Consider the following 69,796-nt stretch of genomic DNA (forward strand, 5'->3'; position numbering starts at 1 on the left):
TCTGGGTTTTAGAAAGCAAGAGAACACGCTGCTTTGGTGGCCACGACTTGCAGGCTACTCAGAGCTCCCAATGTCCCTCTTTGGGGAGGGGGGCAGCATTCCAGAAGGGCTGTAGCTGCCAAGTAAAGGGCCTGAGAGCCGTTCCCACCCAGCCATCATACGCAGCGTCCAGGGTCTGGTTCCCAAAAGGGTCTGAAGCAGGTGGAGTCCTTGAGGGAACCCCCTCGCCCAACCGCAGCTGCCAAAGGCAAACCCAGAGGACTTGGGGCCTTAGACAGACCAGACAACCACAGAAATGCTCTGCCCGACATTCCCCACACGAAAAACCCACATTTGCATTTAGCAGTTTATTGGTAGCTGGCGGACATCGGACCCAGGAAAGAGCCAGAAGGCCATAGTTTTCTGGAGTGACCGATTACAGACGCAACAAAAAAGCTGGGACTTACTTCATGCTTTGAAGATGGTTCCTAGACGCCTGGGTGGCTCAGCTGGTTAAGCAGCTGCCTTCGGCTCAGGTCATGATCCCAGCGTCCTGGGATCGAGTCCCACATCGGGCTCCTTGCTCGGCAGGAAGCCTGCTCCTCCCTCTGACTCTGCCTGCCATTCTGTCTGCCTGTGCTCGCTCTCTCTCCCTCTCTCTGATGAAGATGGTTCCTAACTCCTGAATCAGAAGGGGGGATGGAGGGGTGCCTGGGTGGCTCAGTCCTTACGCCTCTGCCTTTGGCTCAGGTTCTGATTGAGCCCCACGTCGGCGCTCCCTGCTCTACAGGGTGCCTGCTTCCCCCCCCCACTCCCTCTGCTTGTGTCCCCTCTCCCTCTCTCTGTGCCAAATAAATAAATAAATAAATCTAAAAAGAAGAAGAAAAGGGAGAAGGAGAAGGAGGAGGAGAAGTAAGAGAACACGGTGGAGGGGATCAGCTCCTAAGACGCCAGGATAATGTCACTTATCACAGATACCCAGTGGGGCCACACAGTATTGTAAAAAAAGGTGTCACTTGGGATGTCTTGATGGCTCAGTCAGTTGGGCGGTGTGCCTTCGGCTCAGGTCACGATCCCAGGGTCCTGGGACTGAGTCTGGAGTCGGGCTCCCGGCTCAGCGGGGAGCCTGCTTCTCCCTCTCCCGCTCCCCCTGCTTGTGTTCCCCCATCGCTGTCTCACTCTTTCAAATAAACAACTAAAATCTTTTAAAAAATAAAGTAGCATTGGGGTGCCTGGGTGGCTCAGTGGGTTAAGGCCTCTGCCTTCGGCTTGGGTCATGATCTTGGGGTCCTGGGATCAAGCCCCGCATCGGGCTCTCTGCTCAGCAGGAAGCCTGCTTCCTCCTCTCTCTCTGCCTGCCTCTCTGCCTACTTGTGATCTCTGTCAAATAAATAAATAAGATATTTTAAAAAAATAATAAAAAAAATAAAGTAGCATCAAAATTTTAAGCAGAAAAAAAATCTGTTTTTCTGGATAAGAAGAAGATTGTTCTACAAGCCTGGAAGGAGCATGTGAGTTTCCAGGGGGAGGGACGACTGGTGGTAGGTCTGCTCAAGGCTCGGGTGCTTAAAAAAAAAAAAAAAGATTGATTTATTTGAGAGAAAGAGAGTGAGAGAGACAGAGCATGAGTGGAGGAAGGGCAGAAGAAGTAGCAAACTCCCCACTAAGCAGGGAGCCTGAGCTTGGGCTCCATCCCAGGACCCCTAGATCATGATCTGAGCCGAAGGCAGATGCCCAGCCAACTGAGCTGCCCAGATGCCCCCTAAGTGCTTTTAATTCATCTTTTTTTTTTAAAAGATTTTATTTATTTATTTGATAGACAGAGATGACAAGTAGGCAGAGAGGCAGGCAGAGAGACAGGAGGAAGCAGGCTCTCCACGGAGCAGAGAGCCTGATGCGGGGCTCGATCCCAGGACCCTGGGATCATGACCTGAGCCAAAGGCAGAGACTTTAACCCACCGAGCCTCCCAGGCGCCCCTAATTCATCTTTTTTGAACGTACACCATCCGGTGCTCAACACGGGGCTCGATCCCATGACCCTGAGATCAGGACCTGAGCCACAAGCAAGAGACTGACGCTCCACCAGCAGAGCCACCCCGGGGCCCTTGCACACACGTTTCCAACTGAGAAAACAGGACCAAACTGTACATAAGATTTTAAAGTAATTTTCACCGAAGTATAGCATTCAAACAAAAATCACAGGTAGTAAGTAGGTATCACGAAGAGACGTGCCTGTGTGGCCACAGCCCCAGCCAAGAGCTCTTCCAGGACTGCCCCCCTAGATGCCCCTCACCCCCTGCCTTGTCTCCTTTCCCACGGAGCTCTCGCTCACGCCCAGCGAGGACCACAAACTCTAGGCGTGTTTTCACATTTGCACCCACTGATGACCTGCCCCGAGAAGGTAAAGATAAGGACCAGGTCCCGCAAGCACCCCGCCTCCCCAGAATAACGGGCTTTCTGACTTCCGTCACCGCAGAGTGACTTTTGTCTGAGTCGGGACTTCGTGTCAGTGGAATCAGACAGTGTGCAGAGAACTTTTCCACTCACCACAATACCAGGAGCCCTTTCCATGCGCAGCCCTCCCACAATCTGTTTACTTGGTTCCCCCCTTTCTGTCTCTGGTTGCCTGCAATTTCTGGTTGATTTTGAGAACAAAGGAGCGGAGACACATCAGGCTTCTCTGAGTCATAGAGGCAGGCCGGCCGGGGGTCAAAATCCACTCGCAGGGCCCGGTCCTCGTGCCTGGTTATCACACCCCCGCCTCCCCCCACCCCCAGCAAGTGGCCCTTCCAGCCACTTCCACTTCCGGCACTGATGGAAAGGAGACTGTCCCCTGCTGAAACAATTGTTTTCTCACAGTCCCACGACCCACGATAGGGCCCCTGCTGGTCCCTGCCGCCAGGCAACCGAGGAGGCATTTCCTCCCGGAGCTCCGTCCTGATCTAATTACCGCAGCGGGTAAATCACCGTGCAGAGCGCCGTGTCCCCAGACAGGAACTTTTCTCTCATGGGTGCTTTGGGAAACAAAGAATGTTCCTGAATGCAAACCAAGTAAACAAGCCCACACCTCTATTCTGGGTAACAGGACAAAAGTTAAAACCAAAGCAGTTTGCCTGCAGTGGGTTCCCGCTACTGTGTTTGCAGGGAGTTAGGAAGCACGGGGTGGGTGGGGAAGGTGGGGTGGGGGTCGGGGGTGGGAAGGGTTGAGGGGGAGCCCAGCATATTGCAGGGAAAATGTTTGCAAGAAGACAAATCACTATGAAGGATGACTCCGCTTTCCAAAAATGTGCATATTAGGAAATCGGCATTTCATGCCTTGGGGGAACACAGTGGAGACGGGTCAGCTGGGCAGGGGTGAAACGGGGAGCCAGAAGCAGGTAGCGGGTGAGGTACTTGTGGATCATCTCGGTCCTCGTAGAGCATGGGCAGCGGTACACGCTTCCAGGGCCGGACAAAGAATATAATCACCACAGAAAGTGAATGGAAGGTAGAGCTTTGGACAGGGAGTTTGAGTTCACTCTCCTTCAAAGGGAAGCAGGTAGAAACTCTGATTGAACACCCTTTGCAACTGTGTCCCAGAATTTTTTTTCTTGGGATGACCACAGTTCTAACAGAACCGAGATGACAAGTCATTTGGGACAGAAGAGGCCACTTGCGCACACCACGATCTATAAAACCTGCGTCCCCAGCCCTCTGGCCCTGTGTCATGTCTGGGGCCGAGAGTGGGGGTAGGGGGGAGTGAGAGCCGCCTGGCCTCAGGACACCCTCCCTGCCTGTCCCCGAGACACACAGGTGACCCAGCTGTGGACCTCGGGCTGTGCTGACACTTGGACTGGGCAGCTGGGGACTCGGGCTGAGGGAGCTGGGACAGCTGGACTGTGCGGGCCACGTCACCCCCAGACCCCAGTGCATGTCGACCTGACCTGTGTGCCGCTGTTGCCAGAGGTCAGGAAGAACCCCTCTCGCTGGCTCTCGGTGCTGCTGGGCCACTGGGGCTGTGGGATAAGGGGTAAGGGGTCCTGAGGTGGCAAGTACTTTCTGCCTGTTCTCTCCCCTGGGGGGTCTACAGGGTGTTGGGCTGAATGAAGGCATGGATGCTCCCCCGTGGGCAACCGGGTTTCCCCAGGACAGAAGGGACTCCTCCCTGATAGATGACAGCTCTGGGGCACAAATGAGCGTCTGTCGCGGACAGGCGTGGACTGGGTGGCAGGATAGAGCTCACAGGAAGTTAGCTGTGGGGTGAGGCGAGGGCACAGGGGAAACTGGGAGGGACTGGAGGCCGGGGCCGCTTCTTGCCCGACTGGAGAGCGGACCTGAGTAATTTCAACTTCCCCTCACTTGGGAGGAGGGAAGTGGAGGATTTCCTTGACTCCCAGCAAAATTAGATAAGAAGAAAGCCAGGGAGGACGCCCAGAATAAGAGGCATTTTTTGTTTTTGTTTTTGTTTTTTGGTACTGTTCGATTTTCTGAGTTCCCTTATCTGCCTCAACGCAGAGCCCCCGAAGAGTCCAAGTGTCAGGGCGCCTGGGAGGCTCAGGTGGTCAAGTGTTTGACTTCCTCTCAGGTCATGATTTCAGGTCCTCGGATAGAGTCCCACATGGGGCTCCCTGCTCAGCAGGAAGTCTGCTTCTCTCTCTCTCTCCCTCTGCCCCTCCCTACCACCTGTTCTCTCTCTGTCAAATAAATAAATAGAATCTCTAAAGAAAGAATACAAGTCTCATAAATGCCCTTCCCAGGCAAGGATCACAACCGGAGAAGACAGACTCCTAGCAGCCGAGGAGAGCAGTCCACACCCAGACGAGAAATCAGCCTTGTCACAGGACTCACATCTGCCACCTAAAGGCTCACTCACCTTTCCTAAAAGCCTTGCTTTCCTGCAAGTGGCCTTCTCCCCTCCTCTCTCCCTCGCAAGATGGTAGATGAGCCCTGGATTCTAAGCCTCCTCCAGGCACAGGTTTCTGTGAACTCCTCTACAAATTTGCCTTTTTCTTGCGAAACTGTCTTTGTCAGTTTAATTTGCAGGACTCCAAAGACAGCACCTAAGAGGATAGAGGAGTTCACATCTCTTTACTAACCGGAAAAGAAAAACAGTGCAAGGACACTTGTTAAGGATGGTGAGGCAGGCGTGCCTGGGTGGCTCAGTGGGTTAAGCCTCTGCCTTCGGCTCGGGTCATGATCTCAGGGTCCTGGGATCAAGCCCCACATCCGGCTCTCTGCTTAGCGGGGAGCCTGCTTCCCCCTCTCTCTCTCTGCCTGCCTCTCTGGCTACTTGTGATCTCTCTCTCTCTCTCTCTCTCTCTCTGTCAAATAAATAAATAAATAAATAAATAAAACATTAAAAAAAAAAAAAAAAGGATGGTGAGGCAGCTCTATCCGGGACCCTCATGATAGGCTAATGGGAGTAGGGACCAGGCGCTGGGATTTACAGCCGGGAAGAGAGACCAGGCTGGACTCCCGAGTATAGCAGGGACAGGTGGGGATTTAAAACCAGGGAGCGGGGCGCCTGGGTGGCTCAGTGGGTTACTCTGCCTTCGGCTCAGGTCATGATCCCAGGGTCCTGGGATCGAGTTCCGCATCGAGCCCCACATCGGGCTCCTCATCGGGCTCTCTGCTCAGCAGGGAGCCTGCTTCCTCCTCTCTCTGTGCCTGCCTCTCTGCTTACTTGTGATCTGTCTGTCAAATAAATAAATAAAATCTTTTTAAAAAAATGTTTTAAAAATAAATAAATAAATAAAACCAGGGAGCACAGGAGCGGAGCAGCAAGTAGAAAACCACTACGAGGCAACCTCATAGGTGAGGGGGCTTCTGGCTAAACCGACCCAGCAGGATTCGGCTGAAGGCAGGCCAAGGTGTCAGGCATCACCCGGGCCGGTGGAGGATGCGGAACCGGGTCAGACATCCAGAAAGTACAGGGGGGTGGGTCTGGTGAAACTAACTTAGCACGGTTCTTGCTAAAATTGGATTTTATACGGAAGTCCATGATCGGGCCTAGGAGCCTGACTGAAGTTTGCTCAGCAGCCTTGGGTAAGAAAGCTGTCCATGAAGGTAGAAGAAAAGCAATGTTAGGCATTCAACCACACTGTGAGGAACCCCCACGCAACCCACTGAAGGAACCAAAACAAAGAAAACACCATCTGTGATAGAGCCCAGCAGCTGCAAGACAATGGCTCCTCCTGTGCGTTTGCTATTAGGTGACAAATGGGACTGTCCCCTCCCAGGACACTGAGAGCATTATCCTCCTCGCATTTTAAAGAGGAGGCTCTCTGGTCCTAGGGAAGACATTCCTGACTGGTGAGATGGGCCAGAGACTAATTTAGCCCTGAAACATATTAGCATATCTGCGAGAAGAGCCAAGAAAGAAAGGCAGAGAGCAAAGAGAGAGAGGGTGGGGGAGGTTCATCCCCTGTTTCCTACTTTTAAACAATGGCTTATTTTTACAGGATCTCAGATCTTTTTTTCTTAATTGAGATATAATTGGCATATAACATTATATGAGTTTCAGGTGCCCGGCACCATGATTCAGTGTTTGTATAGACTGCAAAATGATCACCACGCCTGTCACCCTTCCCTGGTTTCCCGCAGGGAGAATGAGACCTCCAACTTTCTGTTTGCATTTCGCCCTTTCACGCAGTATAGGATTCCTGAAGCCAGACTCCGGAACACCAGGAATGTCCTGGAATTCTTCCTTTTTCCAGCTGCTTTTCATCACCCGGGTTCTCTGAGACCCAGGAACGAGGACCACCGACAGCAGCTTGGGGTGCAGCAAAGAAGGTGCCCTTCTTTGCCTGAGAGTCCCAGACCTCGCTAGTGTGCCCGGCCCTCCGGGAGGGACAGAACCAACCGTCCGACTGCGACACGGGGCTCACGCTTTTCCCGTGGGAAGCCGAGTTCCCAAATGTGACACTTCTGGCATCGGCTCTGGATTAGACATATCGAATCATATCCAAGAAGGAAGGAGAACAATTCACTGACAACGCACCTAGTTCCTTTGCCAGGAAGAGCAGGGGGAGCCTCCCTGCACTGTTGATCACGGCCAGGGAAAGGCTGTGGACAGGACCCACTCATCCATCTACGCCAAATTTTTTGTAAATTGGGATGGACTCTGCAAACTTACACATGGAGGTCAAAGCTTAGTGAGTGTGTGTGGTTTTTTTTTAAGATTTCATTTATTTATTTGACAGAGAGAGACACAGCTGGAGAGGGAACACAAGCAGGGGATGTGGGAGAGGGAGAAGCAGGCTTCCCAAGGAGTAGGGAGCCCAATGCAGGGCTCCATCCCAGAACCCTGGGATCATGACCTGAGCCAAAGGCAGATGCTTAAGGAGTGAGCCACCCAGGTGTCCCCAAATCTTGTTTTTTTGGCTCCAGAACCTGGTGGGAGACCTTGAACAAAACTGTCGATCTGAGCACCCGCTTTGGGGCTTCCCATCTACCTCCCACTGTTACCAAGAGCGAAATAAAATCAAAGTCTTACGATGTTCACCAAAAGGCATGGGCTGTGTTCGCTCCCTGAGCAGCACCTGGAAGTGTTTCCACGGGAAGGAAGCACCAGTCCACAGGCACGCGTCTGCCTCCCGTGGCCTGCGGGCCCAGCCTCTGCTCAGAGAATGTGTGTTGACACGAGTCAAAACAGCTACGGAGGAGAACAGACACCCCAAATACACCTCTTTGGCATATTACTTTAAACCGGCTCTTTTTAAGAAACTGCGTCACAGGAGAAGTTCTTACCCTTTCGAAAGAGACATTTCATTCTGACGGAAAGCTCCATGTGTGCGGGCGTCTCCTGAGGTCTCCGGAAACTCATCAGTGGGAAAGGCGTGGGCCTAAACCCTCACAAGACCCTCACCCTGTTCTCAGTGCTTTTGCCGATCGCTTCCCACCACAGACCCCCACCCCCACCCCAACATTCCCTATGCCTTTAGTGGGAGGCGGTATTTAAGGGGATGGCTGTGGCCATTTTGGGGAGTAACTCTGTATTTCCTGTCATGTATATAGGAGGTGTGCCTGTTATTAAACAACTGTTTTTCTCCCACTAATCTGTCTCATGTCAGTTTAATTATCAGCCCTGCCGAAGAACCACAAGGGGCAGAAGGAAACCTCTTCTGCCCCCACAGCCTCACAGGGTGACCTCAGCTGACACCTTCTCCGGCCAACTCCCTCCTGCAGCCACCCTTCCGCCCCCCCCCACCCCCAACACACACACTCCTCCCATGAAGGAAGTTTCCTTTGTGCCGAACTCTTCGGGACAGGACCCTGGTCACCGTATCCCACCTGCTGGGGTGGCCCCCCCACCCCAACAATCATCCTTAGTAAGATGGTCTGTTCCCTAAGTCTGGATTTGTTTTTTATTTGACACTGGGCGACAACATGGCAGAGGCCTCAGTGGGGAGACCATGGACGTCGGAGTCAGGCAGCACCAGGTTCAGGTCCCTGGCCCACCTTTAGTTGCGTCCTGCCACACGGCCTTTGCACTTGCTTTTCCTGCCACCTGGAATGCCCTGCCCTCTTCCCTCCTGGCCCACTGCCTCCCGTGATTCAGCTTTCAGTGCAGATGCCACCCATGAGGCCTGCCCCCTCTGCCAAGCCAAAGCAGGAGCCCCAGCAGCCCTCAGAGCAGGGACCGTCCCTGAAGGCTCTTTGAGTGTTCTATGTGAGATTTTGTTTTTCGGGGGGAAGGGGCCTTCCCTCAACTAGAAAGCCCGCTCCAGGGCTGTGGTGACGGTCTCGTTTCCCCCCTATCCCCAGGGCTTAGCATGGTATCCAAGTGTGTGACCCACATCTGTGACTGAGAAAGTAGATACTAGCCTGTGACCCCAGGCCGTCCTCAAGGAGCCCACGCCCCCATGAAAAGTGAGAGGTTCAAAGAGGTAACATTTGCAAATTACTTGGCACATCCTCGACCTGTCATAAATTTTGCTTACTATTCTCTTTCGGTTATACAATATTTCCTTTTCTCTCAAATTTTAGAGAACGTTCAAATTAACCTCAAAAGGACTAATGAAGGTCAGGTTAGGACAAAGATTCTTTGTCAGACTCCTGGACCGTCTCCTAGGCCTGTCTGTGCACTTCCTTATAAAATCCAGTTTTAGCAAGAACCGTGCTAATAAGTCAATTTCATCAGAACCACCCCCCCCCGCCCCACCCCCTTGAGCTTCCCGGATGTCTGACCAGGTTCCTCATCCTCCACCGGCCCCGGGGTGATGCCTGACGCCCTGGTCTGCCTTCAGCCAGAATCCTGCTGGGTCGGTTTAGCCAGAAACCCCCTCAACCGTGACATTTCCTCCTAGTGATTTTCCGTCTGCTGTCCCACTCCTGCTCCCTGTCCCTGCCACATTTGGAACTGAACCCCATTCTATCCTGAGCTCTCTTTTCCTTTACTGCACTATTCTGAATAAAAATCTGTTTTTAATCCAGCTCTGGTTTTTGACAGCTGGGAGGTTTTTAAATGATCTTTCATGTGACTTTAGTTTTATTAGACAAACAGTAAGGAGATGCTTACCGTCTCAGACCCCCCCGCCGTACCGATGTATGGAACGGCCTCACTGAATGCAGCTTAGATACTAGAGAGGCCTCGGTGCACAGAAGGTAAGAAATCATTACCACTGCATGCCGTGTCGGGAAATTCTTCCCTAATATAGGAAGCCGGCTCATGAATACGTGTAGCTTCCGCTAACAACCACAATTTGGGATGTGTCAGACAAATTAAACCTACACCCAAGTCTACCGCCAATGGGAGGTGCACCAGGCCACCCAAAATGCCCTCCCTTACTCCTTAAAGTGTGGTCCCCAGACCAGCAGCACCAGGGAACTGGTGAGAAATGCAGAATCCGGCCAACCGTCGGTATTTGAATCCGCGGCGGGCGAACGGGCTCCCGGATTCCGCGCCTCCCGCTCCCTCGGTTTCGTGTGGCCGCCAGCAGAATGAGTCTGCAGATCTACAATGATGAAAACGTCACTGGTGACAAAAGTGCAGAGAACTGTGAGTTCCTGTTTTCACCGCCGGAACTTACTGGAAGACTATCTGTTCTTCGTCTGTCACAGAAAGAAAATGTGCCACCCAAGAGCGTACTCAAAGCTATGAAAGTGACTTTCCAGACTCCTCTGCGGGACCCACAGACACACCGGATATTGAGTCCTAGCATGAGCAGCAAGCTCGAGGCTCCTTTTGCTCTGGAGGATACTGTTGGCTTAGAAAATTCTCCTCAAAACCAGACCCAGAAAGAGAACCAACAGTTCGCCAAGGAAGTGGACACCAAAACGACCAATGGAATTCTCCACAAACCAATGATGGCCAATGCCATCCCCGCTCCAGCAGATGTGAGAGCAACCCTTGAAGATTGGCAGCATTCCAGTGGGCCCACCTCAGCTCACCTGGCCAGTCTGGATCCCTCAAGCTCTCCCCAGATGCCAAAACGTCTTGAAGATCAAGTGGCTTCTCTAGGGCAAATGACTGTGAGCCCCGAGCAAGCCTTGGAGGAAAGTGTTCCTTCTTATTTCTCAGAAAAGAGTATTCCCTCCACCTTGGAAATCACATAAGACCCTTCCCAGATGGCTACCCCAGACCAAACAGAAGACCCTCCGAAGCCACCAGAGAAAGCCCAAACTGGGTGGCTGCTTTGCCCCCTATGACTCACCCTGCAGGAGCAGATGGAGAACGGTCCCCTGCAGACCTGCCTGGTGAGGCCCCGGCCGGCCCTGAAGAGCCCTCTGGTCCTGGGGATGCCACGCTGGCCAGCCATCTGAAGGCTGGAGGGGCCACAGCCCCAAGTCCTCAGAAGAAGGAAGCTGACGGCCAGAGAGCCACCACGTGGAATGGCAGGCCCATACAGCTAGGATTTGCTTTATCTGACAATGCTACCAGCAAAGCACTGCCTGCACTGAGGGAACTGGGGACGAGACCGAGCCCTAAACCTTCCCCTAGGATGTCAGAGCCACGGCAAGAAAAGGCCCCTGAGGAGGCCAGTGAGGGGCCCCTTCCCCTGCCCCAGAGGTCTTACAGCCTGGACTGGAACAAGCTGGATGACCCAAACTTTAACCCATTTGAAGGAGGAGAGGCCCAGCCCTCAGAATGCCCACAGAGCAGGCCAGCTGGGCCTGTGGCCAAGGAGGTGTCTGCTGGTCCCAAGGCCACGGGGCCCTCCTCTCCGAGCCTGCAGGTGCCTTCATTCTCCTCGGATGACACGCCTGGGGTGCAGATGCAGCCAGGACCCCAGGTGCAGCAGGCAAGGAGGGAGCTGCAGACCCTGCAGGTGCACCAACCTCCAGGGGTGGCCTGGGCGGTGAGCCGGCACCCCCAACTCCACGGGGCCTGGAGCCCACCGCAGAGCTGGCTGAGGACAGTTCCAAGACCCCACTGAGGTTCTAGGCTCGGGAGCTGAGGTGGGTTATCTGGAGCAGTTTGGGGGTTCCTCGTTTAAGGAGTCAGCCCTGAGAAAACAGTCTTTGTACCTCAAGTTTGACCCGCTCCTAAAGGACAGCCCTCAGAGACAGGCCCCAGAGACCAGCAGTGCACAGGATGTGGCCGTGCCTTCCTCAGGAAACTTGCCAGAGGCGAAGCTCGTGGAACTTGACTTCCTGGGACCCCCAGATGCTCCCATGCTGGATCCCCCTCCCTGTGTCTTTGGGCCTGGGGGGCCACCGCTGTCCATGGGCTCCATCGTGGACGTGTTGCAGTACAGCCAGCAGGACCTGGACGCAGCGGTGGAGACCACACGAGAGGAGAATGTGCTGCTGAGGAGCCAGTGTGAGACGCTGCGCGCCAGGAACCTGGAGATGGGGAAGATCATGGATGGCTTTGAGGGAATCGTGTACCAGGCGAGGGAGGAGGCTCAGAAGCAGAAGGAACTTGCAAAAGCAGAGATCCAGAAGATCCTAAAGGAAAAAGAGCAGCTGACTGCAGACCTGAGCTCCATGGAAAAGTCTTTCTCTGACCTCTTCAAACGGTTTGAGAAACAGAAGGAGGTGATCGAGGGTTACCGCAAGAACGAAGAGTCGCTGAAGAAGTGTGCGGAGGGTTACATTGCAAGGATAGAGAAGGAGGGCCAGCGGTCCCAGGCCCTGGAGGCCCATGCGGAGGAGAAGCTCCAACTGGCTAGCGAGGAGACTGCCCAGGTGCGCAGCAAGGCCCAAGCAGAGTCCTTGGCCTTCCAGGCCAGCCTGAGGAAGGAGCAGATGCGCATCCACTCGCTGGAGAAGACAGTGGAGCAAAAGACTAAGGAAAATGAGGAACTGACCCGGATCTGTGATGACCTCATCTCCAAGATGGAGAAGACCTGACACACCCCGGCCCCATCTTTGTGTGTGTGTGTGTGTGTATGTGTGTGTGCGTGCGCACGCATGCCTGCCTGTCTATGGAAGTTTTCCTGTTCTTCTCTCTTGATCTCTCGTTTTTAAACTAGACTGCTTTAAAAAGAAGAGTAAATAAAGATTGCCTTTGGTTCAAAAAAAGAAAAAAAATAAAAAGAAATGCAGAATCCCAGGCCCCACCTCAGCCCCACTGCACCAGGATCTGCATTTTAAACAAATCTGCCAGGGATCTGCGCGTGCGCATTGTTTGGGAAGTGCTGAACTAGGCAACGCTTTGCTTTATAGTTTGTTTTTTTTTTTTAAAGATTTTATTTATTTATTTGAGAGAGACAGAATGAGAGCGAGCGAGCATGAGGGGGAAGGTCTGAGCAGGGAGCCTGACATGGGGCTCCATCCCGGGACTCCAGGATCATGACCTGAGCTAAAGGCAGTCCCTCAACCAACTGAGCCATCCAGGAGCTTCTTGTTTATGTTCTTAAAACCAAAATGCAACAAGACGCATTCTTAAGCAACTCAGATAGGATGTCGAGGTCAAAGAGAGGGTATAAAAAACTGATCTAGGGGCACCTGGCTGGCTCAGTTGGTGCAGGGTGCGACTCTGGACTTTGGGCTTCTGAGTTTGAGCCCTATGTTGGGTGTAGAGATTACTTAAAAATCCAATCTCCAGGGATGCCTGGGTGGCTCACTGGGTTAAGCCTCTGCCTTCAGCTCAGGTCATGATCCAGGGTCCTGAGATCAAGCCCCGCAGGGCTCCCTGCTCAGTGTAGAGCCTGCTTCTCCGAACTCTGTCTGCTGCTCTGCCTACTTGTGCTCTGTCAGATAAATAAATAAAATCTTAAAAAAAAAATTTTTTTTGGTGGGCACCTGGTGGTGTTGTTAAATGTCTGCCTTTGGCTCAGGTCATAATCATGGGGTCCTGGGATCAAGCCCCACATCGGGCTCCTGCTCAGCAAGAAGTCTGCTTCTCCCTCTCCCTCTCCCACTCCATTTGTGTTCCGGCTCTTGCTGTCTCTCTGTCAAATAAATGGATAAAATATTTTCTTAAAGATTTATTTATTTATTTGACAGAGATCACAAGAAGGCAGAGAGGCAGGCGGGGGGGGGGGGCAGCAGGCTCCCCACTGAGCAGAGTCCTACACGGGGCTCGATCCCAGGACCCTGGGATCACAGCTCGAGCCGCAGGCAGAAGCTTTAACCCACTGAGCCACCCAGGCACCCTAAAGAATAAACTCTTAAAAAAAAATTGGGGGTGCCTGGGTGGCTCAGTGAGTTAAAGCCTCTGCCTTCAGCTCAGGTCATGATCCCAGGGTCCCGGGATCGAGCCCTGCCCAGAGTCAGGCTCTCTGCTCCACAGTGAGCCTGCTTTCTCCCCTCACTCTCTCTGCCTACCTCTCTGCATACTTGTGATTTCTCTCTCTGTCAAATAAATCAAATCTTAAAAAAAAAAAAAAAGTTGGCCTAAACCTGTCTTGGGACAGAGCCTTTTTCTGCCTGATTAAAATTCTGGGGAAATTGGCATCCTTTGACATAATTTTTAAGGAATTTCCTCGGAAACCAGTTAGTTACCCACCCAGCTCACTGTCAGACCTTCAGCCAGGATTCTTTTTCTATTTGCCCTGACAATAATCCAACCTTCCTATTTTCCTGTAAAATATAAAACTCCTAACTAAAACTGAACTTCTGAATTGGCTTCTCCCCTCACGCAGGTGATTATAACAAAACCTAACAACATTCTCCTAATGACAGTGATTGAGTTTTCTTTCACACATCTAAGAACAAGCAGAATGGACACGTGACGTCATGTGGTTGCCCTCGTGTAACATAAAGTTAGGCCGAGAAGCTCCGGGGCACGGCCCGTGGGAACAAGAGCTAGTGACTAAAGAATGCTCAGCCAGATGTGCTCGCTTCGGCAGCACATATACTAAAAAAAAAAAAAAAAAAAGAATGCTCAGCCAGAGAAGCAGCAGAAACGAGGGGAGAGCAAGGAAACGAAGAGGGTCCCGCAGGGCGAAGCCGGGAGGGCGGAAGCATCGTTTCCTGCAAGACAACACAATGCTGAGCCGAACGGAATTCACACAGGATGATTGTACTGGAGGAAGGGGAAGGGAAACAAAGGAGGTCTGTGAGCACGTGGCCTGAGTCCCCCAGAATGGAGTCGACAGGTGAGGTTGGAGCCAAAAGCAGCAGCACACACGATGGTCGAGTGGGGAGACCAGCGCGCCTGGGAGACCGAGCGAGGAACAACGCTGTGGAGGGCAGGCCCGGCACGCAGGTGCAGGGAGCAGCTGTTGGGGCCAGCGGCTTAACCCTGAGCTTTAAAACTCGTGCACTGTGGGGGCACCTGGGTGGTGCAGTCGGCTAAGCAACCGACTCTTGATTTTGGTTCGTCATGACCTCGGGGTTGGGAGATCAAGCCCGGCGTCAGGCTCCAGGCTGGTCGTGGAGCCGCAGAGCTTCTTACTGCCCTTTCCCCACCTCTCTAAAAACAAAAAAACTTGTGTAGTTACTTTAGGAAAAAAATTAAAAATGAAAAAAAACCCACCAAGCAGTGCTTACGTGTATGTTAAAGCAACCAGAGGAAGGAACCCCTCTATTTCATTTAGACTTCTTTTTTTTTAGAGATTTTATTTATTTATTTGACAGAGACCACAAGTAGGCAGAGAGGCAGGCAGGCAGAGAGGGAGAACCAGGCTCTCCACGGAGCAGAGAGCCCGATGCAGGACTCGATTCCAGGACCCTGAGATCATGACCTGAGCCAAAGGCAGAGGCTTAACCCGCTGAGCCAGCCAGACGCCCCTCATTTAGACTTCTTACTATTTTTTATCTCCTCCATTAACTTTCAAAGGGGTGTGGCAATTTGGAACAGAGACGGCACAGGAGTGAAGGGGGTTTGGGGACGCTTTGCCCGTAAGTCTTCGTGATGGATGACAACCGAGTCAAGGTTTCAAAGGGGCACGAAAGTGGGGAGTTTGACTTTGAGAAACGCGTTCCGCGGGGACAGCCGAGGGCATGGAATACGGCGCCTCTAGTGGAAGTCAGCATTAAAGGCCCAAGTCTGGTTTTAACAAAGAACATGTTGTTCAAGGAAAGTTAAAGTCTTATTTTAATTCCATACGATCATCTGAAGGTTTTGCTGACGGGCCGCAGGTCGAAAACAGTGTTGCGTAACCGGGACACGACGCACAGCTGCCAAGCCTGAGACACGTGACCTTCCCCCGACTCACTTGGCTCCATTTTTAATTACACTTGCAAGAAAAGAACTGGTTTTCTGCTGCAGTTGCATAATTGATCTAAAAAAAATATTGGAACGAAGAATCGCTTTTGAATCACTTTTAAACACAGTCATTATGTGTAACCACGGAAAACCAAAACAGACCCCTGCCCTGTGAAGGTTAGAGGAGAGTATACTTTGTTGTCTTCTTGGTAGTAATTTAAATGACACAGATCTACTCTTTGTTGGAAAAAAAAAATACAAAAAACAAGAAGTACATGGTTTCTAGAAGTGGCAGAGGCTAGAGAACAGACAGTGGGTGAGACAGGACGTCCGGGCGGTCTCTGGCTTCATCTACAAGATGAAAGGCAACAGGCTGTCCCAGGAACTTCTATCCAAATGTCTCTTCCCAAGTCCAGGTTAGTTCCCTGAGGAACAACATGGTTACGGTTCAACAGAGGTGAGAGGGCGCCTCCCACAGCTGCACACTCCCTCTGCACAGATCACGGGTCCCCGCACTGGGCCAGTCTGTTAGCCCAAGAACAGGAAAGACTTCTAAGGCCAATACTGTGACAGCAGCGGAAAATGGTCCCTAAAAGAGAGAAAACTGTGAGCTACTGACTCCTATCTGGGAGTAAAACTGAGACTTTCCTACGAGGCCCTGCAAGACCAGACACCCAGCCGCCTCCAACCGTCCCTAGAAAGCCGCCCTTGGTCACCCGCCTTCCCCGCTCCCCCTGCCGGGATGCGCTGCCAGACTTGGCGTGACTTCCTCTCTTCCCTTAGGATGCGGACCCTTTGCCGACCAACCTGATCTGAAGCGGCAACTCCACACCCAGCCCCATCCTGGCCCCGTTTTCCTTTCCTCCAGAGCACATCCCATGCTTCTCCCCTTCCCTCGTGACCTCTCGGAGGGTGACCTCTCGGAGAGGGGGGGGGGGGAGTTGCCCGTGCCTGGCTCCCCAGCCCAGCCTAACTCGCCAGGGGTCGGTGCTCAGTTAAGCATGTTGAATGCATCAGAGAGCGGTCAACGAGGTTCCCAAACCCGGGGACATTTAGTACTCCACCTAAAACAACACTTTGAGATCGTAACTCTTTTTCCAATCCAACAGCACCTTTTGAGCAGACGAGGATCGGCAGCCTGAACCACAGGGGCTCTGCACAGATCTGGTTCCGTGTTGCCGTGTCCCTTTCAAGGGAAAGTACAAGCGACGTCCTCCCAAGAGGCGCTTCTAAACCCTTACCATACTGTCCGAGGCCTCGAGGACTGGTATACATTGCATCCAAGTCCTTACCAAGAAAGATCTCTCACGCCGACCAGAGCTGGTCCCCCGGAGTGAGTGTGGACGGAGGCTGCGTTAGGACATGCTCTCGTGCTCTTCTCCCCAAGGGCATGTCCCGTGCCTGGGCGGGGGCTTGGCTCGTCCACGACAAGACGAATGCTTCCCAGGAGCTGTGTGCAGTGGGGACCTCTTGGCAGAGTCCTAACAAGGAGCCCAACCCTGCAGATTAAACTTCTGCAGAACTTTCTGGTGAAATAAGGGCTTGGCGAAATTAAAAAACTAGAAGTGGACCAAGTTACAAAAGCGAACACGGTGGCGCATCAGAACTGCGTCCTCTAGTGGACAAAGAGAGAAGTTCAAAACCGTGCAGCGGGGTAACTGTTTCTTAGTCCCTTTTCTGCGACAGGCCTTTTGTGTTCCATGTTTTAACATCAAAAAACATTGCTTCTTAGGGACTGTGCATTTCATTACCCACTGCTATTATTAAAAGGCCCAGCTCTTTGAAAAGAATGGACTCCTGCCGGCCTCAACCCTCTTACGTAAACCAGAGGAACAAAACCCAGAAATGCTGAAGCCTGTCCGCGTCATGTGTACTTTTAGCTACATGTACTTTGGGGGAAGCAAGTACACCATCGCCGCGCCCAGGCCAGCTGGAACCGAGTGACCGAGCAGGAGACAGCTGGGGAATATTCTCAGGTAGGGCCTCAGCCAAATGCAATCCCGAGCCCCTCCGGTGGATTCCGGGCTTCCCTCCCATCACCGACAGAGCCGCGCACACCGCACGAAGGTGCAGGATGGATGGAGGCTGTCGTCTTGGGGTGCGGCCCCACAGGAAAGGGGCAGAGGTTCAGTGTGAAGCATCCACACTGGGGAAGCATCTGGAGAGGTGAGGAGGGGAGGGGCTGCCAGGGAAGACTGCAGGATCTCAGCCCATACCCCTCGGAATCAGAGCGGCTCTCTTCGTCCGTCCTCCTGTTCTCCCCAGGCTCTCCTGCCCTAGAGGTCGCAGACCGAGCCACATGGTCGCACCGGGGACATGCGGGCACCCTCCTCTGTTGTCGCCAACACCAAACGAGAACGAGAGGCCCCTGTACACCACAGCTGACCCCACCGACATGAAGCACTCCCGTGCCATCATCTTCCGTGCTAGAAACACGATGTTCCTGCGGGGGGTGTGAGGGGCGGGGAGCTAAAGCTTCTGATTCATCTATCGAACCAAAGGTTGAAGAACCTCACCGAGACAGTCTAGACAGAGCCCCACCGCTGCTCCACGACACACCGAGGCCACGAGGCCCCGTCCACGGCCGCTGTGCCCGAGTGGACGTTCACATTCCAGAGACACCCAGGAACAAGACAGTGACCCGGATCCAACCTGTTTTTTCCAGAAATACCAATACATATGATTTCCCCCAGTTCACGTTTCCAAACACAATGTTAATTTAGGCTATTATCGCGCTTCCTCTAAGGTCCCCCATGCAGAGGAGGGCAGGGCCCGCCCTGGAGTTATGTGCTCTCGTGAGTGGCCCAGTCGTGAACATGGACTGGGTGAAAAAGCCAAGAGGCTGTAGCAAACTGGCCTGAGCTCCCAGGGATCCTCCTGCAACAGACAGCACCTTGTCTGCCGGGACCCGCTGCACGCCAGCGCTCTGGAAGCTCGCGGCCGGAAACACCATGAAATGCCCTGAAAATCCGAGTGGGCAACAGCCAGTCCGTGGGTCTGCCGTGCTCCTGAGCACGTCACACGACTTGCTGATTCCTCACAGGTGCCCACCTTTGGGAGTCACCGCCCCCGTGGTCCCCATTTTACTAAGAAACAGGGAAGCGACCAGCCTAAGGTGACACAGTGGGCCGGGGCAGAGCCAGGATGGGAAAGGCCTGCTAACACCCGAGCGGGTACTTCTGCCCCTCAGGGCTGACAGGCCGGCTGCCGTCCCCCGGGGGCCATGCCTCCTCTCCAGTGATGGGCTCAGACTAGGGGTCTGTGACAAGGCCCACCAACAGCTTCCCTGGCAAGGTCTGATGTTACATTCTTGGCTCTGCAGGCACTCCTGGGGCAGCCCCTCCCGGAGTTGAGCTGGACCAGAGGATGCTGAGGCAAGAGATTCACTAAGTGCGGCAAGAACAGACACAAGCGAGGACGACAGGCAGGAACTCTGGGTGTGGCACTAGGTCTGAAGGTCAGGATAACCTTCCCAGCCTACATGAAACCTGTGCAGGTCGTACCCTGTCACGTAAAGACAGCAGGAAATAGAGGAAAAGCTTTTCCTTTCTTCATATCAATACGTGGTGAGCATTCAGACAGGAAGGCCGGGAGAATTTTCCGTGGAAGACGGCGCCTGCACGGGGCTCGAGACCCAGGTGAGGAAGCAGAGGTGGGCAGCGCCCAGCAGCTACTGGCGACCAGTTCTGAGGCAGCAGCCACTTTCTGGAAACCTCTATCCAAAGTGAAGTCTGCACAAGGTGAACACGACCCTAAACTACACTCGCCACCCCTTCCTCCTAAACCACGGAGACAGAGGTCACCTCCCTCCATGTGCCCCCTGCTTCTACACAGCCCAAGCTCCTCCAGGATGAGCAGTGCCCCCAGCGCCCACACTTCCTATAGAGAAGTGCGAACAGCTGTCTCCTCAGCTGGGAACAGGGCTGCCAACTGAGCATCTCAGCAGCAAAGGTGACACACTGCGTGCAAGGTCGGTGGGGACCAAGACCATAAAGTGCATGAGAAAGTCTCCTTGGGGACTGACCCCTTTTATTTGTATCCATACAAAACAGGGTCTTCAGCAGGTTGGCATTCAGAAGCTACATGGTTGAGTAAATGAAACCCAAGGAAGCTGGAAAGTTCCAAGCCCCCAACAATTACACTTCAGGTACACGGAAGCAGGCAGGAAAGAAACCATTCACCCCGCACACAGATCTTCCCGCGAGCTCACCTGCAAAGAAAGTACACTCCGTCAGGTTTCATTCTACCTTCGTAAGTCTGTTAGCACCATAGAACACCCACCCCCCATCTTACCACCCAGAATACACAGCGTAAGATGCCCTGCAGTGACCCCGCCTCTACTGGCCTTCCAGGTCTGCAGGCTCCATGTGGGGCTGGCCACCTCCTCAGTAGGTCAGTGGAGGCAACCACAGGATTTCCTACCCACCCCCTCCCTCTCCTGCTATCATCCTGACTCAGACACCTGCCTGCATGGAAGCCGCAATGAAGCTGGGCTCTGACAACACCCCGAAACCCCACCCCAGCCTCTGCGTTCCTACATTCTCTTCCCTGCCCACCGCCACATGCTTCCCCAGATTGGCCCCGATTCACGAGCTGCCCACATCCTCAGGCACGTCCACCCCTCCTGCCCTTTGCCACATGTCATCAGCAGGTAACAGCCTTTATGTCCCCACGGGGTGACATGCCATTATGTCCTATTGGCTATGTCCCTTCCTTGGCTCCACAGCACTTACCATGCCCACCTCTCTAGATTCTAAGCGCCACCCTGCCCCCTGGTCACAGACAACATGCCCGGGCCACTGCAGGCACTCCTCCATCCGTGTGCTCACGACCACCCAGGAGGCCAAGGGACGGAGTCACTTCGCGCGGAGCACACCGCCTTCCAGCCAAGAGCACAAAGGCACTGGTAGGTGTGAGCTCGCCAGAAGACGGGAGGGCTCTCTGAAAGGTAGAAGCCCTCCGCCTTTACCCGGGAGGGGATGAGGTGCAGGAGACGTGAGTCTCTGTGCGTCTGGATTCCAATAAAGGGGCGCCTGCGACTCCGATACCCGCTAGACCTGTGTTCTCCAACACCATGGCCACTGGCCACACGGGGATACATACATTTAAACTAAAATGAAAACCCTAGTCCCTCGGCAGCACCCGCCACACTGCCAAGTGTCCGACAGCCACGTGTGGCTTGTGGCTGCTCTACAGGACATGGCAGACCTCGACCATTTCCAACACTGCAGAAGCTCCACTGAACGGCACTGTTTTATACCTAGCGTTCTTGTGAGATTACAGACGTTCGCATCTCATCCTCTTTAAAATCAGAGACCTTTACGACCCAGAATGGCCCCCATGTAATTAGGAAAGATTGAAATGCTCCTGTGAGCCACAGGCCCTGCGTGGTCTGGCCCCTCCCCAATTTTCAGCTTCACCCCACACTATCCCCCTTGCTGTTGGGGTTACAATGGCCTTCCTCCGGTTCCAACACTGGCCACGTTTGCTAGCTCGCTGCGTGCGGCACCCCGGCCTTCCAGAGAACTCCGGCTCGTCCTTCGGAGTCCAGCTCGGGAAGGCCGCCATCTGCTCCTCGTGATGTAGCTGCTAACGCGGGCGCCCTTTCCTTCGGGGTTTTGGCCTCAGCCTGAATTACACCCTCTGCAGGGCCATCGTTTGATCCCATCTCCCCAGCGGGGCCGAAGCTCCCCGAGCACAAGGGCCTGGGCAGTCCCGTCCGTCTCTGCGCGCACGAACACTGGGAATGGCGCATGGCCGGGGTATCCGTCGGTATGCACCAGCGCTCAGGCTCCCGGCGTGCGTCTGTTTGCAGTATCATACATGACCACCAAACTGCTGCTAGAATGCTCACACCTGTTACTGCAAATCCACACCCCGGGGGGCACCGCCTCCGGGAGTTTTCTCTAGGTCAGGCTCGGGCTGCCTGGTACAAGGCTGCACCCACAGCCGCGCGGGTTCAGCAACGCAGGAGCCTTTCCCCAGACCATCGGCCTCGAGACTCTCCGTCCCGGCGCGTGACCCACGCACCTGGACTCCCGCCCCGAGCGCGGAGGGCTCGCCCCGCCCGACCTGCCTGCGTCTCACCGCCGGGGGCTGGAAGTTCTCGTTTTCTGACGAACCCTGGGGAGAGAGAGTCGCACGGCGGGTTCCACGAACCGGGGGCTCACCCGCGGCCCACGCGCTCCGCAGACCCCCGCTCGGGCCCGGCCCGGCCCGGCCGTCCCCGGCCGCAGCCCCGCCCCGGGGTCGGAGCCTGAGTTCGGCCCAAGCCCCCTCCGTCTCCCCCGTCCAGGGCCCTGCGACCCAGGCTGGGGCCGGTGGCGGCGGAGACCCCCGCGTCACCCCGCGGGCCGGGGCCGACCGCCAGCCCCGCGCCCGGACTCCCCTTCCTTACCCACGAGGAAGCGCGCGCCTCCGCTCACTCCACGCCCCCTGCGCCGAAGCCGCGCGCCACACGCACTTCCGGCCGGAAGTGCCGACGCACCATAGAGGCGGGGGCCAGAGAGTCGCCCGGGCTTTGAAAAAAAGGGTCCTCCAAGGTCGTCTTAAAGGGGCTGAAGCCGGCGGGTCCTAGCCAGCCGCGATGGGGCCCCTGCTTTCGAGCTCATCCAAGTTGTGACACGTATCGGTGCTTCGCTTCTGGTTAGGGCTAAAAGACCGGGGTTTTGTGTTCCAGTCAAGAGGACTGTGGAGGTGCCAAAGGCCCCACTTGGGGCAAATGGTGACTTGCTCCAGTCACTTGCTCCAAAAGGCAAAAGCCGCCCGCCTTCTGCTTTCCTCCTGGCCTCTCCAGCTGGGATGGCCGGAGCAGCCCGGACAGGGATCGCATGTGTCCTGAGTCTCCTGACAGAGTGTGTGGTCTCGCGGGTACAGGGGACAGAAACCCAGGCCGAGTCGCATTAGAAAGTGCACTTATTCCTTCCTGTGCCCGGTGTCCCCCGGGGGCTCAAGAACCCCATCGAGGGACGGGGTCGAGCCTCTGGAACTCTGGCTCCACCCCCCGCCCCGCCCCCCCCTCCTCTCTGGTGCAGGGGGTGGGGGTGAGGAGGGGCACAGAGGGGACAGCTCCCACAGGAAGTCGTCTGCGTGTGTGAGGTCAGAGGGACGGGGTGTAGTAGGGCTGGGATGAAAAGCACAATTGCTCCCGTGGCTGTGCATGCCCTAGTCCCCGGACCCTGGATGTGTCACCTCACAGTGCAGAAGGGCCCCTGCAGATGAGATGAAGCTAGGAACCCCGGGATGGGGATATGGTCCTGGACTGTCCAGGTGGGCCCGACGTCATCACAAGGGTCCTTGTAAAACGGAAGCAGGAGAGTAAGACAGGAGACGTGACCCTGGAAGCTACTGGTCTTGAAGGTGGGGAAAGGGGGCCACGAGCCAAGGAACGCAGTAGCCTCTAGAAGCTGGAAAGAGCCAGGAAAGTCTCCTCCGGCCTCCGGCAAGAATCAGTCTTGCAGGCACCGTGATTTGTCACATTTGGCTACAAGGGAGTTTGCAAAATGTACGGTCTTTTAAGTGTGTGCTCCTGTTGCCCGAGGGAAGGGGGAGGTGACTCTGGTCTCTGCCCCCTGGTGCTGTGCAGGGGGTTTGGAGGCTGGAGGAGGAAAGGGCCAGGTGACAGCTGGTGCCCAGGAAGCCTTGCTTTTGGAAATCACAGATGTGCTTCTCTGTGTCCTTCTTTTCAAAATGTCCCCTTCGAACACTGGGCACATTTGTACCTGTAACAGGAACTCTGCAAATTGGCTGTGATTCACTGATTTGCAAGACCCCCTGTCACTTTGATGTAGCAAACGAGCTCTTAGAGTAGTGACTTGTCTTACAAGAGTCGCGATGGTGGGACAGGAGCAGTGCCCAGGCTTGGAGTGCTGCCTAGTAGTTCAGAGTGACTCCCACAGCTCATCTTAATGAGGACTCTTCACTCTTCAGTCTGGTGGCTCAGAGAGGCCCAGGAGGACCTGGCTAAGCCCTGTCACCACTCAATGGCTCTCAGTGTCCTTGCTCAGAGGCCAAGGGATGGCAGCAAGCCCGGGGTTCAGCAGACAAGGGCTGCCTTCTGTACCCACCTTAGGAGACTTCCCTTTGGGGCCCAGGGAGTCCTGGGTACTGTTCGCTTTTGAACCTGATGCCCCCCAGCACACCCCCTTTCTGAGGAGTGAGCACCCTGCCCCGGATTTGCAGCTCTCCCAGGGCTGAAAACATGTTCTGGAAGCTGAGACTAGATTTATTTGCTCATTCTGCCTTCTGTGAAAGCAGCCAGTGGGAGCTGGGCCCCCACATGTGCCCAGATTTATGCCCTTGCCAAGCAGATATGGGCAGCCCCACAGCCCACCCATCTTGGGGTGCATGCTTTCCTGCAGCAGCTGGCGCATTAGTTTTAAACCTATTTATTTAGCCGGGCACTCAAAGGGCTTCTGATTACTGCTGCTCTGCGGGGCTGCCAGAACCAATTTCCTGAGGGTGATGGATTTCTTCTCATTTGCTGCTCTCAAGCTGGGGATTCCTTCTGGGTGTTGGAGGAAAACATTTTCAAAAGATGCCATCTTCCCGGACCATCCCCCAGGGTGGGGTTGCAAGGGGTTGTCCTGGGCTGCCACCACCTGGTGCTTTCTGCACAAAAGTAGGCAAGTTTCAGGACCCCTCAACCCCCCCAATCCCCCACCTCCCAGAAGCACTGTGGAAGCCAGGCTGGGCCTGGATGAGGAGCGGAGAGGAGGGGTCGGGCAGCACTGGGGAGGGAAGGGGTGGGGCCCAGGGGTAAGTGGAGGGGGGAGAGGGGGGGGAGGGGAGGGGAGCCGGCCTTCCGCTCCTGCTTGTTTGTCTTCCAGACAGGGGGGTTCTTTGAAAGTACAGCAGAATCACCTAAGAGCTTTAAGGAGCCTGACACCAGGGACCGCTCCCGCCCCCCACAAATACTGATTTTGTGGGTCTGGGGTGTGGCCTGGGAATCAGAATGTTTAAAAGCTCCCCGTTGACGGGGCAGCCTGGGTGGCTCCGTTGTTAAGCGTCTGCCTTGGGCTCAGGTCATGACCAGGGGTCCTCGGATCGAGCCAGGTCTGGCTCCCTGCTCTGCGGGGAGTATGCTCCTCCCTCTCCCTCTGCCTGCCACTGTTGCTCTCTCTGTCAAATACATACAATCTTAAAAACATAAAAAGTGAAAGCTCCCGGGTCGTCGTTTGCTAGATTGAGATCCTCTAATGATGAAGTTCTAGAACCTAGGTGAGGTTCGGTGGGCTGAGGTCCAGAGCCGATGACCAAGAAAGAATTCTTGAGACATCTCTGGTGCAAAATAGTGGTTTATTAAAGCACAGGGACAGGACCCATGGGCAGGAAGAGCGGCTGCCTCTGGTTGTGAGAGATGGCAGGTTCTGTACCTGGCGGTTGGGGGAAGGTGAGGGGAAGGGAGGTTTCAACGGAGCTTTCATGTGCTAAAGAGGGTCTACAGGGTGTGGTGATACCGGAGGCTTGATCCACGTTGTCTTTTGGCCGGACATTAACATCCTGATAGTTGGGAGATTCCTGGTGGGATGTCACAATCCTGCTATCAAGCGTCTTTGTTAGTGAGATTTAGGTTTAGAAGAGATTTAACTATATTTACATTTCCTTCGGTCTCAGTCTCATTCAGTTTTGTTTATGGAGGAAGGGTGACCTTAGAGCTTGAGGAATTGAGTTATTTGCCTCTGGAAATTGTGCTATTGATAAGGTAACTTCTTTGTTTGTAGATCTCTAGGGCATTTGTAAACCAAGGGAGACTCCTGGCCTGTAGGATTGTGATCTCTGCAAGTTAACTCTTTGTTTCTCACTTCTGGCAGTCGGGTGCCTGAGGAACGTCACACACATTACCGAGGGGAGCGGGTGGGGAGGGGGTGCAAGGTGCCAGCTTTTGCTTTGTCCTCAGCCAGCCTCCTGCTCCCTCATCACTAAGATAGTCTCGCAGGTGTGAACAGACCCAAGTCCCCTGCCAAGAGGCATTGTCCGCTTGGAAATGGGCAGAGGGACGCGAGTACGCTTTCCGTGGGGTGTGGGCGCAGCCCCCTCCCCAGGGCCCACCTGGCTCTGGAGGAGTATGTACGGGAGGCTAGTTTACACCTCGAAATAGGAGCGAAGTTAAGTCGTGGGAAATGGAGATAATTTTTGTCCATAACAATGCAAATGCATTTTGTCCCACAGAGTTACAAGCGGTGTCTGTCCTCGGGAGAAGATGCCATCAAACCTTCTGTGTTAGCGCCCTGTAGAGCACTGAGCGTTGTGGCTCCAGCCAGCGAAGAAGCCGTCCCGGCATTCCTGATTGCCTGCACGCGTGGTCGACTTTCACAGTCTCTTTTCAACTGGTCTTAACATCTTAGTGGTTTCTTCATTAATTAACACGTTGGAAAAATTACTTCTGCACTCATTTTAGATGGGATACTCCTGTTTTTAACTTGTTTGGGAAATTATCATTTAGCCCTCCTCAGAGATTATGGGGTGCCCCCTTCCTCTCGGGCACCTTACCCGCCACCCCACTATGGCTCCAGCCTGTTACATGATCTGTCTCCACGTGCTTGTTTCCCCGAATGCATCAGGCCCACAAGGGCCTGCATTTTGCCCTGCTGGTTAGATCCTATGATATTTGTGTGCTCTGCCCCTGGCACGGGTCAAGTGCACTCAGGATGTTCAGTACAAGGTTGAACAGAAGTGGGACCGTCGTCTTCCCAAGGGCTTTTTTTTTTTTTTTAAGATTTTTGTAAGAGTAATCTCTACACCCAACGTGGGGCTCCAACTCACAACCCCAAGATGAACAGAGTGTGCCCTACCATAGAGCCAGGTACTCCTTCCCTAGGGCTTTACTGAAACTCTTCCTAAAATGTCACCATTATATACATATTAATGGTAGGCTTTTGATGAATCCTGTTAATCAGGTAGGAAGGTTCCTTTTTTTTTAAAGATTTTATTTATTTATTTGAGAGAGAAAGCGTGCATAAGGGGGGAGGGACGGAGGGAGAGGAAGAGGCGGGACCACCCCATGCCCCACCCCCGAAGAGCGGGAAGCCCACTTCCACCGCAGTCTTTTGTCCCAAGTCAGATGCTCTACCTGTCGGAACCACCCAAGTGCCTTGGAAAGTTACTTTTTAATTCTAGTTTGTTAGAGTGTTTTAAAGTCAAGAGTGACCATGGGGGCACCTGGGTGGCTCAGTCAGTTAAGCGTCTGCCTTCTGCTGAGGTCATGATCCCCGGGTCCTGGGATCAAGTCCTACATCGGGCTCCCTGCTCCGTGGGAAACCTGCCTCTCCCTCTCCCAGTCCCCCTGCTTGTGTTCCCTCTCTGTCTCGCTGTGTCTCTCTGTCAAGTAAAGAAAATCTTAAAAAAAAAAAAAAAAAGAGTGACTATGATTTGTATTGGGTGTTTTTTTCTGGGTCCATTAAGATGGTCACAGAGTTGCTTTCTTGTAACCTGAAGGACACTAAGAGAGTTTGCGATCTTACTATTTTTATATACCTGAAATAAAACAACCAATTTTGTTTGAGGTCGGCCAAGTTAAATTTGCTGTTATTTAATTCCCGTATCTTACATGTATCTTCAGAAGGAGGAAGAGGTCTTTACTTTTCCTTCTCCTGATGGCCTTTGTCTGGTTTTGGCTTTAGATAAGAGTGGGTGGTGTGGCTCCCATTCCCTCCTCCTTTTTCTTCTGAAACAAGTATAGTATTTGCTCATTTTATTTTAAAAGTAAGCTCCATGCCCAACGTGGATCTTGAACCCCAAACCCACAAACGGAGCCAGCCGGATGCCCCTGAAACAAGTGTTTTCTTCCCGGTCTTTGAGGAGTGGGAAGCAGAGAAACATGAATACTGATTCAATTTCTTTAATGTTCATTGTTTTATTCAAGTTTTCCTTCCTTAAGTCAGTTTTGGTAATTTACATTTCCTCAGAGGATTCTCCATTTCATCTACATTTTCAAACGTGTTGACATAGAGTTGCTCACAGCGTTCATATATAATTTTAAAAATCTACGAAGTCTGGAGTTAGGTCCTCCTTTCTATTCTTGATACTGTTTGTCTTTTTTCTTGCTTCAGTTGGCTACAGTTTTTTTTTTCTTTTAAGATTTTATTTATTTATCTGAGAGCGTGTGCTCAGGCATGCACATGGTGATGAGGGAGCAGAAGGCTGGCTGAGGACAGGGCAAAAGCTGGCACCTTGCACCCCCCTCTCCACCTGCTCCCCTCCGTAATATATGTAGCATTCCTCAGCCACCCCTGACTGCCATAAAACGATAAATAGTTAACTTGCAGAGATCACAATCCTGCAGAACAGGAATCTCCCTTGCTCTACAGATGTCCTAGAGATCTAAACAGGGAGGTTACCTTATCAATAGCACAAATTTCCAGAGGTAAATAACTCTCAGTTCCTGAAGCCCTAATGTCTCCCTCCCCACCATAAACTGGAGGAGGCTGAGGTAGAAGGGAATGTAAATGATAGCAGGATCATAACACCCCACCAAGAATCTCCCTTCCCTTCACAACCCCACAACGGCAAGGTATATAACCTGCCATCCCTCACAACCCGGGGCGGCAGCTCTGCCTGCCCACGAGTCCTGTCCCCGTGCTTTAATAAGCCACCATTTTGCACCAAAGATGTCTCAAGAATTCTTTCTTGGTCATCGGCTCCAGACCTCAGCCCACCGAACCTCACCTAGGTTCTAGAACTTCATCAATGGCAGGGGGTGGTGTGGGGCAAAAGGAGAGGGAGAAGCAGACTCCCCGCAAGCAGGGAGCCTTATGGGGGGCTCAATCCCAGGACCCCAGGATCATGACCTGAGCCACCCAGGAGCTCCTGAGATACCAGTTTTGAAGCAAAGAAAGTTTTCTTATTGGAAGGGCAGCTGGACGGACCGGAAGGCAGGGGATTGTTCCCAAAGCTGCCTTGCTTGCCTTGCTGAGTCTAGGACAGCTTATCTACATAAGAGGTGGGTAAGGGGACTCTTGAAAGCTTGAGGGAGGGGGTTCTAGAAACTCTTCTGGACAACGAGGCCCTATTTGGGACCTGGTATGAGCAAATACATCAAGACGAATGTCACCTTCTGGTCCCCATTTAGGTTTCTACAACCAGTGCGCAAACAGGGAGTTAAGGGTAAAAAGGCAAAGTTAATGATTGGCCGTGCATGAGGTTAACAGGTGCATAAAACATAATTAAGTAGAGACCAAAACAGAATGTGGAGCTGAGTTAATAATGCAACTAATACGGCTTACGTTCTCAAGACAGGTCTAGGAGCCAAGGGTCTGGCCCCAAGGATCGATGGGTAACAGTGCCAGAGCAGTTAAGCCTTCAAGGTAGAATCCAGATGGTCTGTGCATCTTTATGTCAATGTCCTCAGCTCTGCTGCATATTTCAGGATGTTCATAACAAATGTAGGGGGAAAAGGGTAGGAAACAGCTAGGGGAAAGCCCCCTGGGTGTGGGTCCCCCAAGGCCATGCCTGCCCCGTGAGGCTCATCATGGTAGTAAACAGAGCGGGACAAACTGGGGTTGGGGTGGGGGTTGGTTCGACAGATGCCGATTTTGACCTGTAGTGAGTCAGAGCTGCCGGGAGCTCACAGTTGGGAGGCTTTTAATCTTGCAAAACAATTTTTCAGTGACATAAATTGTCTCAATTCCATCCACTTAGAGGGAAAGTGTTTTAACCTCATGTCTTAGGGGGCTGGGTCATAAATGAAAAATACTGGTCTGGACTCCGGCAAATCCAATTTTCAACATTGGGTTCTATTACCCGTGAGCTGGGCTGCCTCGGGCCGGTCACTGAACCTTTCTGTTTCAGTCCGTTCCCCCGTGTGTCGTGTGGCGCAGTTACATCTCCCTCACACGTAGGGTTAACGGGAACCCGGGCTTGAAAACCTGCTGTGCCTGGCACAGATGAGTTCCCAGGAAGGGGTAGTTTTTATTCCTCTCCGTATGGAAGGATTCGATTGCATTCGATTGTATCCGGACTCAGAAGGACAGCATATGTCGGGATTTGAGCCCCGAAGACATCGCATCAAGTCCAGTATTGCTGGTATGTGGCGGTTCATGGGTCCTCTCTGTCCACCCCTCCTCAGCATCTTTGATTTTCACTGGCGCTTGACAAGAAAATCGGCTCTGTCTCCCGGTGTTCCACACCATGTCAGCGTCGCGCTGTGATTTGCTACGTGTCTTGTCTCCTGGCGTCTTTCTTTCAAAACAGCAGCTACGGGAGTGAGGGGCATGTACGTGTTTTATAAATTCTCGCTGCCTCCTGTCGATGGCTTGGCAAGCTTCCGATTCCGTGAGGACAGCGAGAACGGGCCCGCGGCGATGCCCGCGCCCATTCATCACCCTCTCCCCTGCCGACGGCCAAGACTTCCCAGCTCCGACTTCCACCCACTTCCACCCGGCCCCATCTCTCACAGCAGCAGGCTCCGGAGAGGGTCTGCTCCTTCCTGCTTCCGTGAGGAATTGGCCGTGGGGTAGGGGAGGTGGATGGTAGAGTTCCCTTCCCCCTCCCTTCCCCTCTGGTCTGTAAGTGCTTCCAGACACACACGACCTGTTTCTAGTCTGACTCTGCAAGCAGTTTGCTCGGAAGGATGCCTGGCTGGGGAATGGAAAGGAATGGTCTTTGGGATTTTTCTTTGGGATTTTTCTTACCCACGATGGAATTCCTGACGAATGAGTGCTCTGGCCAGCTCTGGCCCCAGGCTTTCCAGCGGCTCCCGAAGAAGCCATTCTGCTTGTCCCCAGGCACTGACTTGTTGTGTGGCTCCTTGAGACAGTGCCCAGCAGTGCTCAGGCATAACCCTTGTGGCTGGAGAGCGCTGGGAAAATCGTCCTGCCTTCTTCCCCCTCAAAGGTTTTTCCACTCTTTCTTGTCTTTACTGCACCTATGACAGTTTGCCCAGGGTAGAACTCAGTGAGGCAGGAGGACAAACACAGACTCTTGAGTCAGAGGGCCCTGAGTTCGAATCCAGGGTCCCCACCTGTGGTCGATGAATGAGATCTTGGCTTCCCACTCTCCACGCACTCCCTGTATCAGATTCAGACCCTGCTGCTCTTGGGCGTGTGGGTTTGGAGTCCCGCCTGCTGGAATGGGCAGTGCAGGTGACTGTGGGGGAAGGGACCCTGTGGCCCCAGGTGAGGCCTTCAGCTGATGTAGGAGACAAAGGTAGAAGGAAATGTAGGGAAAATTAGGTGACCTTAGAACCTGCAGCCCGTGGACAACTTCCTGAGGCAAGCAGAGTGTCACATTCCTCCAGAAAACTCCCACCTGTTTTAACTTTACTTATTTATTTATTTGACAGAGAGAGAGAGAGCACAAGCAGGGAACTACAGGGAGAGGGAGAAGCAGACTCCCCGTGGTGCGGGGAGCCTGATGTGGGGCTGGATCCCAGGACCCTGAGCCGAAGCTGGAAGCTTACCCTACTGAACCACCCAGGTGCCCCCCACCCCCCGCCAAGTGTTTTCATACCTGTGCCTTGCCAGAAGGAAAAACAACCTTAGCTTGGCAGTAGCCAGGCCTCCGGGGTCCTGGGAGTCTTGTTTAGCAGATCAAAGTCCGTTTGAAACTTTGCTTTGTCTTGATGTCCCCCAACCCCAAAGTCCCGGGGCAGCACACGGCAGCAGCCCTTTCTGCCCACAGATCCTGTCCACTGGCTTTTATAAAAATCACCTTTTTTGGTACCAAAGACATCACAAGAATTCTTTCCGGGCCCTCGGCTCTGGACCTCACCAACGTTCCAAAACATCATTTCTGCTGTATTTCCTCTGCCCGCCCCAAGACGGACGTGCCCGGGCTCCTGCTGGCCCCAGACGGGTGCAGGCAGAGCCCCCCCCACCCCAGCCAGCCTGCAGCCCAGAAACAGCCCTCTCCAACCCAGAGAACTGCGAATGAGAAAAATCAGCGTTGGCAGGGTTTGGCTAACTTCTTCTTTAAAGGACCAGCTGCTAATTATTTTAGACTGTGAAAGCCAGATGGTCTCTGCTGTAGCCCCCTCAGTCCGAAGGTGTAGGGCATAGCAGCCACGGACAATCCGTACACAAATGAGGGTGGCCATGTCTATAATAACATTTTATTTATGGACATCGACATTTGGAATATCCATAGATCTCTCATGTCACAAAATAGTTCTCTTGCAAATTTTTTTTTTTGACCACTTAAAAATATAAAAACCATTTTTAGCTTGTGGGTCTTAAGGAAATTGGTGTTGGGCTGAACCTGGCCCTCTCTCTCTTTTTTTCTTTTTTAAAAGATTTTATTTATTTATTTGAGAGATCACAAGTAGGCAGAGAGGCAGGCAGAGAGAGTGGGGGAACCAGGCTCCCCGCTGAGCAGAGAGCCCGATGTGGGGCTCAATCCCAGGACCCTGGGATCATGACCTGAGCCAAAGCAGAGGCTTTAACCCACTGAGCCACCCAGGCACCCCGACCTGGCCCTCTCTTGTCATCCTTTGCCTACCTGCCCCCTGCCCCCAGCAAGTCCTTGAGATCCGTAAGATTTCTTTGATACACAGAGAAACAGATTCATACACCATCCTAACGACGCGACCTTAGACAGAACACCCTCCCCAAATCTCAACTTTTTCATCGTAAGATGGAGGCAAAAGTAGACTATTTCTCTCAGAGTAAATGAAATAATACGGGAATTGCTTTATTATAAGTGTTTAATCTATTGTGATTTTATTCTGTGTTCCAGTGGTTTGGGGTGGGGAGGGCGCCAAGTGAAGGAGGGTTTCCACCCCAAGCAAAGCACACAGTGGGACTCCAGGGGCTAACTCTCAGCATGGACAGTCTGTGAGAGACGGATGGGGACCAGGCTCCTAGCTGGGGGCTTGCTGAGCTCCAGTCCTCCTGTTCTGCTCTGAGGACAGACCAGGGCATGGAGAAGGCATCCCCGGGAGAGCCCAGCTTGCATCCTTTGGAGCAGTGTGCAGGCAAACGTAGGAGCTGCTGTCCACTTCCCACCACTCTGGCTGGAGCAGCTGGTGATGCTGGGCAAGTAGGTTCTGGGACGCCGCTGCCCAGAAAGAAAGGATGGGGGTTCCCCCAGCCCACATCTTCCCAGGACTTAGGATGCACTATAGAGCTCCTCACTGATTCGTCCGGTTTTTGTGACTGACCATGATACAGAGGACAGGCAGCAATCGTGAACCGCCTGGGGATGCCCCACAAAGGGCTAGGGGCCCAGACCGTTGGCATGGCCTGGAGGACATGCGCATCGTTTTTGGAGGGTGTTCTCAGCCATGGAGATGTCCAGCAGGAGTCTGGACATCCCTCTAGCGAGGTGGACGGATAAGGGACCTGCCATCTCCATGGAGACCACCTTGTGGGGCTGGCGCTCCCTGGGGGGTGCATGGAACCAGACCAAGTCAGAGAGAGCCAAGCTGCCTGCTACGGTGGGGTGGGGGATGGGACCCAGGGTTCAGAACTGGGCGGAGGCTGTGGTTCGAAGCCAGAGGGAGTTTCTAGTAACTGTGAGGGAGCAGGAAGCAGTGGGACCTGCCTGAAATGTCAACAGGAGACGGAAAGCAGAATTTAACAGAGTACTGCTGATGGCATTGATCAGAGAACATGTAACACCATTCTGTGTTTTTGCGTTTATTCCCCGAGGCTGTTCCATAAACCGGTTACGCATCTGACTGCCATCCTCACGGCTCCTCTCCACCCCGTCTCCCCACTCCCCGCCAGTGGGAAAATCTTGCACAGGGTTTCAGCCTCTTGCTGGAGGAGGGAAAGAGAGGGAGAGACGGGAGCAAGAAGCACAGGGCCGGTGGCTATTGGCCAGGGCACACTTGGGCTCAGCACGTGCTACGTATTTCCATCTCCCCTGAGCTGGTGAGTGCGGCTCTCTGACCGCCAATGGGATTTTACTCCAGGTTATAACCTACGTGGGTGATAAAAATGTGGAAACCCAGCTCAAAAGACAGTTCACACTTCTGAGCCCAAAAGCCAAACGTTTGCAGGGCTAAGCAGAGAGGGCAGGACAGAGTACACGGGAGGGCAGCATCCTCCAAGGCCAGTGACAGGAAGAGAAGAGCAGGTGTAAAGACATGAACGAAGGGGCACTGCCAAGCCTAGGAAGCGGCAGCAGGAAGGAGAGCCCTCGCGATGACGGAGGGGCTGGAGAGTTAAGGGAAGAAGGGACAAGGTTCGTGTAGAAAGCAGAGGCCTCGCAGGATGGCATGCGGTTGGAACTGCTTCTGCTACAGCCAGGATCAGCGTCCGAGGGGCGGCTTGTTGTAGAAGCAGGATCACGGGCTTTGGTGTTTGACATCTGCCTCCCGCTCAGTCTAGCTGCGTCACCTTGACCTCCTGCAAAAGCCTTTATTTCCTCCTCCACGAACTGGAAACCATGCCTGTCTCTGGGCTTGTTCTAAGGATGAGATGAGAATTCTGTGAGCTCCCAGGACGGTGCCCTGTACCAGGGAGAGGCCACTGCACTAGCTCATTTCCCTTTCCCCCCTTTTTCTTTGAATTCCACAAGAAGGTAGCTGTGGCCGGGAACCCAAGGATACATTATTTCTTCAGGCAAAAAGGTTTAAAGTCCTTGTTGGCGGGCTGCTTTGGAGGCCAGAGATGGTGTGGCAAGATTGTGGGTGTGGGCGTTGTAAAGCAGAGATTCCCTATCACGCCCACCCTGGAGAGGAACGGAGCCCCAGTGGGGCTGCGCCCTTCCCAGGGTGCCACGTCCAGCCCTCATGCATCTGTTTGCCTGGAGGAAGGAACGACGGGGTCAGGACCGTGGGGACTTTGGGAACCAACATGGCACCAGTTGGTTGGAGCAAAATAATTTCCACGTGGACCCATCTCCTGTAAAATGGACACACCAGGCGCCCCCCCCCCCCCGCCCCGGCTAGCTCAGTCTGTGGAACATGTGACTCCTGACCTTGGGGTCCTGAGTTTGAGCCCTACGTTGGGTGTAGAGATTACTAAAAATAAATTAAAATTTAATACAGTAAAATAAAATATGGGGTGCCTGGGTGACTCAGTCAGTTGGGTGTCTGACTCTTGGTTTCAGCTTGGGTCATGATCTTGGTGTCGTGAGATCGAGCCCCGTGTCCAGCTCTGCGCTAGACTGGGAGTCTGCTTGAAATTCTCTCTTTCTCTCCCTCTGACCTCTGCCCACCTCCCCACTCAAATGAATAAATAAATCTTTAAAACAAAATAAAATAAAACGAAAATGAAATAAAACAAGACACACCAGCAAAGCTGATTTCTAAAGGGTTATGAGTGAGCCAGGTTTTCTGGAACGCCTCCTCAGCTCTGGAAAGTGTCGCTCGCTGTCAGCTTGAATCTGAATCACCTAGAGCAGCTATGAATGGCCTGTAGGTGTCTAAGAGCCAGATCTTGAAATCATCTCCGCAAGCTGCAAGGACATCAGTCGCCTCTCCTTCCATGTTTCGTGGTTACAGCCAGAGAGACAGAGACAGAGAGAGACAGAGAGGAGGAAAGGAGAGACAGACAGATGGCAGGGGGAGGAGGAGGGAGAGAGCGAGTGTGCACGCTAAGGAAGGATTCTCAAGATAACAAAATACCGATTTTTGCCCTTCTGCGGGTTCCCATTTCTCAGGCTGCCATGGATGTCGGTGCAAACACGGTCATCCTGTGTGCCCAGCGCCAGCCTGAGTATGGTCACCTTTCACTGCTTTGTGTTGACCAGCTTTCTGCCGCATGCTGTCCTTTAGTCACCGTTGGAGGGAGCGGCATGTTGAAACCCACACCTGCGTACGTGATCTCTCTCCTTCCTGCTGGAAACGCTCCTGCAGACAGAAGGCAGTGGGACCAGGGAGAGGAGAGTAAGTCCCAACACGGTCCCTCCGCCTAAGTGCCCTGACGGAGTGTTCCTGGAGCAATGATGCTAGGCGATCCTGTGACGTGGGGGGACCATGGTACCACCTGCTGGAGGCAGAGGGAGGAGATGCAGCCACAGAGACCGTGGGTGCTGCCAAGGCTCAGCCGTGGCCTCGTGGACACACTTCTAATCCACCGGCCACGCCTTGCTGATGGGTCACCAAGCGTCAGAATAAGCCCAGGGACAGCGGTCTACAAACACTACTGTAAATGTTTGGTCTACTGTCTGTTCACCCCATAGAGCTTGGGTTCCATGAGCATGGGGAAGATTTGTTTTAAATTATTATAGCCTCAGTAATTAGGGCAGGGCACAGAGTGGTACGGAAGCTTTGGGGGAATGAATGAAGGAAGAAATGAGCAGGGAAGAAAGTGAATGCTCCTGAAGGTCTCACAAGACGCTGTTACTCCCACGTTTCCTGCGTAGATGCCAGAGTTTGAGAACCACGTGCCCAGGGATCGTGGCCCATTTGGACACGTTTCTTCATCAGCTCCGATGGCTTGGGTGGTGTCTGAAGTCTCCAGGGCTCAGACCGTCCTGAGGCTGCCTGCTTCCTCCATCCCCCCCCCCCCGGCTCAAATTGTTCTGGAAATCTCCTTTTTCCCATTTTTGGGGGCAGAGATGAAAAAGGACAGGGGAAGTTTAGCCTCCAGGTCCTCTGATTTGCTTAACAGGTTCAGAGGAAAAGGCACTTCTCCAGCGGAGTGCTAAGGCTGGCTTGCAGTCCCGTTGGTGAAGGGAAACACAAAAGCAGCCCTTGGCATTGAGAGAGTCTGCAGGGCCTGAGGAGGGAGTCGGGTACATGCTTACGGATAAAGTATGCTTGGGGCAGCCACCACTTCCCCACCCCTTGGCCCCTTGGCTTTTGGGGGGGAGCATGGGGACAGGGTGGCAGTCCCCTGCCTCCCACCCGCTTCCTCACCCAACTTCGTGGGTCCCCCGCGCCAGCTCTGCACAGTGCCTGTGACAGCCTGTGTCCCGGAGCCCCCTGGCGGGCCGAGAGAGGGGTTTATCAGCACAAAACACTCCAGCCGCTGGTGGGTTTTATGGGATTCCCAAACCGTAGCAAGTGGAAGAATGCTTTTCCCCCACGCTTCCCTCAGGAGAGAGAGAGAGAGAGAGAGAGAAAATGAGGTTGGGAGAGATGAAAGGCTTTTTTTTTTTCTTCCAAAATTTGGAACCTCACTTCAGATGAAAATAATACGTCTTGAAGGCGGTGATAAGATAGAGGTGAAAATCACTCTGCCTGTGTTTAAGACAGTGCCTCCTGTCATCTCCCGGCGCCCCCCGTCAAGGGGGGACCGTGTTCCCTGCTGATTGCCGAGTCAGAACAGAAGCTATCTTTAAAACATGGTCTCTGAGAACATTAACCTATTTTTGAAAGTGTTTCATTTCAAGGCTTCAACACATCCCCTTCCTTCCTTCCTTCCCTTCCTTTTTTCTTTCCTTCCTTCCCCCCCCTTTTTTTTAATAATCCGTGAGGCAGTTCTGGGGAGCAGATAAAACACGGCTGCCAGTTAGCGCTGTGTCTTCCTCGCTTGTCCAACGGCTCCATCTTTTGTTAAGCTGTAAATGCATTTTTCCGAGTCACTTGGCTTCTCGGATGCTGTGCATTTAATTTCCCTGGAACATTCTCGAAGATCAGGCGCTTTTAAACTAGCCCGTCATCAGAGCCCCGTGCGATGGCTCAGGGAGTGGGACCAGGGGCCAGGACACCAGGCAGGGGTGAGGGCAGCCTGCTGTCTGGCTCCGTTGTCGGCTCCGTACCGGCTCCTCCGGGCTGTCCTGGAGGGACTGGAGGTCTCAAGCATCTTCCCCTGGTCAGCACAGCTCTGACCACTGCCTTTCATCTTCCCTGAGGCTCTTGGCCCAAATATGTCGTTAGCATACAAAAGTGGCTCCCCACTTGACCCAGAAAAGCCTGACTTTCTAGAACATTCCTTCACACTCAGAACAATCGTATGGACGCTGGCCCCTCCAAGGTCCGCCAGGATGAGTCTGGCAGTGCGGACGTCTTCCGAGCCCTGCTGACCATGGGGAATGGCCCTCGGCTGAGGGGCTTGAACTCTGTTGTGTTGACCCTGACACGAGCTTGACAGCCGCCCATGGGATGACAGCTGGTGCGTGACGACCTGCAGGGCTTGGGGGTTGGCGAGAGAGGGTGGCGAAGCCTGGGGACGGATCTGGGGACTCTTCACGGGCTAGGGACATCTCCGTAGCCTTGTAAAGAGAGGGAACAAGGGAGCCGAATGTGGGAGGTGAGCAAGCCGGATGTGAATGATATTTTGTGGCGGGAGCGGGCAAACCCAGCGTGGAGGGCCCCAGGTATGAGTGCAAAGAAGGGGACCTCGGACACACGGAGCTTGTTCTTGACCCCAGGGTAAGGGGGGAACCCAATGGTATGCGACCGGCCAGAGGCTTACTGCGGAATGAATGGTGTCCCCCCTCCCCGGCCCCGCAAAAGACATGTTTAAGCCCTAATCCCCGGTGAATGTGGGTCATTGCATTATTTGGAAAGAGGGTCATTGCAAATGTGACCGAATCAAGAGGAAGATGTGCTTGGTGAGCGTGGTCTAGAGCTCCGTTCCAGTGTGACTGGTGTCCTTGTGACAAGGGGAGACGCACACAGACACAGGGGCAATGCCGTGTGGACTGCCGGAGCTCCCGGGAGCCAGGAGAGCGGAGGCACGGACCAGTCTCTCTCAGGGCCTCCGGACGGAAGCCAGCCCGCTGACTCCTTGGTTTGGGAGAGAAGAATTTCTGTTGCTTTCACCACCCCACTGCGGTCATCTGGTACGGCAGCCGCAGGAAGCTGACACGCCGGCCTTCTAGTCTAATGACCCCTGGGAGGTGGATGCTGGCTCCTTTCCCAAGACGCTCCGAGCGAGCACCAGGGTCGGGATGGGAACCCTGGACACCCGACTCCCCAGAGGGCCAGCCCAGGGCAGAGATGGCTCCGTGCCTCTCCTCTCCTGCGGCGACACAGACCCGTGCCAGCGCGTCCACCTCTGCGACGCCTTCCTCCCCTGTGGGGCCAACCTCTCCCTTCTCCATCCCTCTGCCTTTGGCCACACTGGCCTCCGGCGGGCGGAGGGGTGCAGCCCTCCATCCGAGGCTGAAAACCCTCCCACGGAGGGGATGGGTCAGGTTCCCGCCACCCCCTGTTCCTCACGCAGCCCCCTCCGCCACCGGTCACACCAAGCCTGCTGCTTTCTGGAGAGCTGGCCCTGGGTTTGCCCAGCGGAGACTCTGAGTCGTTTAAAGGTACCTCGAGTTCTGGTCTCTGTCCTGGAACACTCCTCCCTGCGGTAAGCCTGGGAGCCACTAGATGGCAGGAAAGACCGAGCCTGGACTAGCCTCACAGCCAGGGGATGGGGGGGGGCAGGGGAGACCCAGAAAACCCTCTGCAGGAGAAGGGAGGGCTCTCGAGCCACCTGTGCCCATGAGGGACCCAGGAAAGGGGCTCAAAAAACCAACGGGTGTTGAGGACGAACTGGGCCTTGGATTGGGAAGGAGGTCTTTGGGGGTCCACCTGGTTCCTCCATTTTGAAGCAGGTGGCTTTCCAGAGCCTCAGGTGTTCTTTGCAGGAATTACGGAGCCCGGGGCCGCTCGCCAGACTGTGCGCATCTGTGTGTCAGGCAAGGAGACCCAGGGAGATGGGGGGAGCACCGCCGGGCAGAGCAGAGGCTGTCGGGGTGCGCGGGCCTGGGGGAGAAGCCTGGCACCTCTATCTACCCGCTGTGACCCCAAAACAGGCCACTTACCCTTTCCTCACCTGTGAATTGGGGAAACGGTGGCAGGGTCACTCCGGACAGTGTAAGGAAGAGAAGCCCAGTACTTGATGCCCCGTTTAGCTCAGAGACGTTAGCGGCACCGCCAACTCCATAATGCTTGCTCTCATCGTTTTTTTTAAGTTTTTTTTTTTTTTTTTTTTTAAGCCATCTCTACCCTGAATGTGGGGCTCGAACTCACAACCCCAGAGATCAAGAGTCACGCGCTCCCTGCCTGAGCCAGCCAGGCGCCCTCATGTGTGTCATCTTCATGGCACAAGGTTATCTTCACAGAGGAGTCGGGTGTACGAAAAGCAAACCGCACTAAAACCGACTCACACAGAAGTCCAGCTTTGAACTGTAGTGGGGTCAGCCCGGCCTCTTCCTAGAGCCCTTTCCAGGATGGCCCCTTCCCATGGGCGGCTCAGCCTTATCTGAAGATGTGCTCAGGCTCCCTCCCTGAATGTCAAGGAGGAAGGACCCTGGGTGCTGGGGCCCCCGGGGAGGCGTCTCCACCTGGCTTTATCTTCCAGAACTGTAAGGAGTTGTGTCCTGAAGGGGCCCCAAGGTCAAAGCCAAGAGAACAAGCCTCAAACCAGACATTGGTCTAAGGACCAAGCTGAGAGTGGAAGCCATTGCGTAAAGCCCCGTGGGAAACGAATGAGGCAGAAGGTCTGAAGGTCACGGGGCTCGGAGCTCAGAGGGCCGACTGGCTGGGGCGCAAACCTAGAGAGAAAACATGGGGAGCGGCCGCCTTGTAGGTCATTCTGTGGCTGGTTTGGGTAGCTGCTTAACGAGGCTGGGGGGATGTGGGGGTCAGGGGCTCGGGAGTCTGGTCGGAGGCCTCTGTGTCCCTTCCAGGAGCAAATCTGCCCAGAGCGCGGACTTTCAATAAACGCTCTAGGAGAGAAAGGGCCAACAAGTAAAGGCTCGAGGCATCCTGGCCTTCATTCACTTCCCCCACGGCAGGCAGGATGCCTGCAGGTTAATTAGTTCCTCGGATCCTTGCAAACCTCGGGGGCAGAACCACTTACAATCGCCAGCATGTGTCACCACGTTCGGGGTCCCTGGGCCCAAATCATGACCAGCCCATAAGAGGCTTCACGGGCTCTTTGTACCCGGGGTTGACAGCGAGGAAGAAGCAACAGGGAAGGTTAGCGAAGACATTTTAGTTCCTAAAAATAAGTACGACCATAATAGCTACCATCTGTCAGATGTATATGACGAACCAAGCATTTTGTGTATGTTACCTAATTTAATTCACAATGACCTGCTCGGATAGGACGCGAAACAGCGACTCTCATCCTGCAGATGAAGAAATTGAGGTCCGGAGGGTTGGTGGCAAGGCTTTAAGTTGCAGAGATTGCTTGAGGCACAGTTCCACTTCCCCTGAGTATTTTTGAGGGGCCGTAAGGGAGATCCCATGAGCATGGCTCCACAGATAAGACGGTTTGGGCAACACTGGGTGAAGCGCCATGAAACGGGGCTCCGTGCGGCAGGATTTTCCCTTCCACTGAGCCCAAGCGGATCTCTGAGAAAGGAGGGTACGGAGGTATAACAGTTCTAAAAGCTGGTGGGACTTGGGTTCCAAAGGACACACTTTGGGTGACGCTGCTCCCTCGGAAATCGGAAATCGGGAAGACTGACACTCACAAGGCGTTAGCAGAACAATGGCTCCCCAGAGACATCCTCCCTACCCTGGAACCCTTGGAAATATTAGTTTTGTGGTGCGCAGGGAGAGACCGACCTTGCCCAAAGAGAGATCTGGCCTTCGGCTTTCGCCCTCAGCTCCCAGGACATTACCTCTGAGCTCTTGGAAGGTCCTGTCTGCTAAGAGTGAATTTGTTTTCTGGGGACCTCGGGCCAGCCAGACAGTGTAGGATAACAACAAGTTTTAGGGTTGGGGCCTTGGGCCACATGGTACTAACTTGACCTCTGGAGAGGCTGCAGACTGAGGCCAGCCCTGTGGACAGTCAGCTATATTGACATGACCAAGACCCACTGAAAACTGTGCACACCGAGACTCAGAGGAGGGTCCCTGGCCAGCAGTACTGCACGGGTGCTGGGAGAACGAAGGGCTGTCCGCATGCCGCTGTTGGAGGGACACCTGGAAACTCACCTCTCCCAGGCCCCGCTCCACCAGCCTCTTCCCATTTTTTTTTTAATTTTAATTTTTTTTTTAAAGATTTTATTTATTTACTTGACAGAGAGAGATTACAAGTAGGCAGAGAGGCAGGCAGAGAGAGAAGGAGGAGGAAGCAGGCTCCCTGCCGAGCAGAGAGCCCGATGCGGGACTCGATCCCAGGACCCCGAGATCATGACCTGAGCCGAAGGCAGCGGCTTAACCCACTGAGCCACCCAGGCGCCCATTCCCATTTTTTTTTTAATCTGTGTCTTCTCACTGCAAAAAACCATAACCATGCGTATAACAGATTTTTTTTTTCTCTAAGTTCTGTGAGTCTTTCTAGTGAATTATCAAGCCAGAAGGTGGTCTTGGGGACTCCCAAACTTTGCACATGGCAAAAAGGATTTTTGTAGGTATAATAAGAATTGGAAATATTTTTTTAATTTTTAAAATTTAATTTTTATTGATTTTTAAGCTTATTTATTTATATGTTTATTTATTTTTTACAAAATTGGAGATCTTAACATAGATCAGTTTGGATTAGTGGGGGGGGGGCGGAGGGAATCTAATCCCACGAACTCTTCAAATTGGAGAACTCTTTCCAGCTGAAGTCAGAAAAGGAAGCAGAGAGAGTTCGTGGATGGTAAAGACTCGACCTGCCATGGCTGGGGGTGGGGGTTGGGCACAGGAGGAAGAAAATGAGCATCCTCGAGGAACCAAGACTGGCCCGGGGTTGACAGCCAGCAAGGAAGGGGGACCCTCAGTCCTACAAGTCCCAGAACTGAACTTGGCAATTACCCAAACGGCCTTGGAAATGATTCTTCCCGAAACTTCCTGATCAGAGCCCAGCCTGGCTGACACCTTGATTTTGCCCTTGTAAAACCTAGAACAGAGAAACGAGGGGAGCCTGAGCATTTGACCTGCGCCCTACTCAATTTCTTTCCTTTTAAACGGCCAAGTTTGTGGCAATTTGTAACAGTAGCCATAGGAAAATTAACACACTCACCCAACATGGATTCTTTCTGTTCCTGTTTTCTGGACTGACTTGCATGATCTTTGGTCCCCCTGCCGTCATGCCCCATCTGTAGTGTCTCCAGGGTCTGTCTCGCTCTGTCCTGGCTCCAAGGGTGAGGCCGGAGAGCCAAAGCTCAGACGGCCTTTTGAAGTTGTCTGTATAAAATAGGGTCTTTGAAGCCTGGAGGGAGAGGCAGGGAGGCAGGGAAGATGTGCTTGGCCCCACAAAAGCTATTTTGGATTCCAACACAAAGATTCCAAATCTAGAATCCTTCTCTAGCACACAGACTGCATGGAAAATTAAAGTTGCTTAAATATAATTATCTGGCTTTATGCTGAGTTAAAGAAGCCAGACACAAAAGAACTCATTCTGTGTGATTCCATTTCTGTGAGGTTCTAGAAGAGGCACAACTAATCTTTGGTGACAGAAATCAGAACAGTGTTTGTCTTGGGAGGTAGGGGGGTGGGGATGTTTGGGGGGGGTGGGGATGGACTGGCACAGGGCAGGAGGGAACTTTCTGGAGGAGAGAAATGTTCTGTATTTTGGTAAGACTGTGGGATACACTGTATTTGTCAAAAGTTATCCAGTTGTATACTTAAGATAGATACATTTCAATGTATGTAAATTATACTTGGATTTAGAACTTAGGAAAAATGAAAATAATTGCTTAGAAAAAAAATTAGTCTTGTGAACAAACCTATGTCATTTAGAGGAGAGACGCTATAGCCTTACAGATAAGGAAAACACATTTCTCTTCGGGATCTAACTAACACACTTCAGCAGGCAGGATTGGCTCTGGGGTCCAAGGGCGACTGACAGATGGTCTGTTTCTGCTGCTCCGTCCCCAGTGGGTCCAACTGGATGGGAAGTTCATCAACGTGTCACGGGCTGAGAGAGAATGGGAGATTCTGGTGTGTGGTTTAGGTCTGCCCAAAGCAGGGGCTGGAGCACAGGACGTTCTGAGGTGCCTGTCAGGTGGGTTTGGGGACACCCTCCACCACCCAGCTGCCATCTGTGTGCAGGAGACACTGGGAGAGTGTTTGGGGTTCAGAAGAGTTCCCTGGTGTTGAGCAAACACTTCCTTAAGCACCAGGGTGTTAGAGTGTTGGGTGATCCCTTCTGACATTAACGGTTGGGTTTGACCTGGCAATGCCTGCTGACCTTGGTGGGGGAGGGCAGTGTCCTTGGGAGGGGGCGGGTGGAGGCAAAGAGCTCCGGTGGTCCAGCCTGCAGCTCCTCGGAGAGCTGGTTCTAACCACATGAAGGGGAAGGGGTATATCTGACCTCTCTTGCCAGGAGGCGGGGACCCGGGCTCTGGCAGGGCAGAGGAGGGTTTGGTAGGGTTGCTGTGTGGATGCCAGGAAGGTCTGGGTCAAGGCTGCGGGCTGTGTGCCTAGAGGAAGCCCAGCCCTCACAGGCAGACCTGGGGAACAGGACCATTCCCGTCATCAGTCCTCAGGGGTGGATGGGCAGAACTCCAGAGGGGGAGTCAAATTGGAGGCTGGTGCTGACAACTAGCAGGAAGGAGGCAGGGAGGCAGAGTCTGGACAGGTCCTGAGACAACAGAGCCATTCAGAGGTGCCGGCAGCCACCGCAGGCGGGCAGGGTCTGGTCCGAGCGCTTGAATCTTTCCAAATGCGCGCCCTACTGAGAGCAGCTGGTTTCAGTGTAAACTCATTCCACTTTCTTTTTTTAACCTTTAGATCTAGGGGTGCATTCGTAAATTTTAATTACCGACTCTCTGGACCAAAAGTTAAAACAGCCGTGATTTATAGTACCTCGCAATTTCTGCGGCGTAAATACTCCCCCTGTGGCAGATTCCAATCTATCAGCATGAACAGAGTTAGGCGATACCATTCACCTAGTGTTTCCACCTCATGGATACAGCAGACTTAAATAACCTCAGGAGCACCGAGAACGGTAAAACGGGGTAGTTAAAAAGGTGATGAGCTTGAGCTTTTGTGATCTCTTTATAGAACCCAGGTCACTGTCAGTTTGCATAATTTATATTTTTTGATAATGGCTTCATTTAACAATGGCTTTGCCAGAGTCCTGAAAATTTCAGTCTTGTGAGCAAGTAGGAGCTGACTCCAGGACCGCACCGTTAGATCAAATCCCAGAGACATACAAGCCAGAGGAGCTCCAAGCTTGGAGTCTGGGCAGTAGCCAAGCCACTGAGAAGTGTGACAGGAAGAATGGGGTTTTCAGCAAGGCTCTCCACCGGGAGCACGCAGGCCTGGGAGAGGCAGGAATGGAACAGGCAGACCCTCAGCAGGGCATTGGTCTGGGAAATGGGAGCTTACTTTCCCTCGGGGCCCTCCCACTCATTCTTTGTGCATGATTTAATGCTTTGTATCTTTGTGCCCTGACTTAGGATTTCTGTTCGCCTTCCGCGCCCTCCATGTGAATCTCAGTGTCTGAGCGTTAGTTGGAGGTTTTTAAGCTCCTGGATGTCTGCTTATTGATTCTTGGCCTCAGCTGGACACTGACATCATGCGCAAGACTTTTTTTTTTTTTTTTAAAGATTTTATTTATTTATTTGACAGAGAGAAATCACAAGTAGTAGGAGAGGCAGGCAGAGAGAGAGGGAAGCAGGCTCCCTGCTGAGCAGAGAGCCCGATGCGGGACTCGATCCCAGGACCCCGAGATCGTGACCTGAGCCGAAGGCAGCGGCTTAACCCACTGAGCCACCCAGGCGCCCCTCATGCGCAAGACTTTAAAAAATTTGGAGGCCTGGGTTATAGGCTATCCCTAGTAGATTCGAAATTATTGGCTCTTGGGTGTATCCAACAACGGCTGGTTTAAAGACTCCTTGGGCGGTTTAATGTGCGATGATGTCGAGGTGTGGTTCATATCAGTCAGTTCACTCAAACACTGATGTCCCTGTGTGTCAAGTCCCTGATATGACCCAGACACTGGGGAAATAGGTGAAGAACCCCTCAGCTGAGGAACTTATAGTGCAAGTCCCGAGGGGGAAAACAGGCCACCAAGTGGAACAGTCCTGGTGTCTATTCTCCAAAACCCACTGTGTCTGCAGCAGAGATGCAAAAATTGGCCACAGGTTCCTTCCATCCCTGCCTGAGTATCCCTTTGCAACATGACTTTGCCAACCCTTCCATTCAGAAGGGTCCTTGACTTGGTCTGGACTTGTGATTTGCTTTGACCGACAGAATGTTCCAGAAGCAGCATGTGATGGAGTTTAAGCAAACCACGTGGTTTGCAGGTGCTGTCTTCCACATGACTGCCCTCAATTCAGACACCAGCTGCAAGTTCAGAGGCTGGCTATGAACTTGAGGGCCCCCACAAGCAACCTCCGGTTGGACAATTCACTTAGAATGACTCACAGAGCTCGAGAAATTGTTATCCTAGGATTACAGTTTTATAATAACAAAAGCATACAAATTAGAACCAACCTAAGGACAAGGCAGACAGCAGTAGTGGTCCAAACATGAAGCTTCCGGTCATCTTCCCCATGGAGTCCTGGTGTAACCCCTCCCGGTTATGATTTATGAGAGCACATGAGAGTATTGCCAGTGGGGGAAGCTCGTAGAGCTTTGGCGTCCAGAGTCTCACTGGAGCTTGACCTCCCACCACTACACGCTGACCTTCAGTCACCAGCTCCTCTGGGCATTCCAAGTGCTATGGCATGTCCCCAAACCCACCATGAACCACATGGACAACTCCCAGGGGCCAAAGCCCCATCAGGCAAGACACTGCAAGTGTCCAGAGATCACCTCCCAGTAGCTGAGGGCAGAGGCCGGACCTCTCTCTGGGTGAGGTTTTTCTGAGCTTAGACCTCAAGGGACCTTCAATTTCCACTTGTGCCTTCTGGGAATGTTCCTGTCACCAGGCTGGCCTCCCTGAGGGTGGGAGACCACGTGGAGAGAGATGCCACGGGACCGCCAGCACCCAGTGCCAGACGGGATGAATGAGGCCATCAGACTGTCTAGGCTCTGTCGGCCACCAGATGACCGCACCCACGGAAGTGACCCTAGGCTAGGCTGACGAAGAAGGTGTAGGACACACCGTTCGATTTGAAATTTATGTAAACAATGAATTTTTTTAGCATTAATTATTACCCAAGACATACTTATCCTAAAAAAAAAATTATTTGTTGTTTCTTTGAAATTAAACTTTAAGGTGGCATCATGCATTTTTATCTACTAAATCTGGCAGTCCTGTCAAAGGTGAGACTGTAGAAGACCCAGCCAGCGGAGCCCAGCCTGAACTGTCATGTGGAGTCACGAGCAAATCAATGGTAACTGTGTAGGATGCTATGTTTCGGGGGGGGGGGTGTTTGTTCGTCCCCACCAGGATTCTCAAACTTTACCACGTGCTAGAATCGTCTGGAAAGCCTATTAAGATGCCACTTGAAGAAATTAGTAGCATGTTCAGGTCTCACCTAGATAAAATGTTTTTACATAAAAACACGTGCTTCTCACGTATACAATCTTAGAGATTTGTATTTAAGGCATCTTCACTTTCTTAGGAAATTGGAAGTTCATCTTGTGTTGAACGGTGGCTAAACCCTGGGAATTAGACTAAGTGTAGCTAATGAAATATAGTTTTAAAAAGTGCAGCCTGCTGAGGTCCACCCCCACAGCTTCTGATTCAGCGGCTCCGGGACGGGGTCCAAGAATCTGCATCTCTACCAAGTTCTCCTCAGTACTGAGGCGGCTGGGCTGGGTACCACTCCTGGACCATCAGGCAACTCTGCTTCTGTGGCCGATGATTGGTCCAGGGAGGAGCATGTGACTCTGTCCTGACCAGTGAGTGCTGAGGAAGTCTGCGGATGCGCTTCTAGGAAAGGGTTTCCTGCCTCTTTTCTTCCTTTGGATGCTGTTCTCTGGATTTGGTGCCTGGAGCTGCCTCAGCCGTCTAGTACCCCTGGGGTGGGGGTCCCAGCCTGGGGCCAAGGCCAGCACCCCGTGGGGAGAGGGCTGGGGAGAAAGGGGTCGAGCCCTTGTGACATTGTTGATCCCCTGACATGAACCTGCTCCCTGCCCTTCCCCCGCTGCTCTTCCTCTGGGCACAGCAAGGTCCCTCATGGATAAAGCCAGGTGGAGTCAGGGCCCCTGTGACCGCAGCTAGAACACCCAAGCGGACCTACCTACCTGCAAGCAAATGCCAAACGGCGAGGCAGGTGCCAGAAGGAAGCTATACCCTGTATCTGGGGCGGCTCACTTAGATGCTTCGTGAAGATTCTCACGGACGGATGTGGTGGTCAGATGTGGGGTCAGATGTGGGGGTCGTGATGTGGGGGTCAGACGCTGGCCTGTGAGGTGGGAGAGAACGCTGGTCTTTCTCCCTGGGCCCAAGGTCAGAACGGCCGGGACCACCTGGCAGCCGGCGTTAGGAGTGCTGTGTGCACCTGCCGGGGGCAGCCATGGGATCAACCGAAGGTGTCAGTCGCCGATGCCCCAGGATAGCAAGAGGTTGAAGAGGAGGGGAGGAGGGCAAGGGGGGAATCTTCCAGCTCTTCGAAGCTCCCATGGAGTGGGATGGAGGCAGTGGGGCTGCTTCCCCACTAATTTCATGTGGGGAGACAGCTTTACAGAATGTGAGGAGAATTAAAAGGGAATTGCACTTCTGGGTATGGCTTAAGGAGACAAATAAACCCTCGGTTATTGGATTAGCATCGCTGGGGCAGCGGCTGATGCAACTTTGCTTTGGGTGCTCAGGAGCAGGACACTAGAACTGCAAAAGCGCCTGGCCACTGGCCAAACCCTGCCTCGGGGCTGCGAGATTTTTTGTTTTCTTTAGCACATGATCTAAAAATAAGAGAAGTAAGATCCAAAGTCCCCAGCAAAGGCCATTCAGATGCCGCAGCTTGACTGAAGTCCTTTCTCTGACAGATACAGGTCCTGGAACAAAGCGAGGGAAGGGGAGAGCAGAGGACGATGGGGCTGGGTGCCTGGGTCGCACGAGGTCAGAGCCTCGGTTGCGGGGCTCTCGGAAACGGGCGGTGAAACAGGAAGAAGTCATTTGACCATCAAGCGGTAATTTGTGTGAAAGCCAAGCTTGAAGTCGTTACTCATCAGTGAATCAGGAGTCATGAGTGTGACTGTTTTTTCGTTTAAAAATCGAGCTAAAACTCACATTAGGCCAAATAACCAGCTTAAAAGCAAACAGTTCGGCGGCATTGCCTACATTCACAATGTTGGGTGACCACCGCCTCTAACTAGTTCCAAGACATTGTAGTCGCCCCAAAAGGGCACTCCAGACCCACTAGGCTAGTCACTCTCCCTCCCTCCCTCTCCCCAGCCACTAACAATCTTCTGTCCCTACGGATTTATTTGTCCTGGAGATTTCATAAGAATGGGATCTTACAACATGTGACCTTGAATGTCTGGCTCCCTTCACTTAGAATTCCGTTTTCAAGACTCGTCTATATATTACACATCAGTATCTCAATCCTGAATACGATTATACCGGAATAATATTCCATTGTATGGATATACCACATTTTGGTTTTTTTTTCTTTGTTTGTTTGTTTTGGATATGACACATTTTTAAAAAAAGAGTATTTATTTATTTGAGAGAGAGAGAACATGAGTAGGGGGGAGGGGCAGAGGAAGAAGCAGACTCCCCGCGGAGCAGGGAGCCCGACGTGGGGCTGGATCTCAGGACCCTGGGATCACGACCTGAGCCAAAGTCAGACGCTTAACCAGCTGATGCACCGAGGCACCCCTGGATAGACTACATTTCGATTATCCGCTCACCTGTCGATGGACATCTGGGTTGTGTCCATCTGTTGGCTCTTACGAATAATACTGCTGGCACATTCTCATTCACGTATTTGCTTGAATACCTGTTTTTAATTCTGTGGGACGTGTTTTCCTTTATTTTAGGACATGTTTCTAGGAACTTCTTCGAGGCTAAGTCTAAGCGTGCCGGCACACACACACGCTCACACATGGGCGCGCTCCTGCTCGTGCCCACACACACATCTGCGACGCCAGAATGTTACCGCTCTTACACTCTCAAGTTGCTACACAAGCAGTTTAGGGACTGGAATGAAATGAACCCAGTGCGTCGGCATCGTGCAGGCTCCACACTTAGTAGAAACAGAATTTCTTCCCTGGGAATGGCCAAGGAAGTGCTAGTACAATCAGAATATGGAATACAACGCAGCCATTAAGACAATTTTGCAAGACGGATGCCCCTGGGTCACGAGATTCTGTTCCGCAGAAGAGGCAGGAAGCCAGAGTCTAATATGCGACGTGATCATTATTTGGTTAAAAATCCCCGTGCACAGATGAAAAGCTGCAAGAAAATGCATGATGGGACTCTGGGTTTTCTTTCCCTTCCTTGTAATTTTGAATTTTACAAATTTTCTGCATTGAAAACGTTAGGAGGATTAAATGAGTTAATGTATCTAAAAGACTTAGAATCGGGCTCACCGCAGAAGAACTGTAATAGAACTCTTTGCTCTCGTTATAATGATTTCTGATTAGAAATAGACCATTTTTAAAGACAAAATTCTTCTTTCCACCCTTCCTGAGGATTGGAGTGTGCACCTCAGAGAGGGCAGGGAGGGTCTGGGGGACCCTGGAGGGTGGGCGGCGGCTGGCCCCACAGATGTGGGAAGGAAGGCAACCCTCCCTGTCCTGGGCAATTGTCCCAGGACAGGGTGAGAGCCTCCCCTCGTTCCATGTCACCTCTGAGATCCCCTATCCATTCTAGAAATTCTGCAAAGAGGTCTCTCAGCAGACTGTTGCTATAAAAGGTGTACAATTGCATCGGGCTGGAGTCCAAGGGGACACCTGAGGGCGGCTTTGGTCCCAAGGGAGGTATCGTTTCCAGGTATCCATGGGGCTCTGCCCTTGAAAAGGACCCCAAGACAGGTTTCGTCCTCTAATACCTGGGATTCTGGGAGGAAGAGGGGGGCCAGCCGGGGACAGGAGGGGATGTGCTTGTACCCCTTGCCCCCCACCCCCTTCAGGTGCCCGCAGGGCGCGGACCCAGGCGTCCAGCCGCTGTGCCTGCACGGCTCTGCCACAAGGCGGAGCTCCGGAGCTTGGATGTGCTGGTGCTGAAGAAGGAAAATCCTCTTTTTAAGGCGAGGGGCGATGCTTTAGCCGCAGCCACAGATCCTTCCTAACACCAGGTGCTCCAAGCAGGGGTGCCGAGCGGCTGAGGGGGGCACTGAGGAGTGGGTTTGGGGTAATTTCTCTGCCTGGCCTCAGGGCAGGGCCTGAAGGCGCAAGGCCATCCGCAGAGGATGTGTGCTCTCCCCAGAGAGCAGCGGCCTGTGAAGGAGGCTGGGAGGCAGAGGCAGAGGCTTCGGATGCCCAGCGAGGCCCTCCCCTCGGGCCGAGGGGTTCAGAGCTGGCCCCTCCCAGCCCATCTGTGGGGGTGGGGGGCAGGCGGGGCAGCAGCTTCTGCGGTGAACAGTGTGGTCTGGGCCCTGAGGAACATCTGCTCAAAGTTAAGGCCTGGCTGCTGGGGCTCTCCAGGGCCTCTGCCACGCTGTAGCTGAAGACCCAAGTGTGTGTGGGAACGTGCGTGAGAAGGTGTGCGCGAGGGCGGCCCCGCGCGTGACTGCGCATCCCGCGTCCGGACACCTGCAGAGCACCTGGCTGGGGCCCGTGGGACGTTCCGCCTCCGGCTTGATGAGATGAAACCGGATCTCATCCCGGCCAGCGGAGAACCGGAGGACCGCCCACAGCTGGTGACACACGCGCGCGCACGCGCGCACACCCACGGGCACGCGCGGGCACACACACAGTCCACTCACAGACGCACGCACAGACACACGCGCTTGCGTACACGGGCGTGCACAGACACACTCGGATGTGCACACACGTACACACGAGTGCATACACAGGCACACACAGACACGCACACACGCACACCGACAGTCCACTCACAGACACATGCACACACACGCAGGTGCACAGGTACACACACTCCTCTCTCTGGTAGGAAATAACACGACAAGACACTCCAGAATGAACAAAAAAATGTCGAGGCTCTTACAAGCCAAATCTGCAGGCTCCTGGTTCCCCGTAATCAGCCCCATGGAGCCGAGTCGTGACTGAAGCAGAAACCCAGTGATTTGCCTGCTGACAGGCCACGGAAGGGCCCTAAAGTCAATCGCTCTGGTGGCTGTGCTTTTCTGGCCACTCACTGAGTTGGGGAGCCGGGTCCCTGGGAGGAAAGGAGCAGAACTGGGCTTGGCCAGGCTGACGGCATAGCTGGCTGAAACCCAGGCCCCCCCCCCCAACCTTTCGCCTGCCTCCTGGGGCCAGTGACAGAGAGTGGGGGCGATGTACCCCTCCTGCCGGCTTGCAGAGCTGTCTCCTCAGCCTAGCTCTGCTCAGTGGTCTGCAGAACCTTGAAAATAGAGCTGGGAGCTATCTGTTTTCACCCTAGGTGCTGGGGGCACCCCTCCCCACACCCGCTGGTCCCCAGCCAGGAGGCTCCTGCCTTCGCCTCCTTGGCGGCTAGGTTAGAGAACAGGCTCCCCTGACTTCGGGCCGAGACATCTCCCACCCTGGATCCACCTTCTTCTCTCCTCAAATTCTGGGACCCCAACCCCCGAGGTCCTTCTTCTCTGGTCCCTCCTTCTTGCACACTTTTTTTTTTAAGGAACCCCCCCTTTTTTTTCCCTCATGAGATTTGCCCCTTCTCTCTTTGCACCCGCCTCATCTGGGGAGGAGGCTTTCTGCAAGGAGGAGTAAGGAGAGCTTCCTTTGCTTGGTTCCAGCCGGAGTCGGTGTAGAAGAGACGAGCATCCACCCTGCAGAGGTTTGTAGGAACCAGGTGTCCTCTCGGGTCTGACTCCAGGACGGAGCTGGGACCCTGAGGTGGAGAAGGGGTGTGGAGGCAGAGAAGCCAGGGAGCTAGAAAGAGACAGGGGGGTGTTGGGGAGAGAGGGAGGAGGCCAGGGAGAGAAGGGCTTCCCAGTTAGATGTTAGCCCAGGGGAGTGAAGGAGTATTTGCACTGGGCCTTCCGGACACCATGAGGGCCAGTGCGCCCCAACCCTGAGACCTTCTCTCCTTAGAGCATCTTCACACCACCTGGGCCCCGATGCTGCAGGGATAGCCTGCAGATGACCCGCAGGCAAAAGTGATGTTGCTGGACACAGCTGGGGACTCTGAGACCCCAATCCCAGACCAGTGTCCAGATGCACCAGATGCCCCCTGCCTAGGGTGAGGGGTGAGATGCGGACGGCAGCATCATGTCAGTGACAGGGGCCAGAGAGGGCAGAAAGGGAGAGATGGACGGGGCCACCCAGGGGCGTGGGGAGGGCAGGACAGCACAGCTTCCAATATATCTGCTCTGGGCAGCCCTTGGGAGGGTGAGAAGGGGTCCCGGGCCCTTCAGCAACAGGCCTGGTACCCACCGGAAGGGGTGGCCCGGACCTGTCCCATGGACAGTCCAACCCTCCTCTCCTCAGCACTCAGGATAAAGCCTGAACTTCAAATACTTGGTCCCGAGACTGTCCTTCCTCGTGACGCTGCCGCCCGAGCAGGCCATGTGTTCAGGCCCGCGGCTCAAGTTCCCAGAGCCCGAAAGAGCAGAGTCAGAATTTGAATGTGGACCTCTCTGACTCTGAAGCACTGTGATCGTGACCTTGTGGATGGCGGTGGTACTGAGGGCTAGGGGGAGACTTCCCGGAGCCAGACTCTGTTCCAAGTGCTCCATCCACCTCGCTCCTCTGGCCCTCACACAGCCAGTGAGCCCAGGGCCATTTGAACCACTGTTTGTTTGTTTGTTTTAAATTTTATTTATTTATTTGACAGAGAGAACACGCGAGAGACATGAGTGCACAAGCCAAGGAAGCAGCAGGCAGAGGGAGAAGCAGGCTTCCCGCTGAGTAGGGAAACCCCCCCCCCCGCCGAGGCAGGACTTGATCCCAGGACCCTGAGATCATGACCTGAGCCAAAGGCAGATGCTTAACAGACTGAGCCACCCAGGCCCCACCGAACCACTATTTTATGGACAAGGAAATGGAGTTAGGGCTCTAAATGAGGACTGAACAGTAAGTATTTCAGGGAGCGGGAAGAGCGTGAGAAGCCATGATGGTATTCCGTTGGGAGATATTGTCCAAGCAGCAGCATGCCGGGGGCCATGCCCGGCTCAGCTCTACGGAGTGACCCCTCCTACAGTCGTCCCTCACTCCAAGAACTCCCGACGCAGTAGGGCACAGGGTAGCTGGCGCGCTGTGAAGGTGGTGGGGGTGGGGGCTGCCGGTGGGGGGACGCACGGGTCATTCTGAGGAATTTGGACATTCTCCAGAAGCCCTAGGACCCCTCGAACCAGGGGAGGGACGATCAGCAGATGGACATCTTCTCCCGCGCCCCTCCCACTCCAGCGCGCTGGGGAGCGCTTGTTCCTTCTGTAGTAGGAAGAACAAAATTGGCATTTAAGACAACACTAAATGAAACCCAAGCACTCCCATTTCTGTCCATCCCTGGGGAGGGTTCTGGTATAAAGCCTATGTATGTCCCTTAGACAAACACCTGTTCTTCCTGTCCTGCTCATCCCTAAGTAGTGGGCTTTAGCTTTCTACTGGTCCATGGAATTACTCAAACAAACAAATCACATTCTAGCAGGAAAACAGAGGTCACCTCAGCCTTTCAATATTACAGTGTCTGTCTCCCACAGCCCATCGCCACGCTCACTCTGTTCCTGAAGGCAGCCTCTGTGTGGTGTGTGGTCCCACATGGCCTGCAGGGTCCTCCCCCAAGGCTCCGGGTACACGTGACTAATAAACTGTGGATAATCATCTGTCCAGGGCTGGGTGCTGTGTGTTTAGTCCTCCCTTCCCGACAGGGTCAGGAGGAGGTGATGCAACATGTGTGTTTGGTTTTGCAAAGATGCCTTGATGGGCCTTTGTGGTGAAGACAGCAGGTGGGGGCTCTGAATGAGGCGGGGCTGCACCGAGAGACGAGAATGTCCCTGGGACTCTGGCCTGAGCAAAGGGCAGAGAGTCCCGGGGAAGCAGAGCCGTGGGCGAAGGGTCCTGAGGGGCTGAAGGTGGGGCTGGAAGAAGGAGGGCGGGTGGAGGGGGGAGCGGTGTAGACATTTCTCGAGTGGATTCTCCTAGGAATTCAAGAAGAATAGGGGATAGTCACTAGCCATAATAATCAGAGTTTTTATAGTGCATGGGCGTGTCAGGTGTTTTGTTTTATTTGCAGGAAGAAGCTCATCTAATTTTCAACTTTGCCCTCAGAGTCAAGTGTTTTTCCCATTTTGTGGATGAGGAAAAGAGAGGCTGGAGAGGCCAGTCCTTGAGTCCTTGGTCCACAGACACAGACTAGTGGGTGCTGGAGTCTGTCTTTAAACCCACGTCTGTCTGGCTACAGAGGCTCGACCCCTCACCGCTGGCTGTGCTGCCTGCCAGACAATGCCATGTGACCAAGGCTGACCCAGGGTCCCAGCTGGCCCACTCTCTGGATCTCCTCTGGCTCTTTGTTCTTCATTTGCATAGACTGGGGAGTAGCCCTGGGGAGATGCTCCTCATCAGGGATCCTGAGGTGGAGTCTCCTGGAGAGGAGACCCTGCCTTGAGCAGTTGGAATGGGCATCATGCTTGGGTCCCTGGGCCCCTGGACTGCCTGCCTGGCTCCTTTTCAGGGACAGCAGGTAGTATTCAAAGTGACAGTTTAAACCAACAGGACTGGCAGGCCAGGGAGGCAGGCTGCAGCTCTGGCTGCAAAGCTGCTTCTTCTGTTCAGCTGACAGGGTATGTGGGGAGGTGGAGGAGGCTGGAATTTAGCTTCTGTCACTGCCTTTTGGATAAGCTTGGCCTTGACGTGGCTGACATCACAGCACGACTGAGGGAGTTTTCTATTTGCACAGTTTTCCAATTTATCTTCTGCTTTTTTTTTTTTTTCCTAATGCTTTGAAGAGGTTTTAAGTGCCCATCAATAATACTTTCCAAATGTTCACAGATGTTGGGTAATTGATTGGGGCTGGCATCAGAGCGTGAACAAGGGAGGAAGGAGAATGCCTGTGAGGCATCCTTAGCATAGTCAAGCATGCTCTAACTTCCTCTCTATCCCACTAATGGGTTAATGTGGTTAACCAGGGCCAGAGTTGGGGTCCCTGGTGGAGTAGACTAAGCACTTACTTGTCTGTTCTTGGTTGTCTTACAAAATGTTCTTTTTTCCGCTTTACTTTTAAGTGAAATCCAATGTGAATGTTATTGTGCCTGTAGTTGAAAAGATCAAATAATAACAAAAAATCGCAGCCCCAACCCTTGGTTCTGGGACAGCCTATTACAGTGCTTACATCTTTCATTTCTGCATTTTGTCTCCATGATTCTAAATGCTATGCTTACATTGTTATTTTCTTGATTTATTAAGTTTAGATATTGTCTATTTATTTCCTATTCTGGTAGGTGAGGATTTAGCTCTTTTATACTTGAATTTCCACCCCTATTCTTTCCCAAACTTTCCCAATATGGTTATATTGCCTTTTTTTTTTTTTAGTTAAATAGTCAGTGTTTGTATTATTATGCCTATCTAAGTATTGCTGTTTTCTTTCTTCTACAGCCTTTTGTTTTTCCTGGTGTTAATCATTGCCTCAGGTTTTTTATTTGTATAGTTTTCAATTTCTCTTTGATAATATTTTCCCACATGATTTGAAAAAAATCTCAGATGGTTATTAATAATATATTCCAAATGTTCACAGGCATTAGGTAATATATCTGTTCCATTCTTTTCTTGGAGACTTCTCTTTTTGCTCTGATCTGGATCCATCCTTTCCACCACTGTCCCCCTCTCCATAATTCTGAGACTTCAACATTTTCCTGTGCTTAGTTTCCTGTTACTTGGATTCCAAGTTTTTGTCTAACTTGATTTATGTCTTCGTTTTGCTGGAGCACATCCTCTGAAGCTTTCATAGAAAGGGTAAGTGGGGGTAAGTGTCCTAGTGACTCTGAAATCCTTCTATATAGAAAGTCCTACTCTGCTCAGTCCTCCCACTAACTCCTTCCATAATCCAAAGAGACAAAGTCATTTAGAACAAAATGTCAGGCCAGAGTCAGGTGAGTTCTATGTGTCACAAGAGGAGAACAAGCTATGGGTCCTTAGCCTCCAGAGGAGTCTGCGTCCTGCATCTGCCCAGGATTCACTCCAGCTGATCTGGCCTTGCAGATAAATTCCTGTCCTCCCAACCAGACTACTCAAGTGTTAACCTATCACATGATTTATATCCTCTCTAAGATCATATGGAGTGAGCTCTTGCCTTGGACACCAATTTGGAGGTACAGCTTTGGGTGGGCCTTACATACTCAGCAGCCACAGGCTTTTCCCTATAGCCTGATGTTCTTTTTCTGCAGAAAAGACTACTCCCTCCCACCCCTACACAGCCTACTTCCCTTCCTAGGCCTGTATTTACTGTGTGTCATAAGGCAGTTCAGGTGGCAAGGCCTTGAGCTCAGAGTCAGAGACCTGTAAACCCAGCAATCGTGAATAAGTCACTCAACTCCATTTTATAGATGGGGAAGTAGAAATTCAAAAATTCATACTTCCCCATGGTCAAATAAGAACATATACAAAGGGGGAAAAAAAAAAGAACATATACAAAGGGGTTTTTATGGTGTTTAAACATGACACAGAGTTTGGGATGATTATTACTCTTGAAAGAAATCAAGTTATTCCCAGCGGTCCAGTCTATCAGTTAATTTGCCAAGTTACTGGGATTTTCAAGGTCAATTTTACCTGTGGGCAGAGTCTATGCAGAATTGAGTGACTTTCGGGACACCTGACTGGCTCAGTCAGTTAAGTGGTTGCCTTCAGCTCAGGTCATGATCCTGGGGTCCTGGGATCAATCCTTGTGTCAGGCTCCTGCTCAGTGGGGAGTCTTCTTTTCCCTCTGTCTCTACCTGGCACTCCCCCTGCTTGTATACTCACTCTGTCAAATAAATAAATAAAATCTTAAAAAAAAAATAAAAAGAGTGACTTTCTTAAAGCCAGAGGGACCCAGAGTTTCTAGGAACTCATTTTAAAGCACAAGAATAGAAGTATTTAGAGCAGCGGCACAATCACCGCTGAGCATTAGGCTTACCTGGGGGGTTTGAAAAATGCTGCTGCCTAGGCTGTGCCCCAGCCCCAGTAAGTCAGAGTCTCTGGAGCAGAGTCCTGACATCACTGTTATTTAAAGCTCCCAGAGAGTTCCAGGACACCTGGGTGGCTCAGTTGGTTAAATGTCTGACACTTGATCTCAGCTCAGGTCTTGATCTCAGGGTCGTGAGTTTAAGCCCCACACTGGGCTCCATGCTGGGTATGGAGACTACTTAAAGAAAAAAAAAAAGAAAGAAAGAGGGTGCCTGGGTGGCTCAGTGGATTAAGCCTCTGCCTTCAGCCCAGGTCATGATCTCAGGGTCCTGGGATCGAGCCCCACATTCGGCTCTCTGCTTTGCAGGGAGCCTGTTTCCACACACCACCCCCCACTCCACTGCCTGCCTCTCTGCCAGCTTGTGTCTCTTTCTCTGTCAAATAAATAAAATCTTTGGAAGGAAGGAAGGAAGAAAGAAAGAAAAAAAGCTCCCAGAGAGTTCCAAATGCAGTCAGAGTTAAGAAACCCTTATATCAAAGGTTCCCTTAAGGTAGTGATTCTCAGCTCTGGCTGGACATTCAAATAAGGGGACATTAGAAACACTGATGCCTGCTGGAAACTCACCCTGGAGAGTGACTGACTTGCTGTGGGGCAAAAGCAGCCGGGTGATTCAAATATGAAGGCAGACAGAGGAACTTTGCTCTAAGATGGTTATCACCCTCCCCTTCTCTGAGACCCCCAGGAATTAGAGGGCAGAGGCTGAGTGTGGGTGTCTTGTGATCCACGGAGCTTTCAGATGTAAAATTTGCTTTGCCCGGAGGAGCCACAGGGAGCTGATGTTACCTCTCTACTGCTTGTTCTGCCTCCACAGCTGCCACTGGCATTTCTTTCCAAACCATTTCTTCTGCTGTAGTCCCTGCCAGTGCACCAGACCTTGCAAACCCAGGGGTGATATACTACACAGCCTTCCAGCCCAGGGGGGAAATGCTCTGTTGGCAAAGTGGGAGGAGTCAGGGCTGGGGGGGGGTGCCTCCCAAATGTGTGCCTGCAGAAGAGTCCTGGGTTGGTTCCTTGGTTCCTTTACCCACTGTAGTGGAGAGGTCAGCCTGGAATCCGAGGATGCTCAGAGATCACACGCAGAACATCTCACCCCATGAGCATAGCATGATGGGGGCTGGTGGTTATTGAGAGTGGAAGACACCGTTTCAGATGAAGGAATCTGGCTTTGTCTTCCTGCGGAGAACTTTCTCACTCTCTGAGCCTGGCTTGCTTATTGCTTCAAGGTACATGGAGGACCCTCACAAAGGGTGTGTAAATCCATTCATCTCCTGGTCCACAGAGAACTGAAGCTTGCTGCAAAACAGAAAGATTTGGGTTCCTCTTCCTGGTCATCAAGACAACAGTATCCTGGGGTGGTCCTTGCAAACTGTTGAATTCACCATCCCCGAATTAATGGCTAAGTGTCAGGCACTGTTGGGCTGCCAGAATTCCTGGATGAAGGGTACCGTCTTTGTCTTTAGGACCTTCCCCTGGTGCCATGCTGGCTGGAGCCTGGACCCAGCTCAGCACAGAAGCAGGTGGGTTCTCTGTTGGCATTTTCACTCCCTCACTCTTGACCTCAGACTTTGGACAGCGGTTTTTCTCCCCTGTCGAATGGGGTAATACTTTTTTGACTTAACAAGATTTTGTGAGGCTCACACATGATAGTGTGAGTGAACTGGCTTTGAAAATCCTTTCTGAGGCACATAAACACAAGAGATTATAGGGCGAGGTCCCACGGGCTCGGTGGTGCTATGAAGCTGTGTGCACAGCCCACGATCCCCCATGGAACTGGAGACTGTAGAATTCATCGCCTTTGGAGGTTCACTTTGTTGTGTGTGCACAGAGAAGAGGAACAGAGGTGGGGGGGCTGGCCTTTGCCTTTCATGGCAGTCTGGGAATTTGAAACACTCAAATCCATCATTCTTAAAAAGCTTTTTATAGTCTTTTACAGGCTTACGTCTCTGCAGATCCACACATCACAGGTACGCAGCTAGACAGGGCTCGTTAAATCATGAGCTAATGCAGGGGCTAATTAAATGCTTCTGACACTTGTTACCATCTGCCGAGCTGGAGTGAAGTCTGAAAGTTCTGTGTGTTTTATTAAAGCCTCAAGTCACCACCACCCCGTGGGGCTGCGCTCTCGTGGTTTGAGCCCCAGAACGAGGGAAACAATATCAGAAGACGGATTCGATCCTTAACTGATTTCCATTTTAAGACACAAGCTGTGGGGATTATTACAAAATTACTTCAGTTAATTAAAAAAAAGAAAAGCTTTGAAGTAATTTACTTGTGTTTATGCATTTTGTCCCAGAGTGGTCTCTGCGGATATACTAAATTCCGGGACTGTGTGGCTTTCTCTTACTGCCGACTGCAACCGGAGAATCTGTGAGATTAATTATTAACATTGATTTTTCTTGATCTTTCAGTAACTCAGAAGAATCCTGGTTCGTTGGGCTTGGTAAACTGATCGCTTTCTACAAAGTAGCCCCTCTACTCCTCCCCTAAACATGCAAGATGTTCATTTCCACGGATGAAGGGAGGAGGATGGGTTGTCATCACGTCCCCACAAACTGCCATGGTCCCTCTCTGCCCAAGCCTTTTTTGTTCATTGGCTTTCAGGTTCAGATTCAGTTCTAGGAGAAAGGAATAAGGAGCCTTTTACTTAAAAAGAGGGGGGTGTCTACTCTTTCCTTAATGATTTGTAAGGGCTCTTGATGTATTCTGGACACGACTCCCTTGTCAAATATATGTGTGCACACCTCTCCCTCCACTCTGTGGGTTGTCAGTCCTTAATAAGCAATCAGTGCCTGCCAACCTCACAAAAAGGAGAGAGAACCACACATTATAGAGCAGTGGTAAAGGCTACTTGTAAAGTAGTCTTACCAGCACGTCAAACCTGAGTCTGACCAAGCTGCTTGATCTAACGACTAATCTACAGGAAACGTGGGGGATGGGGGGAAGCTGGCAAACCATAGCATGGATGGGGTGTAAGACTCATCTCTATAGGACAGGTGATCCTCTTTTTCAGCTAATAAACAAAAAGGGTGGATTATAAGAAACTGAAGAACCATACCAACCAATTACAATGTTCAGAACTTATTTGGATCCTGATTACAATAAAGCTGCAAAAAAAATATTAAGACACTTGGAGACATTTGAACACTGGATATTTGATATCGTGAAGAAATGAAGGTTATTTCTCAGAGGCGTTGTCATGAGGCAGCGGTTTTTTCCCTTTGGTTTTGGGAGTCCTTGCCTTTCAGAGATGCCTCCTGAGGTATCTGGAGGTATACCTCCAGGTATACCTCCTGAGGTATCATGGATGAGGTTGAGGATTTGCTTAAATAGAATCTCACAGGAGGGCAGTGAGTGGGGGATAGGATGAAAGTAAATTCACCAAGCGTTGATCATTATTGAAGCTGGGTGACAGGTCCATGGATATCCACTGCAATGTCTATATATTTGTGTATATTTGAAATTTTCTACAACAAAAAGGATTTTTAAACAAGTGGTTTGCTTAAGCCAGGGTATCAAGTGAGACATCACTAAAGTTTTGAGAGCAGTGAGTCCCTCCTCACCCTGTGATGTGATTCTCTGGCTTCACATGCTGCTGCTGATCCTTAAGAGCCAGCCCCATGTGTTGCCCCACTTTTGACAGCTCCCTTCACTGCATGAGGATGGTGTGAAGGCTTCCAGTTGCCTAGCAATAGCTGGCAGCAAATCGATCCCCCGCTCGGCAGCACAGCAGTTGAATATTGATTATCTGGGTGATTTGGAGATTTGACTCTCGGGATGAACAAATTCTTTTCCTGGGTAATTGATCAGAGCCATGACAGGGGGTGAGCAAAAGACATGGAAGAGGAGGGTTGCAATCAGGTGGAGAGACTGGCAAGAAAGGAGTGATTAGGGCAGAGGGTGGAGAGCCTAATGTCAGTAAAGTCAGTGATGTCCGCGAGCACCCCACCCTTGAGCTCTGCTCTCCAAGACCCGCCAGAAGGGACCGCCGTGGATTCAGCACCTCCACTGCTGGACAGAGCCTCAGGGAGTCCAGGTTTCTGAAGGTCATCCTCACGCTGTACATTCCCTGAGTGCTGGGATGGACCCTGTTACAGCCGGCTAACTCAGCTGGTTAGCACACATGTTACGGAGGCCAAAGCCCCAGCCTGGAGCCTGGCATTGACCAATGACTTGAGCAGTTGAACTAGGTTTGCTCTGCTTGTAGCCATATTGATAAACAATAGGAGGTAGCTGTTTTCTGGGAAGCCTGGTAAGATAATGGGCCTGACACGATGTAATGGGACCCTCATTCTTGGCAAAGCTACTGCAAGTTTATGCTCTTCTTTGGGGATGATCAGCAATGCCAACTGCTGCCAATTTCATATTCAAAAGAACAGCTGGGGAGAATGTGGAAGGAGAGGAAGCCTGCCCCCTTGAATTAGCCGACTATTCTTGTCTAACAACCAATTGCAAAACTCAAAGGCTTACAACAATAAGCATTTATTTTCCCCCATTTTTCTGTAGGTCAGTGGGGGATTTGGCTGAACTCATTTGGGCTCAGCTGGACTCGGCTCCAGGATTTGAGTGGGGTCTAGACCTGCTCTGTGCATTCCTGTCCTCACCGGACCTGGAGTTACTCAGGGCACATCCTAGTCATAAGAGAAGGCAGATGACCTAAAGGGCAAACCTATGCTCATCAGTTTACTTCTACCCTTTGCTCATATCATGTCTGCTAACATTTCATCGGTCAGAGCAAGTCCCAAGGTCAAGCTCAGTAACAGTGAAGCAGGAAAGTGTGCTCTGCCCACAGTGTACACAGTGAATACTTGCTGAACAGTAATTTAATTTACCTGAAAGGTGGTCTGTGTTATAGCTAGGACAGTCCTGAGAAAGACAGTGATGGGAGGGGGAAATCAACAGGATCCATTCCAGTTAGCAATGGCTTAGGCAGGGTCTGTCTCTGGACCTCTTGCCCTCCATGGGTCCCTGAAGGAGGTAGAAGCAGGTAACTAACATGGGAGTCCAGCAGCTGTTGACGGCCCTCATGGGCACCCAGGGAAACTTGGAGGCTAGGAAAATGTGCCTGCAGCCTTTCTGAGCTGAGCAGTCTTGCAGCATTAAAAGTTCTCCTGTGTGTGTGTGTGTGTGCGCGTGCGCACGCGTGTGTGTGCATCTCTCTATTTATAGACTCCTGAGGGGGGCAGGGATAAGCAAGGCCTCCATCAACATCAGGCAAAGAAGGCAAAGGGATTGTCAAGTCTGCCAAAGATGTATCAAAGACGCAGTGGTGTTTGCACAGAAATCTCTGGCGTGTAATAAAGGCTGGAAGAGCAAGGAGACTGGAATTAAAACATAGGCTGGCTAGTTACTAAACACAGTGTTTCCTGGGAGGTGTTAGCAGCTGTTTAAATTCCAGAACACGGAATGGCGTGTAATTCTGTCTTATTCACCTAGCAAGTACACGGCACCCCGGCTGGGCACTGACAAGGAGCAACCGGACAGGCGGACCCATCTGCCTCCGACAGATTCCTAGGCTGGAGCAAACAGCCGGCGGGCCCAGAGAGCCCCTGGCTGGCTCCTACGGCTGAACCTCAGAGAGCGGGAGACGTTCTCTTCCCTCCTTCCCAGGAAAAAGCGAGGGAGAACAGCCTCCGTCCGAGCACACAGAGGGGCCACGGATCCCTTCCCCGCCTCTTTCCCGCCATGATGCTTTTCCTGCACATGGAGGATCAGAGACGAACGCAGCGTCGCCCCTGGGAATGGTGGAGGAGGCTCCCAGCAGGACGGAACGCGAGCTAAGTCTGGAAATACATTTAGGCCAACAAGAGAGTAGGAGGGCGTCGGGGTGAAGACAAAGCGAGCGGCGGCAGGGAGTCCGTCGGGGCCGTGCAGGACGCAGCGCGCTCCGTCCGCGTCAGCCCGCCGTGCCGACCGCAGAGGCTGCGGACAGGAATCATTTACTCGTGCTGGGGTCCGTGCGGAGGGCTGGAGTCAGGGCGCTGGATTCCACGGGCATTCATCTGGGGCCGCCCGCGCAGCAGCCACCCCCACGAAGCCCTTCCCTGGAGATGGCAGACACGCAAGAGGCAAGCTCAAGGGCACGGCTCTTGGCACAGCGCCTGTGTCACGTCTCCTTGCTTCCCATTGGCCAAAGCGAGTCACATGACCCCAAACACTTCCCATTGGCCAAAGCAAGTCACATGGCCAAACAGCTTCCCATTGGCCAAAGCAAGTCACATGGCTAGCCTGAGGTCGAGGGCCTGGAAGTACATCTTCGCTTTGGCGGGAAGAACCACCGAGGCGCGTTGTAGAAAAGGCGGATTCGGAGACCGGTGATGACCTGGGGCCTGTACACGCGTCTGCCACAGCGTCGGAGGGACGTCTGCAAGCAACTGGACCATTCGCCGGAGCGCTGCTCGCGCTACGGGGTCAAAGGAGAGGGCACGGCGGAGACGGGGAAGATGTCCCAGCTGGGACCTCGGGGGCCGGGCAGGAGCCGGGTCTGTCCGCGTGGGCAGCGGGGGCCCGCCCTGGCCCACACGGGCTGCTACGCCAGCGTTCCGCAGCCTGCCGGCTCCAACGACGGACAGTTCTCTCTCTCAGCCCTGGAGGCCGCGAAGTCCACGATGAACAGACTCCGTTCCTGGGAAGAGCCCGGTCTCCGGCTCGCGGACAGCCGCGTCCTCACGGGAGGGACAGAGGGGGACAGAGCCAGCTCTCCAGTGTCCCTTCTTTTAGGAGCCCTAATCCGCCCGGAGAGCCCCACCCTGCTGACCCCATCTAAACCCAGCCTCCTCCCAGAGTTGTCATCCGCAGACAGCAGCACACTGGGCGTTCGGGGTTCAAAATATGAATTCGGAGGGGAGGGGACCCGAGGGGAACCACAGCAGAGCCTGTGAAGGGCTTCAGGCTTCTGTGTGAGACGACCAGGTCTGTGTTTTTAGAAGTTGCCCCAGGGACCGGGCAGGAGAGATGTGAAGCGGAAAGACTAGTCGTGATACACTGTGTGTACCTGTGAGTCTGTGTGCACACGCACCCGTGCATTCCGTCCTGTTTGAACATGTCCGGACCAGCCTGTGGTCGTAAGAAAAAAGCCAGGAAGGCAGCAGACGCGATTTTGAGAAATCCGTTAGCAGTTCTGAAGGCAGGACATGGCGACTGGTGGGGCACGGGGTATCAGGTGATGGGAGCGGTCAGCGCAGAGCCTCCAGATTTCAGCCGGGGACTGTGGGCACCAAAACTCTCCTGAGACATCAGGAGATGCTGATGTGAGGAGGAGGAACACGAATGTCCGGGCATCACCAACATCCTTCTGGGGAGCGAAAGCGTTGGAAGGGGGGTGCACAGTCAGGGCTCTCTGTGCCCCAAACGTGCCCGGTCCCCCATAAGCACTCAGGAAATGCGTAGTTGATTGGAATCAGCCTGGGTATTTGAATCTGGATTCCGGGGAAAGCGCTGGCCTGGAGTCACAGTTTGGGGGGAGGCCGGGGTCATCCAGATCCAGGTGGCCACATGACACCTAGAGACCAACTTCTCTGCGATATTCCTTCATGGTCTGGTTGATCGGAACAGCCATTATGCTGGTTGCTGTTTTCTTTTCCTTTTCCTTTTTAAATAAGCTCACGCTGGGCTTGAGCCCACCACCCTGAGATCAAGACGTGAGTTGAGATCAAGAGTCCCCAGGTGTCCCATAATCGTGGTTGTTTTTTTTCTACGTGTTCTCCCCAGTGTCGAAGACTTCCCATCCCCCAGCGTGGCCCTCCAGTCCTGCTGCAGGCTGTTCCCGTCCAGCCCTCCAGCCTGGCACCCTGCCACCTCGCTGTGACTCCATTCCTCCTTCAGGCTGTGCCTCCTCCTACCCCCTCCGGAGCTTTACTCACAGCTCTACCTGCCCATTTTCTCACTTTCCATGTGCTGGAATGCTCCTCCTCATTCAAGGCAACCTTCAATGCCACCTACTCCAGGAAGCCTTCCATGTCTCACCACTCAAAGGCCACCCTCCCTCCTCACCCGCACCTCCTGTGATGTAAGATCCAAGAGTAAGGTGTGTATTAGATGCTGCCTTGATAGCTTTGAGCCTCACAAGATCACGATGGCCTGAGTTTGGTTCCTCGCACCAGGTACCCCCTCCCACCTCCCCCAGTAGCTCCCCAACAAGCCCCACCAACTGCACTTCCCACGGTCCTCAGCCTCATGGGTTCCCTCTCCCTGCTGCCTGCAGAATCACACAAACAAGCCAATTACATCCTCCATGGGAACCAGGGGCCACCTCACCCTGTCGTTACTATAAAACCAGCCGCCCACGGCCCCTGGTTCTTCACTGCTCCTGAGTGTGGGCTCCCGTGAGGCCCTCCATAGTGGGCAAGGCCAGACCATGCATCTGTCCAGTGTCAGGTGTCCTGTGCTTGGACATCTCGCACTGCTTATTGTGGGGTTCCCTCTGTCACCATGGGGTACATAGGGAACGGTCAGAATCTCTCCCTCCCTGCTCTGGTCAGGTTGATTAGGCATATTTGGCCCTTACCACTCTTTCCCTCAAGGTCAGGGACAGTCTGGCTCCATCTTGGCGGCCCCAGCACCATGCCTGGCCCCTAGAGTCAGCTCCAGGAATGTGCGTGGACCAGATGCTTCCTTCCTTCTCCTGTTCCATCCCCAGCTCTCCCAAAGCCTCTCCTCCAAGTCCTCCTCCCTCCAAGACTCACTGGGCCAAGTCAACCCTTATAAGCTGGGGATCTGTCTTGCTTTCTCAGTGTTCTTTGTCCACACCTAGGCTGAGCCTGGGAATTCTGGACAAACGCGGATAGACCCCACAGCAGCCCTTACAAAGACCGCCTCCAGAATCAATACCCCAGGGCCATTTAAATATTGTCTGAAACCAAGCCAGTCCCCGGCTCATCTCCCTCGCTCGCCTCCAAATGATGTTTAATTTCTCTCAAAATGAACTTGCACGGTGTCACACCACATTACGGCACCTTGGAACATCCCCATCCCGATCCACGAGCAGCTGACACGCCGAGCTATGGCCCCGCTTCCTCTAAGGACATTTTCCCGTAATGTAGCTGATTAAAATACAGCTGACTGCGGGAGAGGCAGCGGCGCTCCAGCCCGCCGGGGTGAGCCGGCGAAACGCAGAGATAATGAATAATGGTTTGTGGCAAAACTGATAACGTTCCCGCTATTATATCGACTGGGGCTGCGGCTTCGGTTAATCGTGCTAAATTGCAGGGCCGGAGCTGTGTTCTGCCGGGGGGCCGGGCCGCTGCCCTTCCTCTTTTGAAAATGTCCATTTGTCTGAAGTTGGGTTCTTGTTCCTTCCTCCTGTCACTCCATTCAAATGAGCCGGCTATTTTTGCCGCTGGCCGCCGTGGGAGTGTGAGTTTGGAACGCAGTAGAGCTGTGCGTTCCATCTGCTGGCGTGTGCGCCCACCTCTCGCGGGGGTGCACGCCACGTGCGCTGGGTGCCCCGCACATGAACCGGCAGCCTGCGGTCCAGAGGAGGAGACAGACTCCCAGCCGCGGGGTCGGTGCCGCCCCTTGAGGGCTGTGGCTCTGCGGCTGGGCTAAGGGTCGGTTTGAAGCTGGCCTCCTGCCCTTTGTAGCCATGAGACCTTGAACCTGAAATCCCCTTGACTATAAAGGGGCGATACCCCTGTACACACGTTAGGATGTCGTGGCATTAAATGGGCTGCACAAGGGGACTGCTGAGCACTGTGCTTGGTACCAAGTGAGCTCCTGCTACGTGGGCTTTGTCGCCGGGAGGCCTGTGCAAGGGCTGCAGGGAGCAGAGGGAGCGATGACTGCTGCCTGAGAGATCAGGGCGGCTTCACGGAGGAGGTGACCCGGAGCTCAGTTTTGTAGGGGAGAGTGAGACTGTGGGGCCAAGTCCTCGTGGATGGCCAGGGGCTACCTGGACCCGTCTCCTCCACCCACTCACGCCCAGAGCAGCCCTGAAATACAGAGGTGCCCACACCCCCAGAGACAGCTTCTGGCCCCCGACAGGAGTCGCAGCCTCCTGCCCAGTGGTCATTGAGTCTGGGGCTTAGTCCATGTGGCTCCTGGGGCCCCAGCAGGATTGAGTCAGAGTCCCTGACACATCCCTCGCTGGTTTGTCTTGTGCTCCTGCCTCTTGGGCTCTTCCCGGATAAATGACACACATCTACGTCCCGGGCTCGTGTTCTGCTTTCGAGGGAACCCAAAGGAGGGAGAGAAACACTCCTCACCATCCCACCCCCACGAGTCCACTCTTCGCCCGGCCAAACCTCGAGAAGAGAAAGGTGGATACAAAGCTTTCTCTGAGACACACAAGGTGAGCAGGAGCCGTGCCTAAGAGGGGCAATTCCAGCCCCCCTTCCACTCCCACCCTGCAGAGAAGCCTGGGGCTCAGAGCTCCCTGGAGTTGTAACCGGGGTAACTCCCCAGTCACAGTAAGCCGCCCTCTGCCTCACCACAGACGTCAGCACTGGGGGTTGAGAAGGCTGGCAGCTGGCCCTCTGTCCCCAGGGCCCTTTATCAGCTCCAAACCCACCAGAAAGCGCCGCATGGGCCTCCTAGATGGGCTGACTCACCCAATGCAGATTCTGGTTGGAATCCAAGTGTATCCACTAGCTACTGCTGCAGGAAGCCTGAGTGAAATCCAGCCCTCCATGGCACTCCACGGAGAGCACTTACTTTGGCTCCCAAGGAATCTGCGTTTGGTGGGTTGTCTCTGCTGCCAGGGGCTGGGCTTGGCTGATGGCAGCTGGACCTGTGTGCACCTGCTGTCGGTTGGCAGGTGCCTGGAGGCTGACGGGTCAAGGACAGCCATGGCTGGTCTCCTCATCACCGCCGTGCTCCCCCGGGGTTGGCCCGGGCTTGTGCCCAAGGTGCCGGCAGTGTCTCAGGAGAGAGCAGAGGCCGAGGCTTGGAGCTGACATTAACTTGGCCCCAACCTTGGGGCTGAAGCAAGTCAGGCAACCAGCCCAGATTCAAGGGATGGGGAAGGCAGTAGACTCCCACATTTTCACAAAGAATGTAGGTAGGAGGGGAGGGTGGAGGAGATCTGTCTACCCACCAAAGGGGTGAAAAACCAGGTCCAGTCCCTGCTCTGCTCCCCTTAGCTGTGTGTCACTGGGCTGGGCGCCAAACTTCATCAGCGAAAGGAGATGAAGGCCACCGTGGGGCTTGCTGGATACTAGGGACAATTCATTCATCAAACCAGTGTTTACTGAGTGTATACTATGTGCTAAGCATTCTCCAGGTATGGGCATGGTGCTGTGAACGAAACAAAGATACGTGTAACTTGCTCTGCAGCTGTAGGAGACAAACCTCAAACAAGCAGCACAGCAAGTAAACTGAGCAGAACATTATAAGGTGCTAAGCGGTGTGGCAAAGCAGGGTGGAGAGGAGTAGGGGGTTGGGGAAAATGGAAAGGACACACCCTGAAACAGGGTGTCAGAGCAGGCTTCCCTGAAATGGTGACACTTGATCCCAAGGCACAAAGGCGATGAGGATGTTAGCCATGTGGGCAAGAGCATTCCACGCAGAAGAATGAGCCAGTGCAAAGGCCCTGAGGCAGGAGTGAGGCCGGTGTGTTTGAAGAATAAGAAGGGGATCGGTGTGGCTGAAGCAGAGTGAGGGAGGAGACCAGAGCACAGAGGTGATAGGGCACGAATGTGAAGAGCTTGGAAGCCTCCAGAAGGACATTTACTGGGTGAAATGGGAGCCCATAGAGAGTTTGACTGCCGTATGTGAGAAAGCTCCTGTTCTCTGTGCTAAGAATGCACCATGAGGGCTGTCACGAGGTGGCATCCAGAACCCATGATAGTGACAGCCAGGTGGGGCAGTGATGGGAGCTGGGGGGCCTGGGGGGAGGACTGGTCCCCCTCTGAGTGTGTTTTGAAGGGGGGAGCCACTGAATTCCTGTGCATTGGCTAAGGCATGGGAGGGGAAAGGGAGTCAGGAAGAGTACCCTTCCCGGAGTCCTTGAACCTGCAAGCCCAGACAGAGAGGAAGCAGAAGATGTGCACAACAGGTGCCCTACAGCAGGGGGAGGGGCCTGGGTTTGAGTCCCACCGTTATCACCACCACCTCTGCCTACTGGCTGTGTGTCCTCTAGCAAGCCACTGGCTTCTCTGTGTCTTTTGTAAAGTGAGCTGTTAATGATGCCCTCGTCATGGGGCACCACGAGCACACGGGGCTAATGTCTGCAACACTGAGCAGAGGCCTCACTGAGAACTTGGAAATGGGATCTGGAATTCTGGACAGGGAGGGCCCCAGGGTCCCGACTGGCCCTTCTCCTGGCCTGGCAGGGGCCCCAGGAGTGGGAGTCCCTCTGAGCTGCCAGCGGGATCTCTGCCACTCTCTCCCAGGTTCCCTGGGGGGGCAGGGTCCTACTTTGGGTCAAAGGACCCCTGAGGAGGTACAGAGATTTCCCTGGGTCTCTACCAAGTACTTACCACCGCCAGGCCCGGACTAAGCCGCTCTGTGCACCTTGCAAATCGTGCCGGGACCTGGGGACCCCAGCCCTGGC

The 69,796-nt window shown here is 53.1% G+C and overlaps 1 protein-coding gene, 4 long non-coding RNA genes and 1 other non-coding gene across 6 annotated transcripts; 1 reads left to right on the top strand and 5 right to left on the bottom strand.

Moving 5' to 3' along the window:
• Positions 1 to 9,818: 9,818 nt before the first annotated feature.
• On the top strand, positions 9,819 to 12,451 carry LOC122907523 (transforming acidic coiled-coil-containing protein 3-like). The gene is given in 4 exon segments (XM_044250332.1): positions 9,819 to 10,558; positions 10,561 to 11,172; positions 11,175 to 11,312; positions 11,315 to 12,451. Coding segments are annotated over 4 exon segments (2,349 nt in total). The 5' UTR covers positions 9,819 to 9,900; the 3' UTR covers positions 12,256 to 12,451.
• Positions 12,452 to 15,370: 2,919 nt separating this feature from the next.
• Positions 15,371 to 17,591, bottom strand: LOC122905947. The gene is made up of 2 exons (XR_006384498.1): positions 16,792 to 17,591; positions 15,371 to 16,088 (listed from the first exon to the last, which is right to left on the bottom strand). It is a non-coding gene; the product is annotated as an uncharacterized LOC122905947 (long non-coding RNA).
• Positions 17,592 to 19,506: 1,915 nt separating this feature from the next.
• On the bottom strand, positions 19,507 to 22,438 carry LOC122905946. The gene is made up of 3 exons (XR_006384497.1): positions 21,897 to 22,438; positions 21,530 to 21,622; positions 19,507 to 19,709 (listed from the first exon to the last, which is right to left on the bottom strand). It is a non-coding gene; the product is annotated as an uncharacterized LOC122905946 (long non-coding RNA).
• LOC122908134 lies at positions 21,303 to 21,489 on the bottom strand. Its single transcript, XR_006384913.1, has one exon.
• Positions 22,439 to 28,263: 5,825 nt separating the features above from the next.
• On the bottom strand, positions 28,264 to 31,158 carry LOC122907524. The gene is made up of 3 exons (XR_006384721.1): positions 30,947 to 31,158; positions 30,130 to 30,362; positions 28,264 to 29,692 (listed from the first exon to the last, which is right to left on the bottom strand). It is a non-coding gene; the product is annotated as an uncharacterized LOC122907524 (long non-coding RNA).
• A 10,622-nt stretch (positions 31,159 to 41,780) lies between these two features.
• On the bottom strand, positions 41,781 to 42,434 carry LOC122907526. The gene is made up of 3 exons (XR_006384722.1): positions 42,226 to 42,434; positions 42,018 to 42,102; positions 41,781 to 41,884 (listed from the first exon to the last, which is right to left on the bottom strand). It is a non-coding gene; the product is annotated as an uncharacterized LOC122907526 (long non-coding RNA).
• Positions 42,435 to 69,796: the final 27,362 nt, after the last annotated feature.

The sequence above is a fragment of the Neovison vison genome, chromosome 5, assembly GCF_020171115.1.
Source record: "Neovison vison isolate M4711 chromosome 5, ASM_NN_V1, whole genome shotgun sequence".
Taxonomy (NCBI): domain Eukaryota; kingdom Metazoa; phylum Chordata; class Mammalia; order Carnivora; family Mustelidae; genus Neogale; species Neogale vison.